The 72,089-nt window shown below is 33.8% G+C and overlaps 6 protein-coding genes across 6 annotated transcripts; all 6 read left to right on the top strand.

Annotated features, from left to right (window-relative positions):
* Positions 1-4,645: 4,645 nt before the first annotated feature.
* LOC105794797 (bidirectional sugar transporter SWEET15) lies at positions 4,646-6,918 on the top strand. The gene is made up of 6 exons (XM_012624116.2): positions 4,646-4,817; positions 5,500-5,536; positions 5,636-5,846; positions 5,946-6,107; positions 6,195-6,314; positions 6,425-6,918. Exons 1-6 carry the CDS (start codon positions 4,760-4,762, stop codon positions 6,701-6,703), a joined length of 867 nt encoding a protein of 288 aa, XP_012479570.1. The 5' UTR covers positions 4,646-4,759; the 3' UTR covers positions 6,704-6,918.
* A 10,920-nt stretch (positions 6,919-17,838) lies between these two features.
* On the top strand, positions 17,839-18,949 carry LOC105794796 (putative glutaredoxin-C14). Its single transcript, XM_012624115.2, has one exon. The coding sequence runs from the start codon at positions 18,233-18,235 to the stop codon at positions 18,608-18,610; it is 378 nt and encodes a 125-aa protein (XP_012479569.1). The 5' UTR covers positions 17,839-18,232; the 3' UTR covers positions 18,611-18,949.
* Positions 18,950-25,908: 6,959 nt separating this feature from the next.
* LOC105795972 (uncharacterized) lies at positions 25,909-26,838 on the top strand. The gene has a single exon (XM_012625621.1). The coding sequence runs from the start codon at positions 25,909-25,911 to the stop codon at positions 26,836-26,838; it is 930 nt and encodes a 309-aa protein (XP_012481075.1).
* A 7,299-nt stretch (positions 26,839-34,137) lies between these two features.
* Positions 34,138-37,205, top strand: LOC128039984 (uncharacterized). The gene is made up of 3 exons (XM_052628941.1): positions 34,138-34,566; positions 35,224-36,281; positions 37,085-37,205. Exons 1-3 carry the CDS (start codon positions 34,138-34,140, stop codon positions 37,203-37,205), a joined length of 1,608 nt encoding a protein of 535 aa, XP_052484901.1.
* Positions 37,206-52,435: 15,230 nt separating this feature from the next.
* Positions 52,436-53,445, top strand: LOC105794795 (uncharacterized). Its single transcript, XM_052628940.1, has 3 exons — positions 52,436-52,544; positions 52,645-52,796; positions 53,218-53,445. Exons 1-3 carry the CDS (start codon positions 52,436-52,438, stop codon positions 53,443-53,445), a joined length of 489 nt encoding a protein of 162 aa, XP_052484900.1.
* An 11,327-nt stretch (positions 53,446-64,772) lies between these two features.
* Positions 64,773-65,662, top strand: LOC105794793 (major pollen allergen Ole e 1). The gene is made up of 2 exons (XM_012624113.2): positions 64,773-65,084; positions 65,196-65,662. Exons 1-2 carry the CDS (start codon positions 64,916-64,918, stop codon positions 65,543-65,545), a joined length of 519 nt encoding a protein of 172 aa, XP_012479567.1. The 5' UTR covers positions 64,773-64,915; the 3' UTR covers positions 65,546-65,662.
* Positions 65,663-72,089: the final 6,427 nt, after the last annotated feature.

Raw genomic sequence — 72,089 nt, 5'->3', positions numbered from 1 at the left:
ATAGGTAAAAAAGGCAAAATAGGGGTCACGCAACCATGTGACAGGCTTAGGCCGTGTGGTGCAATATCACACAATCGTTTCTCCATACTATGTAACAAACTATTGTTGTGTGATCCAGAATCACATGGTCGTGTAACTAACTATGGCTATGTGAACTCAAAACCAACCTGAACGTATAGAACACACGACCATTGTGCAAGTTACATACCATCCATACCGAGTGACCTATAATGTCATTGGCCCCAACAATGCAATAAACTCAAATCTATTACAATTCAAACCAAAGCCTTAAATCAATTCATACCACAATTCAATTCACATGCATAATACCATTCAAACTTTGCCATTTCCTTTAACCTTCAAGAATACCAATTTGACATCAAGCAAATATCACATGACAAAATGCTCCATCAATTTACATACAAACATAAACATACCAACACATATACATTCATTTAAAAAAATCAAACCATCATATGTACATGCCATAAGTAATCAAGTCCAAAATATCAAATGTCTATCGAATCGAGAGACAGTAATTGGTTCTTCTCGTTGATCCAATCGACATGTTTCGAACGTTCAGAATCTATAGAAAAGTAGAAGCACAAGTAAGTATTTAAAATACTTAGTAAGCTCATAAAATATAAACGATTACTTACCTTAATCACTTAACATATACACATTTGATTATATGAAATAATTATCCTTATCAAGACACAATGAAGCATCATTAAACACATAAGATTTTGAGCTCAAACCACACATATAATCTCATAGTTCACATATCCATCATAACCAATTTGTATTAACCATCTATATCATGATATTTCTTTTGCCAACATCCAATGGCATATCATCACTTTTTCATTTCATAATTCTACTTTATGAAACTTTGTAAAAGAACTCGGTACATAGGTAAAAGTAATAGTTTATTGTTACCTGTTTGGGTTAAACCTACACGAATCTAATAATGAATAATGGTGTCTAGTCACCCGTCAAGGTTAAACCTACACAAAAATTGCCTGGCCAGGGCTTAATATACTTGTATTCTCGAGTCCACACCACATGTTAAAGCTCGAAACCTTCGGGCATTAACCCGTAACCTCATATATGAGACTTTTACTAATTTCATCAGGATTTAACCTCACATTATACCATAATTCATAGTCACCAACAATCACCATTTCAAAATCAAGTACAGCACATCAAAAATAGCAATTTAATTATATTGTATGAACTTACTTGACAAAAACGTAGTGGTTTAGCTAATTAGTCGATAATTTTTCCTTTTCCTCGTACGTCCTCCGATTGTTGTAATCCTTGGTCTAAAGCATAATTTAACTCAATTGACATTTAATAGCATACTAAAGTCATGCCATAGTTCAATTTCATCTATACAACAATTCTTTAAGTTTTTCATTTATCTCAATTTAGTCCCTAAACCCGAAAATACTATAACTTTCACATTTGAGCTTCGATTTCAAAATTGATCTCAATTTCATCTTCCAACAGTCTATTAGAACACAAAATTTTAGAATTTTCATACACTTCAAATTTATTGCATTTTAGTCCCTATGTTCAAAACTAACAACTTTTACTTTACAAAATACTCCATTAACACATCCAAGCTTCAAAAATAACCAATTAGCCACAAAAGCTTCAAGAAAAAAATCAATGAAAACTTTTAAAAACTTTAAAAATTTCACAAAATAGTCTCTAGGTTAGCTAAATCAAGCTCCCAGGATTCCAAAAACATAAAAGTTACAAGAAAATGACTAAATTAAGCTTACCAATCAAGGACTTGAAGCCTAAAGCCTTAAGGTCGACTCTCCCCCTTGAAAAAATGGAGTTATCATGAATGAAGAAGAAGATGTTAAGTGTTTTTCTCTTTTTTCCATGTTTTTATAATCTTTACATATTTTAATCTTTAATATTAACTTAATTTAATAATTTTTTTAACCTTAATAAGCTATTTAAACATTTAAAATGTGCAAATCAATAGTGATTAACTTTTGTAACTTTTACAATTTAGTCCTCATTCCTTAATTAACTAACCAAACGTCAAAATTACAAAGCCAAATCTTAATGCAACACTTAAATAACTTCGTAGATATTAAATAAATAATATTTATGGACTCTCACATCAGATTTGTGGTCCCGAAACCACTATTTTTTACACTACTAAAAATGGGTCGTTACATCAACCATTTATTACCGGTTGCAATTGAGTCGGTTGGGTGCGAGACCTAGCCTTGTCAGATCATTTACGTAGCTACTACGCAACATTACGAGCCTGGGTTGTGAAATCTTTCGTCGATTGGCTTAGTATCTTGATTGGCTTGGTGTGACACTCAATCGACCTTTGTTGCTACATGCATACAATAAGGTACGATGCGCCAGCACACTCATGCGACACATGTCCACGCCCCAACCTCTAATGTGATACATATATAACAAAAATACAAGAGTTATACAATATTCAAACAATAACAACAAAATAGTAGCAATATAGTAGCGAAATGACAGTAAAACAATAGCAAAATAGCTTATTCGGGCTGGGTTGGGCTCAAGCCAAACAAACCCTACCCGAAGCTCGGCCCATTTAAAAAAACGAGTCTTATTTTTTATCCAAGCTCATTTTTCGGGCTTATATTTTTGCCCAAATCCTCCCACTTTTTGGGCGAGCCTTTGGGCCTAGGCGAGTGGCCCGACCTATGATCAGGTCTAGGCAGCACTAAAGGGGTCAAGCAAGGGCCTTGACCCCCTTAAAATGGAAATTTTATATTTTAGTCTCTTTAAAATCCAAAAAGTTATAAATTAATACATGGTGAAGGTAAATTTTGACTTCTCAAAATGATAAATTTGTGATTTAATATTTTAAAATGTTATAAAATTTTAAACTTACAATAACAAAAACTGCATTTCAATTATCATAAAAAATTTTAACTTAATTTCAACCCCTCCAACAATATTTCCAACCTCAACAAAATAAAAATCCTAGCTTGTTGATATATAATATGAGTTACATGTTACTCTAAAAGAATATTGTATACTTTAATTTATTATTCAATTTGTTGATTCATAAGAAAGGAGGTTTAACATGTGCTAGTCATTGATCATTGTTGATATTCCATCTCGGTTATACAATGAGCAAAAGCATTTTAGGAAGAAAGTTTTTATAGTAAGAATCTAATCATTGTTTTACAGAACATTGATGTTCCATAAGTTTTTCTATTTAAGTGAATACATGAATCCGTCATGAGACGTTAGTAATATTTGGACTGGTTTGTAGGCAAATTATATGATTTTGTTGGTCCAAATTCATGATTTTCACCTCTTTCTGGCATAACAAGAAAAGGAAAACGAAAAAAAGAAGAAAGCTTAAAACAGAAAAAAGAATGTCAGATTCTCGTATACCATACGAAACCTTTGCCATGCACAGAATCCAAACGTAATCAAACAAACAACAAACTGAAATCATTTTGAGAGAGATGGTAATAATTAGGGCTGACGCGTATTATGCCATTTATCAGTTTTTTTAAAGAGAACCAGAAACGGCTTCTAAGGTAGAGTTTCCATTACTTCACTTGAATTTAGGCTTTTCTACGGTCTCTCATCCCCGTAACGTGCTGACTGCTGATATCGTGCTGATATCGTGCCACCCCTGTTCTCGGCGCGTCTTCTTTTTCTTTTCTTTTTTCTTTTTAATAAACAACGCATGCACTAATTATGACTAAAATACATATAAATTACTGTAGATGTTTGGCTTTAAGAGCATAATAAGTTGTAAAATTATTCATGAAATTTAATTTAATGTGTAAAATAATACATAAACTTAAATTTAGTGTAATTGTATATATATAATTTTAATATTACTAACAAAAATTATATGTAAATTTATTTATGACAACTTATAAAAAATTTATTTATTACATTACATTGCACAAAAATTCATTTGCAAATGGGAGATCTATTCCCTTCATAAAATATAAAAATATTTAATCCTTGTAAAAACCCGTAACCAAAGGATTGTCAGGAATGACACGAGGATCACAAGAGAATTTTGACCACACGAACTTGATTGAGATGCCAAATCTGTCAGACAAAAGACAAAAAATTAATAAATTTATCAAGATAAATTTTCCCAAAAATTTGATTTTCTTTTTCAAAATTATTTTTTTTGAAAAAACAGTCTTTACCTGAGACTGTGTCTGCAGTTTGATTATTTGGGGTAAATATTATTGACATCCCAAGGTAAGTCCCTGTTTATATATTTACTGTTAACCATATAATGACATTTGTTAAAAACGTAATTATATCACTGTAAAAACACACACACACACAAAATTATTATTATTATTTGAAATATACAGTTAATTCTAAACCGGAAAGGAGGTGGCACCGAAATGAAATGCCAAATAGGTTGGAATGAAGGACACGCGAGTAAAGAAGCACGTGGGGGTAAGAGGGGAATTTGGTAAGGCTAAAAAATCAATGATTTTATGCGAAGCTACCTACTAATGTTTCCACTTGTCATGCAAGTAGGAGGAGTTTGATACGCATACACTGTGTGCTTGCATCAATGATTCACGACGCCACCATTCCTCCCTATATATAAACCCCCCCTCCCTTTCCCTTCCCCTCAGCTCACCCACATCATAGTTTCTGAGAAAGAGAGCTAGCTAGGGTTTTATAACCCTTTCAGCCCCTCACTCCCAACTCCATTCATTCTCTCTCTCTTTTCTTTTGCTTAATACAAATGGCCTTAATGGCAGATGCAGATCACCATTCCTTGGCAGTTGCATTTGGTGTCTTAGGTAATAATTATTGCCAAAATGCTCTTTACCTTCATTTCCATTACTCATCATCAGACATGAATAAAACTGAAGCTGCTAATTCCTCCTCATGTTGTCACCGTATTCTTCTTTTCTTTAGTTTTGGTCCTAGCTTCATTTAAGCCTTTTTTCCTCCTCTATTTGAGTAATATATATTTACACGTTACGCTAGGGCTTCTTCATTGTTTTCCTTGTTAGTTTCTCCATCCTCGACTTAATTTATTTCTTCAGGAGGCTTCTTTGTTTGGTCATAATTTGGTTAAAGCTAAACAAGTAATAATACACGTACTATTTTTGTTCCTTCTTTATGGTTTTCAACAAGTTGGTTTTGTCCTTTCTTTCAAGTACCCTCCAGTTTACTAAAATTGATATTTATTAATTAAATAATATATGTGGAGTTATATTTACTTTTTTAACAAAAAGCTACACGGCCTGTTCTTTCGCTTTCAAGTACTTAGTGTTGACACCTAAATGATGATCCACCTTCCCAATCATATGAAATTATTCATTTATTTAGAAACAATACCTTTGTATCTGCATGAATGCATTTTTATTCATTTTGGTTTTCTAGTTGAGCAGCGAGTACTTTATGATTATACAAATTGTACTCTCTTTTTTTTTTTTTTAATAAATAACCAGTGAATTGGTTTGCAATTGGTGGCAGGTAACATCATCTCAGTCCTTGTATATCTGGCTCCACTGTAAGCATCATTCTTTTTCATCTTCCTTTTTACTGGACTCTAAAATCAATGGTTTGAAATTAATAATAATGACCCTTTTTTTCTGCATAAAAATTTCAGACCAACATTCTACAGAATATACAAAAAGAAATCAACGGAAAGTTTCCAATCACTGCCTTACCAGGTGGCATTGTTCAGCTCAATGCTATGGCTTTATTACGCGTTAATGAAAAAGGGTGCCTTCCTTCTCATCACCATCAACTCCTTTGGGTGTGTTGTAGAGACTATATACATAGCTATGTACATAGCTTATGCAACCAAGAACAGCAGGGTACTTTTTAATTAATATGATCATTTATTTATTTTTGGTGAGAATATATCACTATTAATTCGATGGTTTAACTAGATTATTATGATTTTGAAATTGCAGGTGTCTGCTATAAAACTTTTTGTAGCTATGAACGTTGCGCTCTTCTCATTCATCATTATTCTCACACACTTCCTGGTGAAAGGTTCAATTCGTGTCCAGGTTCTGGGTTGGATTTGCGTTGCTATCTCTGTATCTGTGTTTGCAGCCCCCTTAAACATTGTGGTCAGTATCATATATATATATATATTAATTTCTTCAAGTTTTTAATTAATATTTTTCTAATCATATGTTGTATTATATTGTCCCCAGGCACGAGTAATTCGAACAAAGAGCGTTGAGTTCATGCCTTTCAACTTATCATTTTTCCTAACATTGAGTGCAGTAATGTGGTTTGCCTATGGACTATTTATGAAGGACCTCTGTGTAGCTGTAAGTAGTTTTGTTCTATAGGTTAATATTTGATGATGCACCGAATGTAGTATCAAAATTTAATGAAGTTAATTGAAATGATTATTTTATTTTACTTGGTTGGTTTGCAGCTTCCGAATGTGATAGGCTTCGTCCTGGGGATGCTCCAGATGCTGCTTTACGCAATTTACAGAAACAGCGAAAAGGTTATAGAGGAGAAGAAGATACCAGAACAAATGAAAGGTGTTGTAGTGCTTAGCACATTAGGCCCCTCAGAAGTGTATCCTGTAGGTGTAGATATTGAACCAGATGTTAAGCCAAAAGAAGATACGACAGAGAATGAACAGACAGGGGAGCCTGACAAAAATGATGTCAAATGCTTGGAAGATTCCAGTGAATGTCCTGTTTGATTGAATCACTAAAATGTACCCACCCCAAGTTATCAAATTTGTTGTGAGTTCAGATACCTCATTTCTTTTCAACCACACCACAACACACAACAAATGAGCCAGGATTTATGTATTTCTGCCATGTTTTAATTTATGTCTTGGATGCCATTGATACAGAATATGTAGTTATTGTTTTTGAAATTCCAGAGTGATGCTTTCTCCACTTTTCCTACAAATCTAAGGATCATGAGTCATCAAACACAACTATTCTGTCTTTGGTATTATTGATGATTGAACCGAAAAGAGGATTAAAACTACATGCGTTTTCCAATTATTGGGTTCCTAGAAATGAAACGTGTTTTGAATCATTTTTTCATTCACAACAAGACACTGCCGAATGCATATTTTAATCTAGATTTTATTTTAGTCTAGATTTATTTATTCATATTTCAATTTAATTATATTATTTAATAATTAATTATGGTTATAATTATTCATAAATATATTATTATATTGTAATTGTGTTTGCAGTTCTAATTTATAATTAAGAATTCGTTAGTAAAAATGAGATGGAACGACATATTAATTTTTTAAAAGAAAAGAAAAAGCCTCACAAGACTTAGAATCTAATCTTAGATAAATAAACGCGTTAATGTGATGTAATCTAACCGCAATATGATACATATATTAGAAAATGATGTGTAAACTTTTATTATGACTATATATATATATATATATATATATATATAAAGAATGGATCATGTTAGGTGTAAAATGGCCTTAGATCATATTATGGTATTTATCATGCTCAAATTTATGATTTAATCAATATACTTTTATTGATCTAATTTTATCATTCTATTATTATAATATTATTAATTAATCCAAATAATTAGTATTTTAATGATTTCACTTACGTGAGTTTTTTCTTTACTTCCTTTCATATGAGTGTACGTAGTACTATTATTCCTAATCTTTATTCTTTGATACAATGCCTAAAACAACCCATAGCCCTCCTCAATCCTTAAATAAGAGGATACCAAGATTTATGCCTGTTAGGATATTATTATGGGATATTATCTTTTAGCAATTTGATTCATAATGAGATGTTATAGGGTATTATTATGGGATGAGATACTATCTCTTAGCAATTTGATTTCTAATGAGATATCATAAGATATTATTATGGGATATTATCTTTTAGCAATTTGATTCCTACGTGACTACTACTTTATAAATATAAATACCCTTGAGGTTTATCAATAAAATTCAAGAGATTACCTTATTCTTGTCATGGCATCTGAGCAAGGTTTTTGACATAATTTTTTTTTTCTTTCATCATTCTAAATAGCTTGCGAGTCTTCTCCACCTTCAACACCACTAAGGGGGGCGACACTTCCTGGTTTTACCATTAATCAATGGCATTCTCTTTTGACAGTATTTGGTAATAAACAATCAACTTCCACTCAGTTGAATGACAAGCCCAAGAATAATTGGATTATTGATACGGGGTGTCCAAATCATGTTACGGGTGATCTTATGTGTTTGACGAATGTGAAAGATGTTGTAGCATGTTTCGTAGGACTTCCTAATGGTCAAACAATAGTGGTTACCTAATAAGATATGGCTAAATTGATAAACAAAATTCACTTAAAACACGTTCTTTACGTTCCTAAATTAAACTGCAATTTAATTTTGGTTTCCCAATTAAATGATTATATGAACTGTTTTGTCCAATTTTCTACTAACGTATTTGTTATTCAAAACCTTTATTCGAGAGAGCTGATTGGACCAGGTGAGAGACGAGATGGATTTTACTACTTCTGGCAGGTTTTGACGGTCAAAGCAATTTTGGTTGAAGCTTCATCCTCTTTGGAACTTTGGCATAAAAGGTTGGGTCATCCTTTCGAGAAAGTAGTAAAGTTACTTCTTTATGTTAGTAACTCTAGAGATCATCTGAATAAAGCATGTGAAATTTGTCATCATGCTAAGTAGACTAGAAATAGTTTTCCAATTAGTGAACAAAAAGTCACTTGTATTTTTGAGTTAGTTCATTGTGATTTATGGGGGGTTTTATGACACTCCTTCAACTTGTGGATTTCATTATTTTTTGACATTGGTTGATGATTTCTCTCGTGCTGTTTGGGTATATCTGTTGGAAAATAAAAATGAGGTTTTCAAAGTTTTCATGTCATTTATTGTTATGGTTGATTGTCAATTTTCTCAACAAATAAAGTGTGTTAGAAGTGATAATGAGATAGAATTTATTTGTCTTCAAGATTATTTTCTTGCAAATGACATTATTTTTCAAACATCTTGTGTTGGTACTCCTTAACAGAATAGGAGAGTGGAGAGGAAAAATCAATAAATTTTAAATGCAGCTCGTGTTTTGCGTTTTCAGGGAAATCTGACTATATCTTTTTGGAGTGAGTGTGTGTTGGTTGCTTCTCATATCATTAATTGAATTCATTCACCTCTTCTTCACAATAAAACACCCTATGAAATGTTGTTTGGTAGCCCTCCTTTGTTTGATGATCTTCGTGTGTTTGGTTGCTTATATTTTGCTCATAATCATCATTCTAAGGGTAAGTTTGCTAGTCAAAGTCGAAAGTGCATTTTTGTTTAGTACCCTTTTGGAAAAAAGGATTGGTATTTATATGATCTGGTATCTAAAAAGTTCTTTGTGTCCCGCGATGTGAAATTTTTTAAGGATATTTTTTCGTATTTGGATGGAAATGCTGCAACTATTGAGCCTGACAATGTTGTTCTGCCATATGGGAGTGTAGGCATAATTTTTTATACATATTTTGGTGAATGAGATGTGTTGGAACTGGCAACAGTTCCTCCGTTTGCTACTCTACAGCCTCTGAGTTTTCCACCTGCGAGTTCTCCGACACCTGTGGTATCTTCTTCTTCCTCCAATGACACGGTGGTATGGAGGGCTTTGGCTAATGATGCACTGAATTGGGATGAAGGCATAGGCACAAATTTTGCTCTGTGAAGCTTTGGGATTTTGTCACTCATACTATCATAAAGAAAAGCTCATCTCTCACCTCACCTATTTTCGAGCCTTCCTCATGTACTCCATTTCCTATAGCGTATTATGTTAATTGTGACAAATTTACTATGAAACACTGAAATTTTCTTGCAACTATTACTGCAGAGGTCGAGCCACAGTCTTTTAAAGAGGCTGTAAAGGATGCATGATGGCGTGATGCTATTCAAAAGGAGATTTGTGCTTTAGAGGATAATGACACTTGGTATATGGAAACACTTCCCCCTAGAAAGAAAGCATTGGTAGTAAGTGGGTGTACAAGATTAAATATAACTTCAATGGAAGTATTGAGAGACATAAAGCTCGTCTTGTTGTTTTTGGTAATTACTAGGTAGAAGGTATTGACTATAATGAAACTTTCGCACCTGTGGCGAAAATGGTGATTGTTCGGGCTTTATTAACTATTGCAGCTTTGAAAAATTAGGAGTTACATCAGATAAATGTCCATAATGCCTTCCTGCATGGTGATCTTGATAAAGAAGTTTACATAAAACTTCTTCTAGGTTTTGCTCTTGATAAATCTGGAATGGTTTGTCGTTTGCGCAAGTCTTTGTTTGGGTTGAAACAGACTACTCGGTGTTAGTTTGGGAAGCTTGTTATTGCACTAAAAGTTTATAAATTTCTTCAATCATATTTTGATTATTCTCTCTTCACATACATTAAGGAACCTGTACGTATTAATGTGCTAGTTTATATTGATGATTTGCTTATTTCTGGGAACAATTATGTTGCTTTGAAAACTTTTAAGGGGTATCTTAGTTCTTGCTTCCATATGAAGGATCTTTGTGTTTTGAAATGTTTTTTAGGGATAGAGGTAGCTCGTAGCTCTTTGGGGTTATTTCTTTGTCAAAGAAAATATGCACTTGATATTATTTTGGAGGCGGATCTTTTTGGAGCAAAGCCTGCAATATCACCAATAGAGTAAAATCATATATTAGCGCATGCTACAGAGATAATTTTGTTTGATCCTAAGTCGTACAGACAGTTAATGGGTCGTTTGATTTATTTAGAAGTGACTAGACCTAATTTCGTATACTTGGTTTATGTGCCAAGGCAACAGCATTGGGACACAGCTCTGCGTGTTGTCCGGTAATTGAAAGGCTCTCCTAACTAAGAGATTCTTTTGAGATCTTATAGTGATTTATCCTTGAAAGGGTGTGCGAGTCAGATTGGACTGCTTGTTTGTTAACTCGACGTTCGCTTACTGGCTGGTTTGTCTTTCTAGGAGAATCTCCTATTTCCTAGAGAACTAAGAAACAACATATTGTTTCGCGTTCTCTTATGAAGGTTGAGTATATGTCTATGGCTTCCATCACTTGTTAGCTCAAGTGGCTGAATGCCTTGCTATTAAGCTTAGGTGTTAATTATCCTAAAGCAATTCATTTATTTTGTGATAGTCAATCTACGTTGCATATTGCATAGAATCTTGTATTTCACGAGCGTACTAAACATATTGAAGTGAAGTGTCACTTTGTTAGGGATGGAATCCAGGATGGCTTGATTGCACCTTCTTATGTTCCGACCTTAATTCAATTGGTTGATATTTTTACAAAGGCGCTTGATAAACTGCAATTTGAATATCTTCTTAGCAAGTTGGGCATTTATGATCTGTATGCTCCAACTTGAAGGGGGTGTTAGGATATTATTATGGGATATTATCTTTTAGCAATTTAATTCCTAATGGGATGTTATAGGATATTATTATGAGCTGGGATATTACCTTTTAGCAATTTGATTCCTAATGGGATATTATAAGACATAATGGGATGTTATCTTTTAACAATTTGGTTCCTACGTAATTACTATTGTATAAATAATACCCTTGAGGTCTATTAATAAAATTCAAGAGATTACCCTATTATTGTCAATGCCTAATTTATTTTGGGTTTCATGTCTTTGCCCAATATTTTTACTCTTGATTATTTACTACTTTATGCATTCCAACAATATACACAAGATTCTACTTTGAATTTGGGAAAAGCAGTAGAAGCTACCATAACCTAATTGTTAGTATTTAAAATGATCGTCAATAATTGTTTCATTTCATAATTTTATTCAAATATTCATTTTAAATATTAAGAAATGCTAGAAAGTAGGAATGAATATTTGATTTAATATGTACTAGTTTAGAGGGACCGATGAAGTAAATAACACTTTTTATTTTTTTATTTTTTAAAATTTATTTAAAATGATTTTGTTAGAAATTAATTTTAATTTTAAAGAGTTTTAATTTTTCACATATTTTTCATATTTTTAGTGAAAATCTGAAAAATTTAATTTAGAAAATATTTTTGTATTTGTTTATGTACTTTTAATGAGTAAGGACCAAACTAATAAAAATTGTAAATGTTGAGGGCTAAAAGAGTTGTTTCACCTTTCTATAACAATACGCCACCAATTCTAAAAAAAAATTGAGAGAGGACCAAGATTTTTAAATAAAAAAATATAGGAACTCAATGTCTCAAAATCAAAGTATGTGGATTGAATTTTAAATTTTAGAGACCATTGGCATATTTAAACATAGAGATTAAATAATAAATTTAGGCATGGTAAAAGGACCAAAACTGAAATTTGACTTTTTTTTCACTATGATATGATAGTGTTGTAGAGGAGAGCTGCACAAAGGGAAAGAAACTCAAAACAGCCTTTAAAAATAAGAGATGGTAAAAAGGTTTCTAAGAGTAATTTTATCAAACAGGTTATGGACACAAATAAGCTATAGTATATTTGGGAAAAACTGATACATTTTATTCAAATAAAAATTAGCCTCTTATATAGGCTTTACACAGCAACAAATCTCAATAGAAGAAACGAAAAAAACTGGCACTAAATCATATCTCAACAAAAAACAGAAAAATAAAGAACAACTAAAAAACTAACACGTTGCATCAGTTAAGGTTTTGAATCATTCTTCAACAGATAAAACTTATGCTTATTGGTTGGCATGAATGGTTAATATAGGTAAATAATTTTATTCGGGCCCTTAATCTTAACGGTAAACTATAAAAATGTCACTAAATTTTGGTGAAATTTTTTGCAACTAAAATATGAAATGTTACATTTTGGTAACAAACGATATCGATTTAGGTCACTTGTATGTTATTGGCGGTTACAACCTTAATGCAAAAGTGAGGCAACACATTAATTCAAGAGTTAATATCTAATTTGATCCCAGAACTATAACTAAAACATATAATTTGGTACTTTTACAATATTTTTAACAATAAATTTAAAAAAAAATTAAAAATTCTAAAAATATAAAAAATCTGAAAATTCATTCTTTATTTTTTGAAATTATAAAAATATTTTTAAAAAATTAAACATTCATAAAAATTATATAATAAACCAACAGCTTCAAAGTAAGTTTTATTTTAAAACCTCTTTCTTTTTCTTTTTTTCTTTAACCTTTTGGTTTCTACTTCTCAATTGTTGGAGGTAAAGAAACTTGTTGGCCATGGAGATGTCAATCATAAACTTGTTTGCTTCAAAACATTCTTGCAAAATGGAAATTTTCTTAGGATTTTCCTAGAATTTTCCAGTTCTTAGTGTGCTGTTCACCACAATCCTTTTTTTATTTTTTATTTTTTTGTTTATTTGTCAAATGTTGGGAATTTTGATCTCTCGTCTTTTTTTTCCTCTTTTTTGATAGCAGCTGGTTAGTATATAATTTTACATAAATTAGTGAGAAGTTCTTTGTCATTTCTGTAACAGGGCACAGGTGGTAGGATGGCCAGTGGCCACCAATCAGATCATTCAGGAAGAGTAGCATGGCCTCTAATTTGGCAAAGAACAGTGATGAAGATGCTGGTTTATTATATAATTTTTATGAATTTTTTAATTCTTTTACATAATTATAATTTTAAAATTATTTTTATAATTTCATTAAATAAATAATGAATTTTCGGATTTTTTAAGATTTTATTTTTCAATTTTAGAATTTTTAATAAATTTTCAGAATTATTGTTAAAAATGTTGTTAAAGTATCAAATTGAATGTTTTAATTATAGTGCAAGGATCAAATTAGATGTTAACCCTTGAATCAATGTCCCTCTTCACTTTTCAAGTTAAAATTGTAACAAACATTAACAGACGAGTGATCAAAACACCAAAATGTAATATTTGACAAAAAGATTTCACCAAAGTTTAGTTATGAGACAAATGGACTTTGGACTCACTGAAGAATGATTGTGAGAATACAAGATCACGAACCTCTGTACGATGGTTTAACCCAAAAAAAAGGTCATTCGTCGTAAGAAAGATCACAAGCCACGAGCCTCATCAAACTCAAATCCTCACTACAACTATTAAATTTGGAAATTACATACTTGTACTTTGACTCAACAACAATATTAAGAAAATGGTTAATCCACATTTTAGTCCCTAAACCATACCATTAGAAAAAACCATCCTGTCATATGCAATCATGTGATATATATGACGTCATAATGACATCATCATTAGAAAAAACTAAAAATTACAAAAAAAATATATAAAATATACTTTTTAAAAAATAGAACTTGTACTTTTTTTTAAAAATTTTATAAACCACATTTATTAGAGCTTAAACATGAAATCATTATATCTTGGAAGATATCACCTATATAATTGTTTTATAATTTAATCAATAAAAAATTATAATTGGTAGATCTTTTTAGATGATAAGTTTGGATAACTCCTCTCAAATTATTTAAATAATAAAATAATATTATTTTAATTTCAAATAATAGTTTCAATTATTCCAAATTTTTTACTCTCTCAAGACTCTACATCAATATCTTAATTGGAAAAGAAAAATTTTAAAAGTGAAATGGATACCTTAAAAAATTTAATTTAATATTTTTTGAATCCTTCATATTTATGATTACAATGCAAATAAAATGCCCATAAATATCCAGTTATGTCATCATTCTCTCTAAGTACACTATTATTGTTGAGTTTTTTAGTACAAAACAAAGGGAGTATATGCATAATGATGGATGAAGAAAACTTACTCCAGAAATTAAATAGGAAGTTGAGTCAAATAAATATTCTTCCAATAGGAAAGTACAAAAATTTATGTATTCTAAAATATTAAAAATTTGATATAAATATTGGCTGTATTTTTAACTAAATATTTTAAAGTACAATTATTATAAAATTGATTGTATTTTAACTAAATATAATTTTACATCAAATTTTTAATATTTTAAATGTGATTAGAGAAAGTATATTTTATTTCAAGATACAATAATTTTTAATATTTTTTTAAAATTTTAAAAATTTTATAATCTTTTAGAATTTCTAATATTTTTTTATAATTTTTACAATTTTTAAAATATTTTAATTTTTTTCCATATGATGATGTAATTGTATGACACATGACAATTTATAATTGGTTGGATATCTTATCTGTTTTTTTTTTAATGTCCAATGGATTGACTCAGAACGTCTAATAAAATTAGTGACTGAAGTGGACAAAAAAACTTTAAAGATCAAAATGAAAAAATAGGTATACTTTAAAGACTAAAATGTGCATTAAGCCTTAAGAAAATTATGATCCTTAGCAAAGTAAAGCCCATCAAGGATCAAATAGGCCTTTATCACGACCCATCAACTTTACGTGCTTGTTCACTTCATTGAGATTTTCAAAATCAATTGGTGGTTGAATTGATCATATCATTAGTTCTCAATTTGATCGATTTGTTTGAATGAATTATTAAAAATGATAAAAAAATAAAAATAGAGAAAATTAATTTAACTTTTAATTCACTTACTGATTAAACTAGCTCGCAAGACAATGAATTTAACTCCTTACTTCGGATTAATACCTTAACCGATTTCATAAAATGGATCCAGTTTTGAAACGGTGCACTTAGCATCAGCTTATCTCCATGACCTACGAATCACTCTAATGGTTGTTGTCTTTACAGAGTATTAGTTGTTTAAGAGTTTCTACCTTTACATTATTTTCATTTTAGAACGTGACTTCTCTGTTTATAATGTAAAAGATATAGTAACCCATTAATCTTCTTTTGAATTAAGAATTTATTTTTTACTTTTGAAATTTTTAATATAATTTATTTTTTTATTTAAACAGACAATCCACACTTTAATTGGATCATAATACTATTCTTTGCAATTTAATAAGTTATCAAAACTTATATTATAAGGTTAAAGTGTAAATTTGCCATCATATTATTGGTGAATATTGTAAATTATCTCAATTATTAATATTTTTCATTATATTTTAAAAATATGAATAAATTTTTGATTGAATTTTACTATTAAATTTATTAAAATTTCCACAAATTTAGATTATGTAATTAAACTCTACAATCCAATATTAATTTTGATAATTTGAGAACATAATTTAAAGAAATTATTTTAAATATTTTATTTTAATAGTTAACAATAAATTAAATTAGAATTTTAATTTTAATGAAATAAAACTTTGAAAAATCATAAAAGAAAAAAATTAGTTTATTTTTTTTATAAAATAACCATTTCTATTTCTATTTAATTCTAATATTATATTAATAAAATTATTATCGCTAAATATATAAAATATTTTTATTAAAATTTATCTTCAAATTATTTTAAATTAAAATTGAATAAAAATTTAATTTTAGTGGCAAAATTCTATCAAATAAAAGTATAACAACAGAATTCAGAACAAAATTTATAGTGACAATTTTACATAATAACTTACTAATATATTTATTTATAATTAAAACATAACTCAAATCCACGTTTGAATATTGGAGTGAAAGTAACCTGTATTTTTTTAAAAATATTTCTTATTTTTATTCCAAATTAATTTCTTGAACATAAGAAATTATCTAAATGAATTTTTATAGACGAATAGCCGACCTTAGCAAGTTCTAACAACATTTTTTTCATTTGTTTTCATTAATGAATGATCGGCTAATAATAAGTATAACATTCTTCTTCAGTAAAAAGAGCTTTGAATGCTGGGCTGCTAATATCACCGTGAGAGAAGAATAACAAGAGCCACATAATAGCAGCGAGAGAGAGTTAAGAATGTAGTCGGATCTACCCCACCCACAAAAAAGGATCCTGATATTTAGCCGGCATTCGGCGCAAACCGTACCCTCCGCCCGATAGGCCTGTGGGTGCAGACCACGCCTTAATTTTTTTTTTTTTTTTTGGGCCGGGGGGCTGTAGCAACTGCCTCTTTGTCTCTGCTTTAGGTGAACATGTTAGCAGAAAGCTCAAATATTTAAAGCCAAAATCCTTGCCTGTTTCTTTTATACCATGCATCTAGTTTTATTAATTTCTCTCTCATTTATAAAATGTCTGCTACGCATTGCTGTACAGTAAAAAAACTGAAAGTTCTATAGTTCCGTGAGGGTGCCCCTTCATTTTTTCCATTGTTACGCCCTTGCTGAACAAAGGTTTTAGGATCCAATTGAAGATGTAAAACAGTAGTACAAGTGGTGAAATCCATTAATTGTATGTTGTAAAAACAATGTTTTAGTCTAAGCTGTGGGCTGTCGGCCTCAAGTTTAAGCCTGATTTTAGAAAACGTGGATGGTGACAGCTTAAAAGCTCTACTTATTTGATATTGAAAGAAACTTCAGTTCCATGCAAATTCGTTGCTTTTGTTGTGCATTGCTGTTACATTTGGTGTCCAAAAGTTGATTAAAACATTACAAAAGATGGAAAAAGAAAGTAAGAGTAACGAATATGATTGCTCTTTTTGACTAAAAAAACATAACATCCGATGTGTTCGTATTTCTCTGGGAAAGAAATATCAAGAAAGTCCTGTTTCTTCTGTTCTTGGTCCCCCGTGACTTGCAAAGTAGGAGAAACATTGTTGTTACTATTATACTAACTATATCTCTCTCGCTTTTTCTTTTTTTTCTTTTGCATTGGATTTTCGGAAATGTGTTAAACCACGTAATTTGCCCCCTCACTCAAATGAAAGCTTAATAGCTAAGCAAAAGTTAACAAATTGGACGAGAAAAAGAAACTAAGCATGCGCGTGACAAACACGCGAATTCAAACCTTAAAGGCCCGACAACATCGACTGAGGCAGCCGTCTATGCAAAAGGAGAAAATGCCCTTGATGTTTTAATGCTAGTGTTGTACGCAAGTTTATTTCTGGTTTGCCAAAGCAAGAAGGGATTAAAAGTTGGAACCCAGTGTGTTTACTCTCTAGAGTAGACAAATTACCCCTAGCCGCCTTCTACAACTGACACCCTTGCTTCCTCTTCGACTACCAGTGTAAATATATGCTTTGTCGTCTTGTTGCGGACAAGAATCCTACCACGAGGCCCTCCACGCATGCGCTGCGGGCACCCATGGACTAACCTCTCTTTATTTACAACAATGCCCTCCCCCCGATCCTTACAAAAGGCTCCATCACATCTTATGTTCGGCACCATGCTCACTAGCTGACCCGTTTTGTTACCTTTTTCTCTCTAACTTCATCACCATCTTTGCTTTTCACTTTTTGTGATTTTCTTCTTTTGGGGGAATAATTTATTTGATAAATGCATTATCAAGGTGATTATTATTGGGGGTACTACATGCCAACGAGGAGCATAGGGTCAGACCCAATGGAGAGGGTAGTGAAGCTGGCCTCGGAGAAAGCCGTGGTGATATTCAGTTTGAGCAGCTGTTGCATGTGCCATGCTGTGAAGAGGCTCTTCTGCGGAATGGGAGTGAACCCAACGGTGTACGAGCTGGACCAGGACCCCAGAGGTAAAGATTTGGAAACCGCACTAATGCGGCTGCTTGGAAACTCGCAACCCGTGCCTGTTGTTTTCATCGGAGGGAAGCTTATAGGAGCCATGGACCGAGTGATGGCTTCCCATATTAATGGAACCTTAGTACCACTTCTCAAGGAAGCCGGAGCTCTTTGGCTGTAATTCTTGATAATCATAGTTAGTGATTAGAGAACATCATGCCTAATAATTAACCAGGAACTACAAAGTGCATGTACAAAACAAAAAAGTGAAGCTGTTGTGTCTATCCTCATGATCTCTGTCCATTTTCATTGCAAACAGATTAGGTTGTTAAGTTTTGTTTTCCAATCAGAGATTTTGACGCCTCCTAACCCAATGGGAATTAATGCAGTTGGGCAGTGTCTGCTGTATATAGTTCCTACCAGGATTCTGTTGTTTCATATTCGAGTAGCTTCTTGAGTTGGACACTTGTTATATGGAGAAATTTTATCTTATTATAAAAGCCAAGATATTCAAATTGAATCTGGGTTCATTATTATTTAATTTAAAAGATTAACTAAATATTCTTTTTCTTTTTCTGCAAAACTTAAAATTCTGATTAAATTTTTAACAAAGATGATTTATTTCTCTCTTGTCAGCTTTTCCCGAATGTTTTAAACATTGAATATGAAATTTAAGTTGCAAAAACAAATCTAGTCAAAATAACCATGGCTTTGAATTGTAAAAGTGATTGACTGGTGAAAAAATTGAAAACAAAAATAAAAAGGGTAAACCTACTTTCAAAGATGGAGTTGGTACTGGACTGGAATTTTTCTGTCAGCATTAAATAAAATTTGATCTTCATCTCATAATTAATTGTGGAAGATGAGTACTGTAAAAGGAAAATAAAACATCAAAGTAAGGGCAAAAGTACTTGGTACGCCTTTCTATTTTAGGGATGTTATTAAATTAGTCTTTAAATTATTAAATTAAGCTAAAATCAAATTTTAAAAGAAATAGCAGTTTAACAAAGTTTAAGAATTCTAGCAAATAATTTTTTTAAAATTTAAATTGTAAATGAATAAAATAATTTTGACCTTATTTTTTAATCAATGAATAGGGAAAATATTTGTTATTCTACTGGAATCAATGAATAAGTGTTCTATAAGGATATAATAAATTATTTTAAAAAATACAAATCAATTTTTAAAATTGCTTATAAAATAAAATAAAAGGTACATTTTCAGTGTATTAAATACTTAACTCAATAAATATTAGGGGTGTTTGGTACACAGAATTTTATGCCCTCTAATTGTAGTGTTTGGTGAATGGTGGTTTACAAGAGTTTATTGAGCTAAAACCTTCAAAACAAAAAATGTTGGAATAGACAAGTTCTTTCAGCAGTTGATTGAGAATGGGATATGTGGAATGACATCTAACCATGCTTGCTAAAGAAATTACTCCATTTGCAACATTCTCTTAAACCTAATATGGGTGTCAAGATATCAGTAGCATTCTCCCATTTTCACTTTTACCTCTAAAGTCTAAAGTAAATCTAAAAAAAGAAAAAACTCCACCGTGAACCTACAAAAATCAACATTGTCGTGAAAACTTTTCAATTGAGTCCATTCATCCTTGAATATTTATGTACTCTTAATTTATTTTTAATTTACTTGTGTAAAATGATTTATTATGTAACTTTATATTAATTGAAATATGCTACTTGACAAATTTATTCGAGTGAGACATAATTATCACTAATTTACATACTAAGAATATAGTTTACAATTATATTGATATACACTATTAATATTTATCAATTTCCATAAGGTTAATATTTGCAAAAAAGGAATTTAAGGGATTTATTTATTTACAATTTTAAAAATATTCACTAATTAATTTCTATAATAGACATCTTAATTCCTTGGTAATAGTGTTTTGTTTCAATAATTTCACCCAATAAAGACTAAAATATTATAAACAATAAAATGTGTTATACCCTTATTTATCATTTTACATATATCAGCTAAGTTTCACTAAACACGTTTAAATAAACAGTTATTAGAACTCGTAGCCAATTGTGAAATAAGACCATTATAAACATATATTTGAAATAAAACGTAGATAAACACCTAATTGAAAATTGTCTATATTTAAATTAGATATTGTTAAACCACAAAACGGAGTACGTTAGGAAAAACAATAAAATAAATGTATTTAATGATGCAAAATTTAAGTACTGATAAAATCATGTTAGGAGCCGTTATAATTGAAAAAGAAAAAAAAGAAGAAGCTGAATGTAGAAGTTTTGTACAATGGATATGGCTGTCTACATTTAAAGATTTTATTATGTGGATTCCGCTGGCAAATTAATTCAGGGAACTTCATCATCATCATCATCACCATCATTATGGATGTTAATGCTTTGCAGGTGCAGCAATGGAAGGGAACATTTTGATAGTACATGGTGGTCATCCCTACCCTACACATTGTATACATATATGTATTCTTAATTTCCTTTGTTGCTCTGCCTGCTTCATAAAAGCCATGGAGCTGCAATTTTAAGGGTAGGGATCATTTTAACATTTATTATGCCCATAAAATAGGATGCTGCAATACTATTCGGATTCGTGTTAAATAAATGTTCTGATAAAATCTTTAACTACTGTTATATCCAAGTCAACACATTTTGAAATCTTAGTTTTATAAGACATTCAAGTTTAATACACTCGTTACTTGCATATTTCATAAATAATTAATTCATCTGTGCATGAATTAAAATATAGAAAAAAATATATTAATAAGTATTGAATATAATGATGAGATACATTGTATATTTTTAAAAAGAATACATATTCAAATCTTAAAGACAATAACACAAATCCTAAGTATGATTCGAGCTTGATAAGTAACAAAATATTGGATGAAAGAAATATTAAAGGAGAAATACGATTGTTAGCATTTGAATTAAAAAGCTTTTATTTCATATTAAAAATTTAAGTTCCACTTAAAAATTAGTTTGTAAAGTGTCTAATAGATAAAAAGACCCAACATGAATGTTCAAAAAAATAAGGGTAAACTACACCTATTGTCACTTTTGTTTACCTTAGGTTACATTTTAGTCACTTATGTTTGAAATGTTACGTTTTTGTCACTTATGTTATCGTGTTGTAACATTTTAGTCACTAAGCTATTAATTGTCGCTAACAGTGTAACGGTAAGTTGATGTGGCATGTTAAATCATCATTTCAAACAAAAATTTTAGGGTAAATTATACAATCGATCCCCATATTTTTTTCATTTTGAGCAATTTAATTTTTTTTATGTTCTTTAATTTTTTTTCTTTATTTTCTATTATCTTATGTTTCTCCCTCTATTTTCTTACCTTCTCCATTTCTTTTAACATATCAAGAAGCCGAATTGGCAGTGAAAAAATAAGTCGAAAACCATCATTGCCTATAACCAAAACCCATAAACCCATACCATGCTTTTTTCTTCACTGCCAATTCGACTTCCTGATATATTGAAAGAAATGGAGAAGGTAGGAAAATAGAGGAAGAAGCAGAAGAGAATGGAAAATAATATAAAAAAAAGAAAAAATTAAATTGCTCAAAATGAAAAAAATATGGGGACCAATTGTATAATTTAACCTAATTTTTTTTGTTTGAAATGATGATTTAATGCGCCACATTAGCTTACCGTTATACCGTTAACGACAATTAATGGCTCAATGACTAAAATGTTACAACACGATAACATAAGTGACTAAAACATAACATTTCAAACATAAGTGACTAAAACGTAACCTGAAGTAAACAAAAGTGACCATGGGTATAATTTACCCAAAAAATAAACCCAACATATGATCCCAATTAAATAAGATAATCACTGATATAAAACACTTAAAAGTAAAATTTAACATTAAAATTTTCTTTTCTTTGTCCTATTTGGTTACTTTATTCTTTTTTTAATTTAGTCACTTTAAATAAGATAATTGTGTGAATTAGTCATTTCCATTAAAGTTTCCGCTTTGTTTTGATAGATTGCCGATGTGGTACATTAGCATATTGAATGATTAACACGTGATATTTTTTTTGTTTAGTTTTGACTAAAATTCAGGGACCTCCCTATAATTAGTCCAAAACTTTACCCCTTAAACTTTATAGGGAGGTCCCTAAACTTTAGTCAAAAGTCAACAAAAAATTGTCACATGTCAATCACTCAATGAGCTTGTAATAAGGCCCAATCGGCCTGGGTCCAAACTAAACAAAAACATGTCAGACCCAACAAATAGGTGGCCCAATACAGGCCCAATAACCGATTTGCAAACCCTAGCCAACAAAAATTAATTTGTTGAAACCCTAGCCTCATGTTCAGCCAGAAGCCCCCAAAGTATCTCTCAGTGAGACGTCCCAAGCACCGCACGTCTCGGGGCCGACTTCTCCACGCGCGCCATTCGCGCGCACGACACCTGCAAAGAACAGACTCAAAGGAGTCCGATTGAGATAAAATAACAAAAATAATTAGCAGATATCTTTTATTTGTTTTCGATTTTTCGGGCTATAAAAGCCTTTGAAAATCTGTAAAGAGATAACAAAAAAAAGACACCAAAAATTGAAAGAAAACACTGAGAATACAAAGATTTTTCAAGGTGAAATCGGATTTCTGTGTTTCTTTTCGTTATTTTCTATTTTTTTATTTTGTTTTTCTTTTTAAAACTAAATAATACAAAATGCGAAAGGGGGATCTCACCTCTTTCGTCGAAGACGCCGAATGGGGGCCCTCTCCGTCTTGATCGGAGCACGGTCACCGGTGAACGGCGGCGCGATGACGCTAGAGTTCCAAATCCTAGCAGAGCAAAAAAGGGGTTCTTTATTTTTTTTATTTTTTTTCTTTATTCGGTTTCAAATGATTTTGAAAGACAAAAATTTTGTTTTAAATAACATTCAAAACGGCGCCGTTTTAGCCTGGTGCGACCCGCGCGGTGACCCGACCCGGAGGGGAGGATCCGCGTGTTTGGGCTAAAGGGAAATTTGCGCAAACGGTCCCTCTCTTTTGCAATTCGTTTCAATTAATTTTTTTACTTGTTTTAAATTTAGCCGCATATTTTACTTTTGTTTCAATTTGGACCCTCGATGCGCCGCCTTTTGGAAGGCGGGGATAATTTCCCCTTTGGTCCTCCGTTGTTGTGCGCGCATCGCAGTTTAGTCCTTCATTTTGTTTTAATTACATTTATTGTTTTTTTTACAATTCGTTTTTTAATTATTATTTCCATTACTATTATTATTACATTATTTACTATCATTATTATTATTATATTTTCTATACATGTACATACGCATGGCTTTTATATAATATATATATGCGTTCTTTTTTAAAGTATACATATACCTCTATATATTTTATACATTTTTTATTTTTTATTTTCTAACTTTTACATATATAAATAAATTTTTATATTTTAGTTTTTTAAATATGTATGTACATATGTTTTTATTTATTTTTATTTTTACGATATACTTATACTTTTTTTTGTAAATATATACGTATCGTATTTTTATACTTTCATTTTGTTTTCAACACATGTATTTTTATTTGTTTTATTTGATATATTTCATTCCTTCTATTTGCATGTATACTTGTATATGTGTTTGATATATGTGTACATATGTTTGCAACTTTATTGTTATATTGTGTTTGTATATATATTTGCAAATATTTATTCGTATATGTTGTGAATTAAAGTATCTGTACCATATTGTACATTATTTTTTTAACGTACACTTTTAAAAATATATTTTGGTTTTAACCATTCATCAAAATTATTTTCTTGATTTAAAGGTTTTTTTTGGATAAAAGCATTATTTGAAGTTTGGGATTTTCGAGGGAAATTGAGCCCTAACGTATTGGGTTCTGATTTTCTTTGTCAATCTTAAATGATCGAGAATATTCTTTATTCAAAATGCATGAGCATAAAAATCATTTTTGGGAACTTAACTTGTCGTGCCCTAACGTATTGGGTGTGGCCTGTTACTTTCTCGAAATGAAGATTTTCGCATAAAATAAAAGTGATATTCAAAGTTCGGGGATTATGAGGAATTGTACCCTAACGTATTGGGACTCGATTTCTTTACATGACTTGAACAATTGGTTATCCTTTTGCAAATTTCATTATTCAAGCTTATTTTAATTTTTTTTTTAACTTTCGACACTAAGACATCAAATAGTCAATTTGGTACCGATTTTGGGCGTTACGAGGGTGCTAACCCTTCCTCGTACGTAACTGACTCCCGAACTCGTTTTCTCAAAATTCGTAGACCAAAATAATTTTTAAGGTGAGCCGATCACACCTTAATAAAGGATCAGTGGCGACTCCAGTTTTTATTTTTAAAGTCGACAACTAAATTTTTGTTTTAAAAAAAATGGTTTCGACAGCTTGGCGACTCCGCTGGGGACTTTGAGAGTCGAGCCATAACTGATTATATTTGTCTTTGTGTCGAAAATCAAAAGTTTTAAAAAATTCATGAGTTCCCTTCGCATTCATCGTTTTTTTTTCATCTTGCTATGTTGGCAACTTTGCATTTGCATTTTGCATTTTACCCTTTAAGTGGGAGCGAGAAACTAGTCCTTCGTGAGGTTTTCACCTCCGTGCAGGGTAGTGGACCGCTTCCGGGATACATCCGTACCTATGTCTTCGTGAGATTTTCATCTCCGTGCAGCCATAGGAAAATGTATCCCCCTGAACTGAACTCGATCTATATGAGCCTATAATGGGTGAGGATCGAGGAATCTGCTGGTTCGGGTACCCTCACTCTAGAAACTAAGCCTCATATAGTGAGCTTTAGGAACTTGACCTAGGTAGAACTATCCCAAAACCCTAGTGGATTCCTGATTAAGTGTTTCTTGCTATTTCATGTTTGTATTGGATTATATCTCTATATGTGATACTGACTTGGGTTTCTTTTGTTTTGATTGCATGACATCATGATTGCATAGCATTTCATCTTAAAAGGGCGTTAGTTAATATTCAGTTACTAGATAGAAAGCTTATCATGGAAAAAGGGTTTCTTGATAAGGTGGAAGATAATGCGGCTGTCCAAACTTGGTCTGAGACAACACAGCAAGAGAAATGTGATAGTTTGGCCGAAGGATATGTGTCAGAGTTGTGGGACTTCACTCGTGTTAGCGTGACTCAGAATAGCCTACAGGAACTAAAGGAAATTTGGGACCAGTGGAATGATGAGATTAAGCAGCTCTTCTACTCCAGCTATGAAGATCTACCTTACTTGCTCGACGTAAAGGTGGATAAGCACTTGTTCCGTACCTTAGCCCAATTTTGGAACCCTGCTTATAGCTGTTTCACCTTTGGAAATGTTGATTTAGTGCCTACAGTGGAGGAATACACGGCATTGCTTTGTTGTTCAAAAATTCAAGTGGACAAAGCCTATTCAAGAGCTGCTAATGTTCCAACCTTTTTGAAGAAATTAATGAATATTACGGGGATGAGTGAGCAATGGGTCGCAGCACTAATCAAACAAAAGGGAGATAATAAGTGCATTCCTTGGAGGAACCTGAAAGATTTAATTCTAGCACACCCAGATACGAGGAAGAGGGTTGATGTCTTCGCCTTGGGTATTTACGGTTTAGTTGTCTTTCCTAAAGCTTTGGGACATATTGATGAAGTAGTCACTGACCTTTTTGACCGTCTTGACAAGGGGGTTACACCGGTTCCAGCAATTCTGGCAGAAACCTTCAAATCTCTGAATGAATGTCGAAGAGTAGGTGAGGGTAGATTCATTGGATGCACGCAGCTCCTTTTAGCATGGTTTCACAGTCACTTTTGGAAGGTGGATAAGGTTTCCTATCGGGTTTTTTCTGAAAATTATTCGCCCTTAAAGGAAATAGTGGCATTACTGAGGCAGGATGATATCTCAGAGGAAAAATGGATGGCAACTCTTCAAAATCTTCAAAAGGGAGATATTGAATGGAGAGCTCATCGGATATTGTCAGATGAGATCTTATATAGGTGTGGAGATTTTGACTGGGTCCCTTTACTTGGGATTTGGAGGGCTATTGGCTATGCACCGTTATTGGTACTGAGACAGTATAGGTCAAGGCAGTTCGTACCAACAACCCATGGATTAGCTCAGTGTGAATTCTCTTATAAGTGTGATGGTTACATGAAAAAGATACGAGAAATGACTAATGCTTGGAAGCAGACTCGCCGATTGAAAAGGTTGGCAGTAGGTCCATCAACGACGCCTGAATATATCGAGTGGCTAAATAGAATGATCAATGATAACATACCTGTACCAGGTCAAGGAGACAGTCAATTTGTAGAAAAGCATGTACATATGGTCCCTTCTGAGCTAGAAATTATAAAGCAAGATTTTGAAAGAAGAAATTCTGAGCTTGAGAAGAAGATAGAGTAAATGGAAGAGGAGAAGATGAATTTAAGGTTGGACATAGATGTTCAGAAACTGGAAACCGAAGGCCTGAGAAAAGGGAAGCGCAAAGTCGAGTAAGATTTGAATAGCTTGAAGACGGATTATAAGAGACTACGTCTGTCAGTGAGAACTGTCGGATTGGGAAAAACCTCAGAGTAGTGGCGTCAAGAAGTTCAAGAAGAAAAGGTCAAGGCTGATAGGTGGGAAAAGAGATTTCAGGAGGCTCAAAAGCAAAATAAGTCATTTGAGAGGAGTTTGTCAGAAAGCCAGAATGAAAGAGATAAACTAAAGGCTAGAGTGGCCGAACTTGAGAAGATTGTCTATCAATACCGAAATCGTAATTCAGTGGCGGAACTACAAGCAAGTTTAAGCAGGATCGAGCAAATGAAGAAAACTATAGAGGAATTAGAGATAGCATCGCAGAACTATGAAGCCAGGATTGAACATCTGGAAGCAAACGAAGATCATCAAAGTGAACAGCTTCACTATCTCCAGGATCAAGTTGCAAGAAGGGATCACATTATGGGAGAAGCTGTGGTTCAAATTCAAGGGGTAGCTGAGCACCTACAGACTTTGGCAATACAGGCTGATACACTAAGTGTGAAGTATGAATCGGAATCAGATCAGGGGCAGAAGTTGGCATCATTACTTAGGGAGATTAAAGTTCTAAGTATTAGGGCAATGCCTTATTTATAACCATTTTATGTAAAGAAATTTTTTCTCTAGTAAAGTTTTCTGAGTGGAATTGAATTATAATTAACGCCTTTTTTGCATCCACCTCATGCATCGCATCATATGCATTAAAGACCTTTATTAAATCCTAATAAGTCAAAATCATTGCTCAGTTAACCTGGAAACCAACCAACCAACCCAACACCGATACGGCACTCGGGCAAAGACGAAAGATATGGATCAGAGATTAGAAAAGCTCGAACAATATCAGAAGGAGATGCAGGATCGGCTTCAGCTACAGATGCAGGAGCGGTTAGACAAGATGAAACAAGAGATGTCTGAGAAGATGCGAGAATCCCAAGAAGATATAGTGGCAAAGTTAACCCAACTGATAACCAAGGGAAGTGATAAAGGAAAGGGCCCCATGGAAAATGTCGATGAGGGAAATGATGATGAACCTCTCTATCCTCCAGGTTTCACCCCTCCACATGTGCGAACTCAAGTTGAATACCCGCGCAAGTCAACTGTCATCATCATGCCTCAACAGTTTCGGGCTGGTATTTCAAACTTCCAAACTGGGCCGGGTTATAATCCTGAAAATAATCCTGTTAACTCTACCATTCCTGACTTTGATGAAGTGGTTGAGAAGGAAAGAATGAATGAGGAGTTACCGAAACAGTTAGAGGAAAGGTGTAGGTTGTAATGGCCCAAATTTAAGGTTATCGGAACAGTGGTTTCGGGACCACAAATCCGATGAGAAAAATTTTATTTTTCTTATATTTTTATGGTCTACAATTTCACAAAATGATTTCATGAAAATTTCGTTCGAAAATTTCGACGTTTAGGCACTCAATTTAGTCAAAAGGACTAAATTGTAAAAGTGCAAAAGTTGAGTTCTACATGTTAGAGGTGTCCAATTGTTATGAAAATTTAAATTGGAGGTCCTTATATGGTAATTATACCATTGGTAACTTGGTAGACAAAAATGGACATGAGATAAGTGAAATAGAAAATTTTTAAGTTAGGGGAAATTTGGTAATCTAGTAATTAAAATGAATTAAAAGGGAAAAAGATGGCAAATTATGCTCATCTTCTTCATATGAACGAAATAAGCAAGGGGGGAAGCCATAGTTAGGGTTTTCAAGCTTCCAAGCTCCATATTAAGTGATCCAAAGTCCCGTTTTTAATGTTCTTTACGTTTTTGAGATCCCGGTAGCTTAATTTAGCTTATTCTAGCAATAATTTAACCTAGGGTTTATATTTGGAAAAATACCCATAGGTGAAAAGTGTTTATTTTGATGTTTTAGGATAGAATATGAAGCTAGAAATTATGTTAAACAACTTTTGCTAAGCGATTTTAAGTGAAAACGAGTAAAACGACATAATCGGTAAAAATACCTAATGTTCATAAGTACATGTTAGAGTGGGAATTTGATGTTGCCATAGAAGGGAAAAATGTTCAGAATGTTATAAAACATAAGAATAAGAGATGAAGTTTAATTTCCGAGCCTTGAGGGAAAAATGTAATTATGTAAAAGTTTAGGGGCAAAATTGTAATTTTGAAAAAGTTAGAGTCGAGGGCTGTTTTGATGAATGTGATTATTAAATAAGTTAAATTTACTATTTTAGATCAAGAGGTACGAAACTCGAGGTTAGACAAAGGGAAGAATAAAGTTGAAGACTAAGTTGGTGAATTTGGCTATAATTGATACCGAGGTAAGTTTACGGTAAATAAATGCAATATTTCAATATTTATTATTAATGCTGTTAATTTCCAGTAATTATGAATTTATTTTATGAATTTATTTGATGATGATCCAATCATGAAATGATAGAGAATTAAAATTTAAAAGTCCTGTTGATACATAAGGATGGTACTGGATACGAATGTCATGACATTTGGGTAAAGAGATCCCATGTAAGACCATGTCTGGGACATGGCATTGGCATCCTTAAGATCATGAGAGGTCCCCTGTAAGACCATGTCTGGGACATGGCATGGGCACCGAGACGAGAGGTCCCATGTAAGACCATGTCTGGGACATGGCGTTGGCACCGAGATGAGAGGTCCTCTATAAGACCATGTCTGGGACATGGCATGGGCACCGAGATGAGAACATCCCATGAAAGACCATGTCTGGGACATGGCTTTGGCATGTTATTATCAGAAGAGACCCAAGTATCCTTATTGTTCCAATGTAGCTCAACGGGCTAATAAGCGAATCATATTCATGAAAGTTCAGTTTAAAGCATAAATGGCAAGCTCAGGTAATTTATAAGAGTTAAGAACTTATTATACCATCAATTGATGTTCAACGATGCAGCAAGAGATGAGTAAGTTGTGCACACAAGTATATTAAGTAATCAAGCAAGAGAACTAGTATGAGATTAACTAAAGAGTAAAATAGAGATATAGACACTTGAGTTTAATTATTTGTGTTAAATATTGTTATTTATTTGCTAGTAAACTTACTAAGCTTTATGCTTATGTCTTTTATTTCTCTTTCTCTTATAGTATTACAAGGCTACTTCAAGGATCCTAAAGAAGTCGGAGATCGTCCACACTATCAACCACAACTGCTCGGTATTTTATGTCGAAACACGTTTGAGTTATGGCATGTATAGGGATTTAGTTATTCTAAATGTTTGTATTTATGATCTTGCTAAAGAATGATGTGTAAGTATTTGATGATGAATGGTTGCTAAAATGGTTAAGTATGGAAGTGTTTGTTGTTATAAAAGTTTAGGTGATAAACTATGCATGGAAATCATAAAAGGGTAAAATTTTGCAAAGAAACAGAATTCAGACAGCACTGTGACGTGACTTTGAAAAATCACCTAGGATGGTATAAAATTAATTATAGGATGAATGATATATGAAATTAAATCTTGTTGAGTCTATTTTCATGGAAAAATAACAGTGTAGCAAAAGGAAATTTATATTTTAAGATATGTGAATTTTAGTAAGATGGGGTCAGAACTGTTTTTGGAGTCCCCTGTTCTGAGTTTAGAAAATAATTAAAAATTGTACAAAAATGGTTATGAGTTTAAATTTACATGCTTAGATTCCTTAATGAGTCTATTTTCTGTAGAAAAAGTAAGAACTTAATATGAAAATTCTACAGTGAGAAAACTTATTTTTAGTAACAAGAGGTCAGAATAGTCGAATGGTGAAACAGGGGAGACTTTAACTAATAAACTGTACTAATTGGCTGAACCAAAAATTCTAAAAATTTTATGGTAGGAAGATATATGAGTCTAGTTTCAAGGAAAATTTACGGAGTTAAATTTTGAGTTCCGTAGCTCAAGTTATAATTAAATTAGTGACTGCTGCGCAATTAGACAGCTTTGCTATAAATAGTGAAAATAATTTGCAAAAGTAAATTTTTATGCTCCGAATTAGTAAGATAAGTTGAGTAATGCCTCGTGCTCGACTCCGGCAACGGTCTCGGGTAAGGGGTGTTACATAGGTGGCTCGAGGAGAAGTTCAATGCGATGGAGGTCACTGAGGGTTATCGAGGCGTTGACGCAAAAGAGCTGAGTTTAGTTCTAGATTTGGTACTCCCTCACAAGTTCAAGATGCCAGAATTCGAGAAGTACAATGGGACGACTTGCCTAGAGGCTCATATCACCATGTTCTGCAGGTGAATGGCTGGATACGTTAACAATGATTAGCTATTAATACACTGTTTCCAAGATAGCCTAGCAGGGGCAGCATGCCGTACCACGATTGGTTCATGGAGGGACTTGGCACAAGCATTCATGAAACAATATAGCCATGTGATAGACATGGCTCCTGATAGAATCACCCTTCAAAACATGGAGAAGAAGCCGAGTGAAAGCTTCAGGCAGTACGCACAGAGATGGAGGGAGGTCGCGGTCCAAGTTCAGCCACTGGTCCTGGAAAAGAAAATGACCATTTTGTTCATTAACACCCTGAAGGCACCGTTCATTACACATATGTTAGGAAGTGCCACAAAAAGCTTTCCTGACATAGTCATGAATGGCGAGATGATTGAGAACGCCATCAGGAGTGGGAATATCGATGCGGGAGAGAGTAACAGAAGATCGACTCCGAAGAGGAAGGAAAACGAGGTGAACAACGCGAGCATGTACAACAAGGGTTACTCGAAGTCAGTAACAGTGAGTCAGCCAGGAAAAGTGGCTGCTAATCAGCAAAGCTCATCGAGACAAGAGGTCGGTACAAGGCGAAATATTGAGAGGCTCCAATTCACGCTAATTCCTATGTCGTACAAGGAACTATACCGAAACTTATTTGATGCACACGTAGTTTCCCCTTTCTATCTGAAGCCCTTGCAGCCCCCGTATCCCAAATGGTACGATGCGAATGCACAGTGCGACTATCATGCGGGGACAACAGGGCATTCCATAGAAAACTGTACGGCGTTTAAGAGGTTGGTTGAAAGGCTCATTGGAATGAGTGTCGTTAAATTTGATGACTCGACCAAGGTAGAAAATCTGTTACCGAACCACACTGACAATGGGGTAAATATGATGGGCGAAGACAGAAGAATCAAGGCAGACATTGCGGATGTGAAAACTCCTTTGAGATGGGTCTGGAAGGAGATGGTGAAAAGGGGACTAGTTGTCTCAGAAGGAAGTTGTGAAAAAAGGAGGAACTACTGTGAGTTCCACCATGAAGTGGGGCATGAAATTCAAGAGTGTACGGAGTTTAGAGCTATGTTACAAGGTATGATGGATAATAGGGAGATGGAATTCTGTGAAGGAGTTCAAGAGGAGAATCATGTATGCGCGTCAGAGTTGGCATTGGGAGTTCCGAGGGCTAACCATCCTGTGGTCGTCATTTCGTGACCTCAGAACAGTGAGGTGGGGCATGTATAACACCAAAAGTAATCATTCAAAAATCGGCTGTGTTTGCATATAAGGATAACAGGAGGGTTCCTTGGAATTACGATTGTAATGTGACAATCCCAGGGAAGGAGGATATAATCAGTAAAGAGGATCGGGATGAAGGAGGGCACTACGAACAGATGAAAGCTCGAGTAGAGCCAATAAGAGAAGAAACTTCGGTTGGAAAGAAGAAGAATGCGGTCGAACCTGAATTATTGTCAATGAACCAATCAAAGAGGAGGAAGCTAGAGAGTTCTTGAAGTTCATAAAGCATAGCGAGTACAGTGTTGTAGAATAGCTGTACAAACAACCAGCTCGCATATCTGTGCTAGCTTTACTCCTGAACTCGGAGGGACATCGAAATGCACTACTGAAGGTGTTGGATCGACTGGTCGGCAATATAAGCACTGATAACTTCATCTCCTTTAGCGATGATGAAATACCACCTGGGGGTATGGGATCTACCAGAGTTTTACACTTCACTGCAAGGTGTAAAGGGTGCATATTGCCAGGAGTTCTGGTAGACAACGGGTCGGCACTGAATGTATTGCCTCTATCCATGCTCAATAGGCTACCTATGGATAGTTCATATATGAAGTCGTGCCAGAATGTGGTGAGAGCGTTTGATGGGACTGAGAGGAAAGTCATGGGAAGAATTGACATACCCTTGTTAATTGGCCCAACTATCTATGAGGTGGACTTCTTAGTTATGGACATCAAGCCTTCTTATAGTTGCCTATTAGGAAGGCCATGGATTCATTCAGCAGGTGCGGTACCGTCATCGTTACATAAAAAACTGAAGTTGGTGGCAGAAGGTCGGGTAGTGACAATAAATGCTAAAGAAGATACCATAGCATCTGTGACCAACGATGCGCCTTATTTGGAAACAAGTGATGATGCAATCGAGTGCTCTTTCTGTTCCTTGGAGTTCGTAAATGCAACATTCATCCATGAGGGAAACAAGATCCCAATGCCGGGAATATCAAAGACAACAAAGATGGGTCTGCAATTGACAGTTGGAAAGGGAACTTCGCCGAGAAAAGGGTTGGGGAAATATTTTCAGGGCCGAGTTGAGACTCCAGTGTTGAAAGACAAGCATGACCGTTTTGGCTTAGGATACAAGCCAGATGCTAGGCAGAGGATGATAGAGCAACAAAAGAAGCGAGAGAGAAGAAGGGCTCGTTTGACAGGTGATGACGTCAAATGGGAGCCCATGACCTTTCCTGACCTATCCAAGACTTTTGTATTGGGAGGATTCATCTATCAGGGAATGCTAGGAGTTGGAAGTATTAATACGGAGTTAGAAAGTATTCATACCGTGTATGAAGAAGCGACGGGAGGAGGAACATTGCAGGATATTCAACCTTACGAACCGGGAAGTGCGCTAAACAACTGGACTGCAGAAGAAATACCTGTAGTTTTTAGGATTTCCTCAGAGTAATGTCCAGAACACCCTTATTGCTTTTAGCCTAGAAGTAATAAGGATTCCTTTGTGAAATAGGCTCATGTCCAAAAATCGTTATTTTAATAAAGTGCATTTTCTGCAGTCATTTTTGGAGCAAATCTTTCTTTCCATAAGAGCAGTTATTTTGAATTTCTCCCAAACTACACTTGCATTTCATTCATTACCATATTACACCAAACAAATTCCTGAATCCATATTATTTTTATAACAGGTCCTACGATATCAATGATACGAATGTCACTCTCACAAATTTAGAGTCTCATTTTGAACGAAACATGTGTTTAGAGGGATCGCATGATTTTGAGGATGACGAAGACTGTGGTTTGTCTCCTGACTTGTTGAAGATGGTAGAAAGGACTGAGAAGCAAATCCTACCTCACAGGGAATCAATAGAAATTGTGAGATTGGAGGAAGTTAAAGAGGTGAAGATCAGATCAGATATCTTTGCAAAGACAAGACAAGACCTCATCGAATTACTCCAAGAGTTCAAGGACGTTTTTGCATGGTCATACCAGGATATGCCGGGGTTGAGTACCGACATTGTAGTCCATCGTCTCCCTATAAGAGAAGATTGTAAGCCAGTGCAGCAAAAGCTTAGAAGGATGAGGCCTGATATCGTGTTGAAGATAAAAGAGGAGGTCCAGAAGCAGTTTGATACCGGATTTCTGCAAGAAGTCAAGTATTCTGAGTGGGTGGCCAACATCGTACCAGTTCCGAAGAAAGATGGAAAATTACGAATGTGTGTGGATTACAGGGATTTGAACAAGACTAGTCCAAAAGATAATTTCCCATTACCTCACATCGACACATTGGTAGACAATACGGCGGGCTTTTCATTATTTTCCTTCATGGATGGTTTTTATGGGTATAATCAGATAAAGATGCATCCCGAGGACATGAGAAAGACTACGTTCATTACGTTATGGGGGACGTTTTGTTATAAAGTGATGCCGTTTGGGTTAAAGAATGCGGGAGCGACATACCAAAGAGCCATGGTAGCCTTGTTCCATGATATGATGCATAAGGAGATCGAGGTTTATGTTGATGATATGATCGTGAAATCTAGGACGGAGGAGGAACATGTGCAAGTCTTGAAAAAGTTATTCTTAAGATTGAGAAAGTTCCAGCTCAAGCTTAATCCAGCGAAGTGCACTTTTGGGGCCAGGTCAGGAAAGTTGCTAGGCTTCATAGTCAGTGAAAAGGGAATCGAGATTGACCCAGACAGAGTCAAGGCAATACGAGATTTACCTCCACCTCGCACTCAGAAAGAAGTTCGAGGTTTCCTCGGAAGACTGAATTACATCGCTAGGTTCATTTCACAACTGACTGAGAAATGTGACCCTATATTTCGTCTTCTGAAGAAACATAATCCTGGTACTTGGGATGAAGAATGTGAAGAAGCTTTTAACAAGGTGAAGCAGTATTTGTCTAACACTCCAGTGCTGTCACCACCTAGCCCGGATAGGCCGCTGATATTGTATCTGACAGTATTTGATAATTCCATGGGGTGTGTGCTAGGCCAACATGATGAAACGGGGAGAAAAGAAAGGGCGATATATTATCTCAGCAAGAAATTCACTGACTGTGAAATGAGATATTCACCTATTGAGAAGTTATGTTGTGCCTTGATTTGGACAACCCTAAGATTAAGGCAGTACATGTTATATCATACGACTTGGCTAATCTCAAAGTTGGACCCGTTAAATTATATGATGGAGTCAACTGTTTTGAATGGGAGAATGGCCCGATGGCAGATCTTACTGTCTGAATTTGATATTGTTTATGTGAGCCAAAAGGCTGTGAAAGGGAGTGCAATTGCTGACTTTCTAGCTAGTAGAGCTTTGGAGGACTACGAGCCGTTGAGTTTTGATTTCCCAAATGAAGACCTGATGTGTATAGCGGCTACTGAGGAAAATCCACAAGAAGGTCACGGTTGGAGGTTAAACTTTGATGGAGCCTCGAATGCTGTGAGTAATGGAATTGGGGCAGTCCTAGTGTCCCCGAATGGTGATTATTATCCTTTTACTTGCAAATTGGATTTTGATTGTACAAACAACATGGCAAAATACGAAGCATGCATCATGGGTATTCGTACAGCTATAGAACGAAGAATCAAAGTGTTAGAAGTCTATGGGGATTCGACATTTGTGATATATCAGCTCAGGGGTGAGTGGGAAACAAGAGATCCCAAATTAATCAGTTATCGAAAGTTGGTCCTTGAATTGATTAAAGAGTTTGAGGACATTACTTTTTGCTATCTCCCACAAGATGAGAATCAGATGGCTGATGCACTAGCTACTTTAGCCTCCATGATCAAGGTGAACAGACATGAGGATATGAAGCCTATCCAAATGAGTATCTATGAAGACCCGGCTCATTGTTACAATATCGAAAAAGGGGAAATTGATGATAGTCATTGGTATCAAGATATACTACGATATGTAAAGAATCGTCAGTATCCTGGCCAGGCAACGGAGAATGAAAAAGAACTCTGAGAAGACTAGCCATTGATTACGTCTTAGATGGGGAGATCTTATACAAAAGGAGAAAAGATCAGGTACTGTTAAGATTTGTAGATGCCGTGGAGGTAAAGAAAATTCTAGAAGAAGTCCATGAGGGCATCTGTGGAACGCATGCCAGTGGGTTCACAATAGCTAGACAGATTATGAGATTCGGGTATTACTGGTCCACCATGGAAGGGGATTGCATCAATTATTCCAGAAAGTGCCATAAATGTCAAATCTATGGTGATAAAATGCATGCACCTCCTTCACCTCTTCATGTCATGACTTATTTATGGCCTTTCTCTATGTGGGGTATGGATGTCATTGGGCCAATATCGCCGAGGGCTTCACATGGGCATCGTTTCATATTCGTGGTTATTGACTACTTCACCAAATGGGTAGAGGCTGCTTCGTATGCTAACGTTACAAAGTTATCAGTCAATAAGTTCTTAAAAAGGGAGATCATATGTCGGTATGGAATGCCTGAAAGAATCATATCCGACAATACGTTGAACTTGAACAACAGCTCAATAGCGGAAGTCTGCAGTCAATTCAAGATCAGACATCACAATTCATCGCCGTATCGCCCAAAAATGAATGGTGCAGTGGAAGCAGCTAATAAAAATATAAAAAAGATTGTGGGGAAGATGACTGAGACTTACAGGGACTGGTACGAGAAATTACCGTTTGCCCTCCTTGCTTATCGAACGTCAATCAGGACCTCTACCGGGGCAACGCCTTTCTCCTTAGTTTATGGCATGGAGGCGGTCTTGCCCATCGAAGTTGAAATCCCTTCTCTCCGGGTTTTAACTGAGCTACAATTGGATGAAGTAGAATGAGTTCAATCTCGATACAATCAGTTGAACTTGATAGAGGGAAAAAGGCTAAAGGCTATTCAGCATGGTCAGATGTACCAGAAAAGAATGATGCGTGCCTACAACAAGAAGGTCCGACCCAGAGAATTTCACGAGGGGGACCTGGTGTTGAGAAAAATTCTTCCTCTACAAAAAGATTTGAGGGGGAAATTGATGCCGAATTGGGAAGGTCCTTATGTTGTAAAAAAATGCCTTTTCTAGGGGAGCCCTGATTCTGGCTGAAATGGATGAAAGAAACTTGCCTAATCCAGTAAATTCAGATTCGGTCAAGAGATACTTTACTTGAAGAAAGGAAGGAACCAAGGTGAAAATCCGCAAAGGGCACTTTGATTCCAAAAAAAAAAAATAGAGAGGCTAAGGTGAAAACCCGCAAAGGGCGCCTTAAGACCAAAGGAGATTTGAGTTGAAAACCTGAAAAGGGCGGCTCAAATTTTGATTGTCGCGTGGTAGTCTTGTTGTACCTAAATCGGCAGAAAGGAATAGACGACATCTTGGGGCATCAACAAAATACTGTGAATTTCCTAAACACGTGTTGAATTCAGAAGAGTCTTCGAAAAACTGTATAGAGAAATTCAAGCAGAGATATCTGGGGCACCTATTCATAGTATTTGTATTGAATTCGTTGTTTTAAAATATTTCATTCTTTTTCAATATAAATGTCCCCAGACAATTCCTCTATCATTGACAATCCATTGCGAGCTATGCTCCCAAACCAATTTTGTTTTATTCATCGTTATGATCTTTTCGCAAACATGTTGCATTAGGATGACGATTAATGGACTAATAAAACTTTCACAAGGGAAGTTTTTCATATTACTCTAGAAATTTCTAAATAATACAGAAGCCTGAAGCAGGACTATTGTTTAGACTTCACCAGGTTAAAAGGTCGGAGATATCTAGGAGTCAAGAGTCAAGATTAAAATTTTCAAGTTTTGACAAAGCGTTATTGTCACAAAGGAAGCCTTAATGAGCAATAATGACTTTAAACATTCAATATTCATTTTTCATGACATAACATTCAAATGTCATTCATACACGCCTAGTTAGGAGCGTTTGATTCATTTGATCATGACATCCTAATCATTAGGCATAGTTAGGTTCATAAAGTGAATTATACAGGTCCTATTCCCCAGAGAACAGATCGGCGAAATCATAAAGCCTTATCTCCCTGAGCAACAGTGGAGCAGGTTGAAAAGCAGCAGATCATGTCTTCCTATATTGGTAGCGAAGTGGATCGAATATACAGATCTTGTCTCCCAATACTGGTGGTGGAGCAGATTGAAAAAAAACAGATCTTGTCTTCATGTACTGGCGTGAAGTAGATCAAAGATACCAGATCTTGTCTTCCCATACTGGTGGTGAAGTAGATCGAAAAAAGCAGATTTTGTCTTCATGTACTGGCGTGAAGTAGATCAAAGATACCAGATCTTGTCTCCCCATACTGGTGGTAGAGTAGATCGAAGAAAACAGATCTTGTCTTCATGTACTGGCATGAAGTAGATCAGAGATACCAGATCTTGCCTTCCCATACTGGTGGCAAAGCAGATCAAAGAAAACAGATCTTGTCTTCAGGTACTGGCGTGAAGTAGATCAGAGATACCAGATCTTGCCTTCCCATACTGGTGGCGAAGCAGATCAAAGAAAACAGATCTTATCTTCATGTACTGGCGTGAAGTAGATCAAAGATAGCAGATCTTATCTTCCCATACTGGTGGTGAAGTAGATCGGAAAAAGCAGATCTTGTCTTCATGTACTGGCGTGAAGTAGATCAAAGATACCAGATCTTGTCTTCCCATACTGGTGGCGAAGTAGATCAAAGAAAGCAGATCTTGTCTTCATGTACTGGAGTGAAGTAGATCGAAGATTACAGATCTTATCTCCCTAAGCAGTAGTGGAGCAGATCGAAGATGGTGGATTTTACCTCCCTGAGGTTGCAGTGGAGTACATTGAAACCATGGAGTAGATTGAAGCACCAGTTCCAATACCACTGAAGATGCAGTAGGAAGGAATGAAGCTTCTTAAAGAAGAAAAGCACCGAAGAAGTCTAAGGCTCAGTGAGACCAGGCATGATTGGGCCTTGTAGTATTTGCTCTATTCCCGTTACACGACAATGAGCAAAGAGGGGCAGCTGTAATAAGGCCCAATCGGCCTGGGTCCAAACTAAACAAAAACATGTCAGACCCAACAAATAGGTGGCCCAATACAGGCCCAATAACCGATTTGCAAACCCTAGCCCAGCAAAAATTAATTTGTTGAAACCCTAGCCTCATGTTCAGCGCCGCAAGCCCCCAACAGTCTCCAGCAGACGTCCCAAGCACCGCACGTCTCGGGGCCAACTTCTCCACGCGCGCCGTTCGCGCGCATGACACCTGCAAAGAACAGACTCAAAGGAGTCCGATTGAGATAAAATAGCAAAAATAATTAGCAGATATCTTTTATTTGTTTTCGATTTTTCGGGCTATAAAAGCCTTTGAAAATCTGTAAAGAGACAACAAAAAAAGACACCAAAAATTGAAAGAAAACACTGAGAATACAAAGATTTTTCAAGGTGAAATCGGATTTCTGTGTTTCTTTTCGTTATTTTCTATTTTTTTATTTTGTTTTTCTTTTTAAAAATAAATAATACAAAACACGAAAGGGGGATCTCACCTCTTTCGTCGAAGACACCGAATGGGGGCCCTCTCCGTCTTGATCGGAGCACGGTCACCGGCGAACGGCGGCGCGATGACGCTAGAGTTCCAAACCCTAGCAGAGCAAAAAAGGGGTTCTTTCTTTATTTTTTTATTTTTTTCTTTATTCGGTTTCAAATGATTTTGAAAGACAAAAATTTTGTTTTAAATAACATTCAAAACGGCGCCGTTTTAGCCTGGTGCGACCCGCGCGGTGACCCGACCCGGAGGGGAGGATCCGCGCGTTTGGGCTAAAGGGAAATTTGCGCAAACGGTCCCTCTCTTTTGCAATTCGTTTCAATTAATTTTTTTACTTGTTTTAAATTTAGCCGCATATTTTACTTTTGTTTCAATTTGGACCCTCGATGCGCCACCTTTTGGAAGGTGGGGATAATTTCCCCTTTGGTCCTCCGTTGTTGTAAAGATCATCATGATTTAGTCCTTCATTTTGTTTTAATTACATTTATTTTTTTTTACAATTCGTTTTTTTACTTATTATTTCCATTACTATTATTATTACATTATTTACTATCATTATTATTATTATATTTTCTATACATATACATACGCATGGCTTTTATATAATATATATATATGCTTCTTTTTAAAGTATACATATACCTCTATATATTTTATACATTTTTTATTTTTTATTTTCTAACTTTTACATATATAAATAAACTTTTATATTTTAGTTTTTTAAATATATATGTACATATGTTTTATTTATTTTTATTTTTTACGATATACTTATACTTTTTTTTGTAAATATATATGTATGCGTATTTTTATACTTTCATTTTGTTTTCAACACATGTATTTTTATTTGTTTTATTTGATATATTTCATTCCTTCTATTTGCATGTATACTTGTATATGTGTTTGATATATGTGTACATATGTTTGCAACTTTATTGTTATATTGTGTTTGTATATATATTTGCAAATATTTATTCGTATATGTTGTGAATTAAAGTATCTGTACCATATTGTACATTATTTTTTAACGCACCCTTTTAAAAATATATTTTGGTTTTAACCATTCATCAAAATTATTTTCTTGATTTAAAGGTTTTTTTTGGATAAAAGCATTATTTGAAGTTTGGGATTTTCGAGGGAAATTGAGCCCTAACGTATTGGGTTCTGATTTTCTTTGTCAATCTTAAATGACCGAGAATATTCTTTATTCAAAATGCATGAGCATAAAAATCATTTTTGGGAACTTAACTTGTCGTGCCCTAACGTATTAGGTGTGGCCTGTTACTTTCTCAAAATGAAGATTTTCGCATAAAATAAAAGTGATATTCAAAGTTCGAGGATTATGAGGAATTGTACCCTAACGTATTGGGACTCGATTTCTTTACATGACTTGAACAATTGGTTATCCTTTTGCAAATTTCATTATTCAAGCTTATTTTAAAAAAAATTTTAACTTTCGACACTAAGACATCAAATAGTCAATTTGGTACCGATTTTGGGCATTACGAGGGGCTAACCCTTCCTCGTACGTAACTGACTCCCGAACTCGTTTTCTCAAAATTCGTAGACCAAAATAATTTTTAAGGTGAGCCGATCACACCTTAATAAAGGATCGGTGGCGACTCCAGTTTTTATTTTTAAAGTCGACAACTAAATTTTTGTTTTAAAAAAACGGTTTCGACAGAGCTAATGTGCCACGTCAGCAATTTGTTAAAAGAAAACAAAATTTTAACGAGAGTGACTAAATTGAGAAAAAATTTTGAAATGACCAAATAGGACAGACCCTATTTTAGAGTGACCATAGGTATAATTTACCCAATTTTTTATAATGTACGGTTAATATGTTGGAATTGATATCTTAAGAGACAGAGCAATAATTAGATAGCATTGTGAGGTCAGTTTTATCTTTTAGCAACAATGTTAATTATAATTTAAGGCATAGATAAAACTTATTTTATATGAATTGACATGGTTTTTACTCAAAATTACTTAAATCAACTTTTGTTTTGTGGACTTGAGTGAATGGTTATGACACATTCGTGAAGTTAAAATGTATTGGAATCAAATTAAATCTTTCAATACAATTTAAATTCTTTTATTTAAAACATTGGATGATTATTGAAGAGATCTGTGAGATGGTAACTAACTCTAATTTAACATGCCAACAAAGCTTATTTAGGTTTCATTATGCTTCGAGAGAGCAAAATGCTAGTGGATTGAGTCACTTTATTTGAAGTATAGTAGATTGTTGGATTAACTCTATGAATAAGGATCCCAAGTGTAAAAAGCTTCTATTTTGCAGTAGTCACGATTTATCATATATCTAAACTAACATTCTCTTCAATATATTTAACATTTGTAGTTTTTCTGTTGCATATAATTGTGTTATCCAATAATGAATCCCTCTATGGATAGGCAAATTTAAAGCTACTAAATGCCAAAATTAGAAATTCCCATTAAAACTCATGACCAACGACTCATAATCCACTAAATTATCACTCATAAGAAGTCCTATTTCATACATAATTTTTCATCAATCTTAATATTTTTATCATCCACGAGTTTTTCTTTTCAGAAAATGTTTCACCACCACTTGTAATTCATGTGATATGATATGCATGGCCTAACAAAATATTTCTAAGGCTAACGAGGAAATATCTAATTCAAAAAGTTAAATAGATTAAAACTTATTTCTTTCATTTATTTATGCTATGGGAGAAGTTAAAAGGAAAATTTTTCAGGTCACTATATTTTAGGAGAATTTAAATATATTTTAATTCTTTAAAGGATTAAATTAAAATTTTATCATTTATAAGCATAAAGTGTAATTTTACGTGTACTAATTTAAAATTCTATAAATTTTAAGTGCTTAGGAACATTAACAGGTTGATAATTATTATGAGTTTGAGTTTTTATCCATATTTAAAATTATTATAACATTCTGATTTTTATAAGAAATATAAATTTGGCTTAGAATTTATATATGATAAAAATATTTATTTTTTGTAAAAGGGTAAACTCTAATTATAAGCAAAAAAAAAAAGAATTAATACGTGACACTAAACCCTAATTAGATACTGGAAAATTTGAACCAAAGAAAACCCGAAAATTGCGGGTTGAAGAGCTGATTAACTTGGAAATGGAAGATTGATAGAAGCTAGCATCAACGACGGGGAATTACATGCGTGGGTAGGTTGCTTTAAAGCTCTAGATTCTGATAGCAATTATGATTTCGAATTTAGTGGTGCAAAATGAAGAATTATTATGATACGGGGAACATCTTTATAGTGGTGCCACACCAGAAGGAAACACATTTTTATACGGTAAACCATGGTCAACTCTGGTCCATCTTGAGACAAATAGAAATGATTTCCTTGAGAGACCTTAATTATCATCAACCAAAGACTATATTCTATGTACTAGTACCATTTGGAGCAATAAATGTTACTACTATTATGTTCATTAATTTCTTGTACTATAAAATTATTTCAAGCATTTAAAACTCTTGAGCAGTTGTCTTTGTCAAATTTATGTTATAACATGCTTTCTTTTTTTCTAGAGCTTGGATGCTCAATTCAAGGGTGAGATTAGGAAAATGGTGGTAGATTGCCTGTGGAGCAGCTTTGGGACATTTGGCTTGCTAGAAATGAGATAATATTCGGGAATAAAAGCTAGTTTGTTGTTCTTGTACTGGTTAAAAAGCTGCGGATACATATTGTGGAGGAATATATGTGGTGGTCTGATCCATTAGCATTAAGGGAAGTGAATGGTAATAAATGCATTCAAAGGGTTGGTGGGGTGTTGAGGGAAACAAAGGGTTGTCATACCCTATATAGCGGACCTCGTGTAGGAAATTTTTCTAATTAACGTGAAAACTTCTATATTTTCAAATGAATATTTGCGTACCTATTGATACATTATTATAGATAAAGGTCTTGCATTAGAGTTGGCATATCCAATAATAATTATTATGTGATTTTATGCATTTTAATTATATTAATTTTTAGAATGCGATATTATAATATCTCAAAATTAAACACAATTTATTTTTTTAAAATTTGTGTTCAATTTTGAGATATTATAATATTGCATTCTAAAAATTAATATATATGTATAATGTATGGCTATTCATTGAAATCCTAAAAATCATTATTAGATTATTAACATTTTGTTTAGAAATTTTGATTTGGATTTCAAGAAAAGAGAAGTCCATTTTATGCATATAATAAATCAGCATTTTATATAAGTGTATCATTTCAAGCAAAAACTTATTAATTTGGACAAATTTTCAAATTAATATAGTGAGAAGCAACATGATTACATATTCACTAAGAGTTACTGAATTGAGAATTGATGAACATTAGTAGAATTCTATATTTTTTTAAACTAATACAAGTATAACACATAACCCAAGGATATTATACAAAGGAAGATAATACATGACCTAAGGATATAGTACAAAGATATGAGCTACTTGAAAATTTTCTTGTTATAATCAAGTAGATATATAAAGATGCCAATGGTTGTGGGTTGTAAGTTGGGATTGGATCCCAGTAAGAAACACGATGCTACCTTTAGTTTGCCTCGGGAACCTGGAGTAGCTACTGTGCTACGCTCGATGGGATCAGCTTCATAGTATTCAGAGAATGACATTTGCTCGGGCACAAGGATGATGGGATAATCATAGTAGAATTGAGAAAAGGTCAGTTCTATCTTCTTTCACCTTCTTTTTGTGTTTCCTTATTTATATAAATACTTGCTTTTGAATTATGTTATTCACATGTTATTTTTAAGGCAACCATGTCCATAAGACTGATGGAAATGGTGTACGAAGATTATGACATTTGAACACTGAGGGGTAGTTTAACCTTACCTTTTAGAAGTGTTTTTAAAAATATTTTGAAAAAGTGATTTTAAGAAGTATTTTTGAAAAGTTTGTTTAAGATTTGAGTGTTTAATATTGCTATTAAAAAGTGCTTTTGAGAAATAAAATGTTCATTTTAGACATAGTGTTATAAAGTAAGAAATAAACATTTAAATAATATTTAAATTAGTTAATATTATGATATTTTAATAAGAATATAGAAAATAATTTATTATAATTTGTTGTTAATATTTTAATATATGAAAAATAAATTTTAAATATTTTTAAGCAATTAACTAAGGAATGGGAAGTATCATGTGTTGGAGAAGTGAAAACATAATTAAACTATCAAAAATGCTTTTGGAACCGAAAAACTAAACATTTTAGCATAATTAAACCTAAGACTTCGTCTAATCAGCCCAGCTAACTTTTGTTGAATTTCCTTTGTTAATCTAAATATGACTAATTAAATTGGTTCTAATTAGGGGAAGCCAAGATTTGTTTTAGGGGCTAACATAGAATTATGGATTTTTAGGGGTTAAAGTATAATTTAATCATTGTATTAAATTAGATTCATTATTTTTACAAGGACCAACATTGAAAATTTATCATTTTGGGCCGCTCCCCCTGGTTCCAACTATTTCAATGAATTGAAAATTTATGGCTAGCCACACAGTCCATTCAATTATAGGTTTTGTTCTCTAAATCAGTTCAAAGAATTCTTGAATGGTCTTTCATTGCAGTTGCAGATAACCGGTCCCATTACTGCGTTAATGAAATGGTGGAAAAGTTATGGTTATATTATTATCTGGTTCCTTTACTATGCTGAATTTGATATCTATATAATTTCATTAATTAGTCCCGTTGATGGTGTGTTAGGAGCAATTGGTAAATGCCTTTTTAGAGTTTTTTGCGTTAGGTATTGTCTTTACGCTTTACTTAGTCGAAAGTGCTGAGTGAATATTGTTTGAATTTAGGGTTTATATGTGATTTCTGTCTAAGATTTGGCCTCCGAAGGCAGTGCAAGTCCTTTCTAATTAAGCATGTGTTAGAACTTTCCTTATTTCCTTCTGTCTTGAATTGACAAGCATATTATAATTGTATGTTTCATGGGTTGATTGACAAAACCATGGAGCTTTTTCATCAATTGAAACACCCAGGTTTGTTCGTATTGTGCTTATAAGCGATTATCACCTAAAATAGATATAACAAGTTTGTGCAGTTCGCAAGCTTGTTGCCATAGAGGTTACAAGTTTGGTATGTTGCTTTGGATTATTTTTCCTGCTCATTTCTTCAAGTTTTTGGTTATTATCCTCGAGTGTTCTAGCAGGAAAGTAGTTTGATCACATTTGCAACGGAAGCAATGGCTTATGAAAGGTTTATAGCAAAACATGGGAGCGGTTACACCCCACGAACGATAAATACCTAATATATTTATCTATACTTGCGGGTACATACATTCCTACATGAGTCTGAGAAAGGGAAACCCTCTAGGGTTCCCATAGGTGGTTATACTCCTTACATATATGTCTATTTGTATCGTGTATATTGTAAGAGGAGAAACCCGCAAGGGACTCTTGCAAATAGTCACATACACTATTTATGTTTATATCATATCTATAAATTCTACATGCTATATCTGTAATTCTACTTTCATCACGTAAATCTAATCCAAGTAGACTCTCCACATAATTTCGGGTTGTGAGAGCCACAGTAGTGCAATTGACCTGTGATTCTTTCTGTAAGGCTCCCCCATGTGTCTGGGAGTAGGGCTATTATTACCACTTTCGATAAGTTTCTCTTTATGTGTCTTGGAGCAGGGCCTTTATTACCATATTCTATAAGCCTTCCCCTATATGTCTAGGAGCAGGACCATTATTACCACCTTTTATAAGCTTCCCTCCATGCGTCTAGTAGTAGAGTCTTTATTACTACCTTCTATAAGCCTCCCCCCATGCGTTTGGGAGCAAGATCATTATTACTAAATTCCATAAGCCTCCTCCCATGTGTCTAGGAGTAAGACCATTATTACCACTTTTTGTGAGCATCCCCCATGCGTTTGGGAGCATGACATCTATTACAATCTTTCGTAAGTCTTCTCTCATGCGTCTAGGAGCAAAGTCATTATTACCACCTTCTATAAGCCTTCCTTGTGCATTTGGGAGTAGGGTCATTATTACCATATTCCATATGCCTCCTTCCATTCATCTGGGAACAGGGCCTTTATTACCACTTCTTGTAAGCTTCCCCTATGCGTCTAAGAGCAAGGTCACTTTATTATCTTCATTTCGGGCCCATCCATGAACCTTTTGGGCTCTCGATAGAGGTGAGACATATCTTTATTATTCGGGCCCCTCTTTGAACCCTTTGTGCTGTCAATGGAGGTGAGGCATATCTTCATTATTTGAGTCCCTTTGTGAACCCTTCAAGCTCTCGGCAGAGGTGAGACATATCATCTTCATAAAAATTAGAGTTAGGTTAACAAATAAATTTTATAACTACGAACACACGCACTTTATTTCTTTAGATCAATAGTTATTTCTAAATCAGCATTATGATACCACATTCTGTAAGCACTTATCCAATATTACTCGTCAAAAACTCGTTTCTTACATTTTATATCTCCAAACAGATAGTATGCATTTCTTACGTTTTATATTACCAGCGAATGGGTCGCCTATCTTACATTTTACATTACCAACGGATGGCTTGAACCTCATCTATTTTACATTTCCAATAATTGCATCCACTATATACATACGACACGCCTCTACTATATAAATTCAGATCCTTTAATCGACAATTGCACTACTCAAGTATATGATATACATTTCCAGATTGACAAGCCAATAGGCATACGACCTACTAAATCACTTAGCGAAATTTATACAAGTCAACTATGAATAGAAGTACCATCCACAAACACATTAAAAGGGTGCGCATGAATTTTAATTGCCTCACAAGGCATTGTATATTCATGAGTCATCCAGCCAATAAATTGTATCATTCACCTTGCTACTTTTTTTGCAACAACTACCACCCGTAGGGATATCCTACAGATGGTATTGAGGCACATTTACTTTATAACTTACCTCTCGACTTGGAGGGAACTATTATTATATCTCTACCTCAACTTGAACCCAGTTGGACCCACCATTGGGCCACTTAAGGTCCACTAAGTGACATAATTGGGTAGGAACCCTCACTTGCCTATAAATGCTCAATGATCAACATAGTAAGGGGACTCCTCTTCACTCAAAACCCTAACACCTACAATGCTTCATAGGTGGTTTTTCAATTTCAAGGTGCCCTAAAAATGCAATTGTACCCGCACTACACACTTTTTAGTTTCCTAAGTTTTATATTGTTATTTTTTAAATAAAAAGTCAACTTTTCTTTTTTATATTTCCTTTTTAAGTTTTTCAAAATTCTTCATATTCAATTTTTGTTTGTGTTTAGTTTTCTTTTCCTAAATTTTTCAATCCACTGATGGTGGTATTGACAAGCCAAAAGGACAAGAACCACCTACAAAGCAAGCATTGGTCACGGGCTTCCACTTTTATTTTTTTAGTTTTCTTTTTTTTTTCTATTTCTACGGTTTCTTTTAAGCTTTTTTTTCTATTATTTCACCTATTTTTTAATTCCCACAGGTGCCGCCTAACACACTGACGACACCCATTAAAAGATTATTTTTTTTCAGTTTATTTTAACTGACAAATTTTTTTTTAAAAAAATTGATCGGTGCTGCTTTACACACCGGCGACACCCATTAAAAAAATATTCTTTTTTTCTCCACTGTGAATACTCGTATTTTTCGCGGGTACTTCCAAAAATACATACAGGCGTCGCGGCACCAAAAGAAATTCTTTTTTTTAAATTTGATGATGGGTAATGATTAAGGGGAAACTGGGGTGGTGTCGCTTGTGTGTTAGGCTGCACCGACAGGTGTTGTTTAAAACAACCTATTTTCGTAAATAATTTTTTCCTAACCCATTTTCATAATTAATTAATCTTTTATATTATTTCTATAAAAAAAGTCTTAACACACTACAAGAAATCAATTAAAAATTTTAAATTAACATTATATTTTTTTTATTATAGGCATAATGATTTATTTAGCTCTTTAACTTTTTTTTTTAAATTTAGCTATTCATTTAATTTTCACCTTTTTTAGTCTTCAAACTTAGGTCTTTTGTCAAATAATTTCAAAATCGATAATGTACAACCCAAATTTTTACCCAGCCTACTACCCAAATTAAAGCCCAATTAACCCTAAACCTACCAAAGCCCAAATCAGTAACCCAATTCAACCCAATAGACCCAAGCTCAAGTGTCAAAGTCAGACTAGGGTTTCAGATTTTCTGAAACCCTAGGCCGCACCTATTGACCTTTGGTCTGCCGCCGTCGCTGCCAACGTCACGTCGCCACCGCCACAGTCACGTCGACCACGCCACTTGCGCCGTCACCTGCAAAGAAGAGAACAAGCAAACAAAGAACGCAGGCAATAGAAGATCGGCTATAAAAGCCAGCAAAATGTAACTTTGTTTTTTTTTCTAGCGATTTATGTAACGCAAAAACAGGGTAGCAAAAAAAGAAAAACAACAATAAACAGTTTCAAGGTGATTTAAGCCTCTTGAATCCTCTGTCTTCTTTTATATTAAGTTTTATTTGAATTTATTTCTCTAAAAAATCAAAAAAAGGATCGAAAGGAGGAACCTTTCACTTGCGGCGCCACCGTCGATGACCCCTTCTACGACGGAGCCATAGAAATCCTCCGGGGTTTCGTTTAGGCCAAGCCAGAGGAGAGACGGGCAAAAGGGGGCAACCCTCTTTCTTTTATTCTCCGGCAAGGAAGCTGACGAGGCTACGGCGAAGCCTTCGTGCGAGCTCACCGACGCCGTGGCCGAGTTCAAAAGGAGAGGGGAAGCATTTTTGAAACAGAGAAAAAAAAGAGAATGATTTTGAGTTTTTTATTTTAACTAGAAAAAATGAATTTTTGTAAAAATTTTGGGTTTAAATAACCCCCTAAAACGGCGCCGTTTGGGCTTAGAGTTCAGAGACCGAAAACGGCGTCGTTTTGGTCTCTGACCCGAGCGGTGACCCGGCCCAGGGGGAGGATCCGCGCGTTTTCTGCAAATGGGATATTTTCTCAATAAGTCCCTCCACTTTTGTGGTGTGTTCAAGGCGGTTTTTCTTCTTTTTTTTTACAATTTTGGCCACAAATTTTCGCATCCGTTTCAATTTAGTCCAGGAACCATGCGCCTGGGCCTTGGCAGAACGGCGCCGTTCGATTAATAGGGATAATTTCCTAACTGGCCACTCTATTTTTCGCGCACATTACATTTTGATCCCTTACTCTGTTTTATTTTTTATCTCGGCCCTGAGATTTCGTTTCCATTTTAATTTAGTCCTTTTTTTGTTTTTTATTTCGATTTTGCCCAGTACTTTTGTTTTTATCCCTATTTAGTCCATCTGTTTTATTGTTGTATTTTATTTTTATATTTATCTGTTTACTATTATATTTTTATATCATATTGTTATTTTTGTAATATTATTACTTATTATTATTATTATTATTATTATTATTATAATTGTTCTTATTTCTTTTTATATATACATATATGTTTCTATATATTTACATACATACTATTTGTAATATATATATGTATACATATACACTTACTTTTTATAATTTATTTATACATGCATATATTTATAATACATGTACATATTTCTAGTTTTTATAAATAATACATATTTTTACATATATATGTTTTATTACTTCTATTTTCATAATTTTTATATATACCTATATATATAAATATTATAATGTTATTCACTATTATTGTTTCATTTGGTGTTAATTTATTTATTTATTTACATGCTCATTATTATTTTTATTTTATTTAAGTATTTTAATTTTATTTTTTATTTACTTTTATTTGTTGATTTCTTTTCATTATATATTTGCCATCTTATTTATTTATCTTTTCTTATTTACTTGTGTTATTTACATTATCATTATTATCATTATCTTATATTTTACTCAGATTTATCAAAAATAAAATTTTTAAAATAAGGCAATGTTTTGCGTTTGGGAAATTCGAGAAAACGTGCCCTAAGGTGCTGGGTGTTGATTTTTCTCGTTCAACCAAATGGCTAAATATCCTTTTAAAAATTTTAAAATAAGGCAATGTTTTGCGTTTGGGAAATTCAAGAAAACGTGCCCTAAGGTGCTGGGTGTCGATTTTTCTCGTTCAACCAAATGGCTAAATATCCTTTTAAAAACTTTAAAATAAGGCAATGTTTTGCGTTTGGGAAATTCGAGAAAACGTGCCCTAAGGTGCTGGGTGTCGATTTTTTTCGTTCAACCTAATGGCTAAATATCCTTTTAAAAACTTTAAAATAAGGCAATGTTTTGCGTTTGGGAAATTCGAGAAAACGTGTCCTAAGGTGCTGGGTGTCGATTTTTCTCATTCAACCAAATGGCTAAATATCATTTTAAGGAAAAAATTCAAAATAAGGCAATGTTTTGCGTTTGGGAAATTCGAGAAAACGTGCCCTAAGGTGCTGGGTGTCGATTTTTCTCATTCAACCAAATGGCTAAATATCCTTTTAAGGAAAAAATTCAAAATAAGGCAATGTTTTGCGTTTGGGAAATTCAAGAAAACGTGCCAAATATCCTTTTGATTTTCAATCCATATCATCCGAGTTTTTTTTTAAGGATCGTATTTTATATTTCTTTAAAATTTTTAATTTTCGACATTAAGACATTAACTAATCAACTAGGTACCAATTTTTGGGCGTATCGAGGGTGCTAATCCTTCCTCGCGCGTAACCGACTCCCGAACCTGTCTTTTTGAATTTCGTGGACCAAAACCGTTGTTTTAATAAAATTAAATCGTTTATTAAAAACAACCGTTTTTCAAGGTGATCCGATAACAACTTATCAAAAAGGGTTGGTGGCGACTCCCGTTTCGTTTTCATTTTTAAAAACCCAAGTCGACCCCGTTTTTCATCCAAAAATGGTGTCAACAGATAAAAGAAGTTAGTTTTTTTTCAACTTTGCTGATGTAGGACACACGTGAATTGCCACATGGATGACACATAAGTATTTAATTAATTTTTTAAAATTTTATAATTTCAAAAATTATAAAAATTACTTTTAAAAATTAAAATTATTAAAAATTTAAATTTTAAAAATTAATTAAATGCTGATATGTTATCCACGGTACAATCCGCATGTATGCTATGTCAGCAAAGTAAGTTAACAAATGATAAATTTTTTTTAGGTGATTTAACAAAAAATACAAGTTTAAAAGCTGAAAGAAATAAAAAATCAAATGAGATGTTAAATAATTTTTTTTTACAAAATTAAAAGAAAAAATATATAAATAAGGACCAACGTCATGCGTCATTTAGCCTGTTAGAGTATAGAATACATTAGTTTGTTAATGATCTGTTATACAGACTGGCATATTGTTAGTAGAGTGGTTAGCAGCAGTTGGTCATACACAAGTATATAAATCCTGTTCTTGTACCGATCCAAGCAAGTTATTGATACTAGAATATTCAGTGCTTTCTTTCTATATCTCAAATTGTTCTCTGTTATTCATCTTAATACAGCTACTAACATGGTATCAGTCGCTTGATTTCCTGGAGGTCGCTCCCGCTATAGATCCATGGCCAATTCTACTGATTCTACTTTTGCTGACCGTGGCAGTCCCTCGTTCTCCAGTGGTAATGCAATGGGCCCTGCCACCAATGGTAGAACCGTCGTGGATTTTATTCGTATGTTTCGGAGATTTAAACCAGCAAAATTATTGATGAGATGATTTGGTAGTTTGACTTTGTGGTTTTATGTTAATATCTATTTTGTTTTTACTTGCAGCTCAAGTAGCTGGCTTGCCCTTTCCTCCTCCTATTCTGAGATTGTCTAAGGCCCAGAGGAAGACCACTCCTACCGGAGTAAATCATGGTTCTGCTTCTAGTGGGAAACAGCCTTCGCCTCCTCCTGCCATAAAAATATTTGTGAGTTATCCGGTTTGTTGGTCCGTTAAGATAACACTTTTCTAGGCACCAACACTTACCCTTTTGCGTGTAAAAGTTCAACTGACATTTTTGTTTTCTTGAATACCATCAGAGACATGTTTTGAGCTTTGATCAAGAAACAAAATTGTTCAAGAACACAACCAAAAGCTAGAAGGGTCAACTCGATCTCCCTGAAAGCTTTGCTTTCTTCATGTCCAAGTCTTTGTTCTTTATCCATATGGGGACTAACGACTTGGGCACTTTTTGGGAACTTGAATATCAAGGAAAGGTCAATGCAGAAGACTATGCTATATTCTTTTAAAAAAAAGTTGTACAATTGGTTAGATGTAAATTACTCTTAAAATTTCTTGACATAGTTAGCAGAAGTGGATATTCAATTTTCTATATGTGTAATTATCATGCATGCACGCAGACAATATATAAACTGGGAGCAAGGAAATTTCTACTAGATAATAATGTTTCTCCATTAGGCTGTGTGCCCGCCAATATTCACGCCAAAAAGCACAATACTTCCTGTGTGGAAGATATTAACCAGAGAGTAGCTTTCTTCAATGGACTCCTCCCCAACGTTTTGACAAAACTAGAGAAGATCTTAACGGGATCTACTTTAGTGGGGTGTGATCTATACAAATTGTTTTAAGATGTTTGTAATCAGCCTGCAAGTTATGGTGAGAAATGTTAAACAGAGATAACAAAATTCTCTCTTAGATAATAGAATATTATGAATAATTTCATTTATTATATAACATTTTAGTGTTAGGTTTTAGCTAGTGTGCTTATGTTTGATCTGCAGGTGCTCTGTTTTGTTATGGCTTCCTATAGTGTTATATTTTTGCTGGTGTGTTTTATGTTTTATCTGCACGAGTTTATTTTGGGCTTGACAATACCTGCTTTTCCACGAGTACGCATTGCGTGCACATTTTGAGCAGCCACGAGTGGTATGGCATCAGAAAGAACTAAAGTTATTACATTTGGTTCTGTCTAGAATCAAGAGAAGAAACACTTGCAGACTGATTAGAATTAGAAGAAGAATTAATAGAACTATGATCCGAATGGTCAGCAACAATGGAAATATTATAAGGTGACAATGCAGAAAGGTTGGGCGTATGAGATGATTGAGAAGAGGTGACTGGTGACTTAGAAACCATTGGCGACAATTCAGGTGAAGTGGGTGTATGAAATGATTGTGGAGTAATCAGTGGAGACAAATTAGAAGAGGTTTGCATGTTAGAAAGAACTGGTTATGTTGTTGTAACAAAAGGAGTACGAGAGGATGGTAATAGTTGGTGAATTGACTGTTGTTATGCGAAGGGAAACTGACTTTCTTCAAACCGAATATGACGAGAAACATAAATCCGACCATCTGAAGCCATACATTTATAACCCTTGTGTGACTCAACAAATCCGAGATAGGTACATGGTGTAGAATGAAACTCTAACTTGTGTTTATTATAGGGAGTAATGGAAAACAGCGACATCCAAAGAATCGTAAAGAAGTGTAGCCTGTGGGTATGGCCTTGGAGAAGCACTTGTTCCTGCAGAATTAGGAGCCATAGGTAGCCAGCAAATGAAGCATCAAAACGATGAAAATATTTAGAAACAACATGACCCATTTTACCACACAATTGGCACTGTGGTCTACCATTACCAAATCTCCCTCTGCCTCGAGGTCTAAAACCAGTTTGATACCCTTGTTTATAATATGTTGTGAATAATAACCTTGAGAAACTGAATCTGATATGTCACTACCACTAGACTCAGTATAGTAGACAGAACTTGAATTACTTTGATGTTTTGAATCAGTTGTACTTTTCTGTTGAACAACATTAGCAGATACATTTATAAGAGAAGAAATCATCATTTGTCTAGCTTCAGCATCCAACAAAGCATATGTAACTCCAGCTAAATCATACTCTTGTTGACTTGAAGTAATAATAGACACTATGTTTTCATATTCAGGTGGCAAACCATTAAGAATAGTGGGCTGATGTTCTTCTTCAGTAATAACTTGACCACAACTAGACAATGTATCACATATGTGCTTTATCTCTGCCAAATACTCAGTCATGCTTTTGTTTAACTTCTTAGCATTGTGCAATTTGCATCTAAAATGCATTTTGTTTGTACGAGACTGATTTGCAAAGACTTGATGCAATTTTGACTAAATTTCATAGGATGAATCTAAACCAATTAGATGTGCATGCAACATAGGACTCACAGAAGACATTAACCAGGATGCTAAAGCTGAATCCTGTTGTTCAAAAGCAATATACGCAGGATTCTTCATTTGCTTACCAGCAGCAACTTTCACTATACATGGTGGAATAGTAATTGTACCTTTGATATACAATTGTAGGCGATGAGTTTTGAGGATGAGTAAACATGTTGTCTCCAAGCTAAATAATTGCTTTCATCAACGAGCAGAGCAATCTTCTTTGTAGAGAGAAACGTTGCAGCTCCAGCCTTATTTACCATTGTTGAGCGGGATCCATCAGCAACAAGAACAAGACTGGCATCTTGAGGTGAGCTATCAATCAACACCATTGCGCCAGAGAAAAGAATGAATAAAAAGATTAAAAAAAAAACCGAACAGTAATCAGCACAAAAGATTCAACACACGGCCATGGATCAATAACTTTGATACCATGTTGGAAAATCAGTAAAGTGAAGGCGATTTGAGAACTAAATTATGGAATGAAACAAAGAAAACAGAAAGAAGAAGAAGAACATATGAGAGAGATAAAACTCAATTGCTTAAGCATCGACAACAGTATTCACCAGCTTATATACACAACTAATCAGTTGAGTAGCTGTTACTAATAACTCTAACAACTATTAACAACAGCTCATCAGAATACTATTAACACAACTCGGCAGTTGGCTAGGTTAACAAACATGTATATCACATGTCAATATACATTAAAGTTTTATGTATTTCTAATTATCATGCATGCACGCAGGCAATATATAAACTGGGAGCAAGGAAATTTCTAGTTAATAATGTTTCTCCATTAGGCTGTGCGCCGGTCAATATTCACACCAGAAAGCTCAATACAAGCTTCCTGTGTAGAAGATATTAACCAAAGAGTAGTTTTCTTCAATGGGCTCCTCCCCAGAGTTTTGACAAAACTAGGGAAGTCATTGAAGGGAAATACATTTGTGGGGTATGATCTATACAAATTGTTTTAAGATGTTCTCAATCAGCCTGCAAGTTATGGTGAGAAATGTTAAACAGAGATACCAAAATTCTCTCTTAGATAACAGAATATTATGAATAATTTCATTTATCATATAACATTACATTGTTAGGTTTTAGCTGGTATGTTTATGTTTGATCTGCAGGTGCTCTGTTTTGTTATGGCTTCCCGCAGTGTTACGTTTTTGCTGGTGTCCTTATGTTTGATCTGCAGTGTTCATTTTTTGTCATGGTATCAGGAGTTTTGGAACCGATAGTTTTGTAGCTATGATGACTACCGTTGATAATAAGATTTCTAGAAAAACAAAAATGAATGCTTTAGAATAATTTTATGTTTGTTAATGATTCCTGTAGCATTGATAGAGCGGGGAATCAAAGGCGAAAATGTGCGCCCCAGGTACTACTCCTTGTGCTGACAGAACTAGACATGTATTCTTTTTGATCCGTTCCATCCGACAGGAAGTATTCATTTCTTATGGTTCCGGCGCATTTTGAAAGACAGCTCTATATGTTCGCCATTTAACTTGCTTCAGCTAATATTGAGCAAATAAGATCAGTGATGTCTAACTTGGGAAGTTTACATGAGGCCTGTGTGATGTGTTGTAGTTTCTGAAAGTGTGTTATCAGACAAGGTATTACCTTCTAAGAGATGTTTAGCTTATGTCTGTATGATGTGCTGTAACTTAAGTGATTCTGGGTGCTTGTGTTACCTAATTTTATTTGCTGAGAAAACAATACTATCGTTGTCCTTTTTTAAAATTAAATATAATTAAAATTGTTTTACCCGCAAGCAGCCTCATTTCCAAAAGTTTTAGAACATGCTTTTCATGATGCAATTGGATTTCTTTTTTCTTTATAAATGTGTTAACATGAAGCGTTTAATACAAAATGTCACAGCTGTAACTCCATCAAAAACTTATCTAATTTAAAAATATTTTTCAATTAATTAGGCTTAATATAATATTTGGAACTTCAAATTTACAAATTTTTTAATTTAACATTGAAGTTTTTTTTTTCAAATTTGATGGCTAAGTTTCTTTTGTCCAATTTATAAGTCAAAATTGTTAAACCTTATACTAAAAGCATTTTTGAGGCAGCTTAGTTTTCTCGGGCTTGGACCTTTTTAAGCTCGAGTTTGAAGCTAAAATATCTTGCTTTTAACATTTTAATTTTACTAATAATAAAAAATATTTTTAATTATTTCCTAATTTTTACATATTTTCATTTTGATTTTTCGCGAGTCGTTTTTTTTTTCGCATTTCCAAGAAAATGAACATTTTCTAAAACCTAACCAAGCCTAAATCTTTCATTTTATAATATTTGTTATTAAAATATTCTAAATCTCAAAGTAAATAAAAAGATTTATTATCAAACCATTTTGAATTGGATCATGTTCGGAAATGTTAATGTGAAACAGGCTTTGATAGGTGGTTGGACTTTTGAGTGGTTTTGTACAAATTCAGAAAAAGTTTAATATAAATAAAATTTTATGATTTTGGCGATGAAAGATGTATTTTAATATTATTATTAATACATAGTTAATAATTTGTGATAGATTAAGAATACATATGTGGTTGATGGTTTGCTTTTGTAAAGTTTATGGGAGTATATGGTAAGCAATGTGAAGCGTATATTATATAAAAAGTTTTACCTCACCTCTAATCTTAAATTATTATTTTAAAATTTTAAAATTATAAATTAATTTAATAATAAATATATAATTTAATCCTTCAAAATTAAAATTTTAAAATAGCAAATATATAAAGATAAAATTATATATTGACCCTTTTAAATTTTTAAATTTTAATTTTGACTCCAAAATAAACTTTTGAATTCATCCCTACACATGATGTACCAAAATTGAACTTCGAATAGGAACACTAAGATCAACCACACTCGGGTAGAGTAGAACATGTTGTGTATTATTAACTTGATTTAATTGCATCATACATCTCTTAACTATAGTTAAATTTCAAACTAATCTCTAAAGTTCAAAATGTTCTTATTGAGTCCCAAACTATCAATATTGCTCCAATTAGGTCCTTCCATCAACCATTCTGTTAACTTTTCTATCATATATCTATTAGTGATACATGCCACACGAGAAAGGATTATATGAAACTGTGATTTCACGTCATTTTATCATTTTCTAATGGGAGAATGACAAATCAGATTTTATATTTATGAATATAAATAAAATGAAAAATTATGTCATAATTAAATTAATTTTATATCTATGATTAATTTTATTATTCTTAATTTTATTTTATATACATAAATACAAAAATAAATAAAATTTTATATTCCATAAATAATTTAAGTTTTACAACATTATTTTATTCATAAATAAAAAAAAGTAAATAAAAGAAAGCAAAAAAATTAATTTTATAAAATTAATATAATTATAATTAATTATAATTTTTCAAAGTTATTTAATTCTAACATAAATAATTATTTTTCTTTTTTCATCTATAATATATATAAAAGCATAATTTTTTTAAAATTCAACTGAAGATAATACACTTTATTGTTAATTATATTATTAAATTGACATTAAAATAATATTACTATTATTATGTGATAATAATAATAAAAGTAATATGAATTAATATGGTAGTTTAGTAATGTGAAAGTAATTAATTTCATCGTGTCTTTTAAAAGTTCTACTAAAAATTAAGATAATATATTATTAATTAATAAAATTAAAATCTATAAAATTATTATATATAATAAGATAAATAAAAATAATAAAAATTCAAAGTTTTTAATTAAACAAATATATATTCTATATATAAATATGATAATTAATCATTTTAAAATTAATTTTATAAATAATAAAATTAAATATGTGAGATTAACATTATATATAAAGATAATATTAATATATTGGTTACCTAATCTATAATGTATAAGTTTATTTATTTATTAATAGTGTTTTCATTATCAATGTAATAGTTATTATCACTTAATTAAATTTTGGGTTCATATTAAATTGCACTTATTATTTTTATTAATTATCAATCACTTAGTGTTACAATTATATACCAATTATAATAATATGTAGCTTATAAATATATGCTTTAGCAATGACATTTTAATTTAAAATAACATCTGAATTCATGAAAGAAATCATATTTTAACATTATTTATTAGATTTTGTTTTCATCAACAAAAATGTATATACTTTTATTTTTATTTGAGGTGTTTAGTTACTATTATTATTTGATATTTGATAGTTTTACTGAGTCTTAACTTGGTTGACATCAGTCTTGTGGTCAGTGCAAAAGGGTGTAGGTTTGAGTACTTCAAAGTATATTTATCCTCCTATATATATAAGGGTTGGGGGGTTATGGGTAATAATGTTTACATAATTATGAATGTTGTCTATCATTTTGCTATGAAATGTTATGGCAAAGGCAATGAAGTATTAAAGTAATGGCTATCAATTGAGTATTAACTCGATTGACATGGATATTGTTGTCAATATAGGAGGACATGAGTTCGAGTGCGCTGAAGCGCAATTATCTTTCTATTTAAGAGTTAGGGAGCGACTATAGGTAATTCTAAGCATTATATCAAAAAAAAAAAGTAATGACTATCCATTGTTTTTCATTTTTTTTTATTTTCCTTTACTTTTAAAATGTTCTTTCATTTATTTTTCAAAATTAATAGAGTTTTAGTTTAAATTAAAAAAATTCTCATTTAATTAATAAATACATATTTTTTTTAAAATTTATAAAATATATAATTTAATAGCTTTAAAAAATAAATACCTAAAATCATGTGTAATACACATCAACTAATTTATAAAGGAGTAATCAACAAAAAGAATATAAAGATAAAAAAAAAACAATGTGTGCCTACTAGTGTCATGGACTTAGAGTTTTCCCACGCGATCCGTGCGGCCTTAGGCAGTTTCTTTGTTCAAAAACGCCTAAGTCAGCCTAACTCGCAATGATAAAGGATTCAACAGAATTCCCTCAAGGTACCCACGAAGAACAACAGAAGAACGAAGTAAGAACGAACTTTGAAAAATGAACAAAAGCCACAGAAAAGCAAGAACACTTGAGAGAAAAGTTTGAGTGAATACTCTCAAAATTCTTATTTACAACTGAATGAATTACAATGAGTAAAGAGGTCTCTATTTATAGTTGAGCCTCCCTAAAATCAACGGTGTAAATTAAAGTACATCAATGGCTACAATTAAAAGTTGTATACAATCAAAACTCTAAGACTACATAATCTTATCTTCTTATATCTTTGAAGATTATATCTCATATTTATCGGGCTCTGGAGATGGGCTTTTAATCTCTCCAAGCAACAGACTAGTTTGATTGGGCCAAATGACCTCCCATAAATACGATGGATCGCACAAGTTTGTCATGGTTGCGTGCTCCTATGCGCAACCCATGACATTCTCCCCCACTTGTTCTAGCGACACCCTCGTTGCATCCTCCTTATGGAACTGGTCAATCTTCCCTTGGAACTGCCACAATGCTTCGGCAGATTCCCAACTTGCTTCACTATCAGGAAGTCCCTTCCATCGATCTAAGTATTCATGCCGTGGTCGGTGGTACTTTTGTCTAATTACCCGATCTACCTCAATGTTTTCGACTTCACAATCGTGCGACACCTTTACCCTCATCGGTGCTCGTTCAGACTTGTCTCAATTCGGATCCTCTTGATCCCCATGAAATGGCTTAAGCATGCTTACATGGAATACCGGATGGACTTTGAGTTTTGCTGGCAACTCCAGCTTGTAGGCCACCTTGCCTACTCTCTTCACAACTTTAAACGGCCCCTCATACCTTCGCACAAGCCCCTTGTACAAGCAAGTATATCGCAAAATCAAGTGTAGTTTAGCAAGGACTGAGTCACCCACTTGAAATTGCACATCCCTTCGGTTCTGATCGGTCCACTTCTTGTGCTTACTTGCCTTGTGTAAACAAGCTCTAGCCAGGTCATTTTTCTCTTGCTCTTATCCATTAGGATCTTACCACCTCCCACAATGTGGCCTAGGAATGATACCTCTTGTTGGGCAAATGAGCACTTCTCCTCCTTGATGGACAGCTCATTTTCCCTCAAAGTTTGGAACACCTCCATCAAGTGTCCCATGTGCTCCTCAAGAGACTTGCTATACACCACAATATCATCAAGGTAAACAACCACAAAACGATCAAGAAAAGATTGAAGTACCTTATTCATTAGGGTGTAGAATGTAGCTGGGGCATTCGTGAGTCCGAAAGGCATCATAAGGAACTCATACGAATCGTACCGTGTCACACAAGTTGTCTTTGGCTCATCCCCCTCGGCTAGCCAAACTTGATGGTACCCCGATCTCAGATCTAACTTTGTAAACCATCTTGCACTACCAAGCTGATCGAAAAAATCTGCAATAAGAGGAATAGGGTACCTATTCTTCACACTGATCTTGTTTAGAGCTCGATAATCAATCCACATTCTCAAGGACCTATCATGTTTCTTTTATAACAACACTGGCGCACCGTATGGGGATTTAGATGGTCTAATGAATCCCGCATCCAAAAGTTCCTTCAATATTTTTCGTAACTCTTTTAATTCTGGTGGAGACATACGATAGGGAGCCCTTGCTGGCGGCACCATATTGGACACTAACTCGATTTTGTGGTCCACCTCCCTCTTGGGAGGCAAACTTTTAGGCAACTGAACATGCATTATATATCGAAACGATTGCAATAATTAACCCACTTCTTTCGGGGCCTCACTAATAGACTCAGCGGTCTCTTCGATCTTCAAGGTGGCTAAATATGATACTTCATTTCTACGTACTCATTTAGCAAACTGAATTGCTGACAATGTTTTTCCCTCAAAGCTTCTTTTCCTTGTCACTTTCACCATGCATTGATGTTTCGTGTCCGAAATCACCATGTAATTGCTCGAAGGGGCAATAAGAACATTAGTCTGATCAAGGAAACTTAGTCCAACCACAAAATCTTAATCATCAAGTGGTATTACCTTAATGTATACCTTCTCGGACCATTCGCTGAGCTGAAGATCCACTCTCTTTGCAATCCCCTTGATTGGAACACTTTCTGAGTTCACTATTTTGATCCGACCCACTTCATTATCTATCTTGAGGCCCAGTTTACAAGCAGCCTCCTCAGACATGAACAAATCAGAAGCGCCTGTGTCAACGAGCACATTCAATTTCCTGCTAGCCATAATGATGTCTACAAACATCAAACCATGGCTTATTCTATCTTCGAAACCCCCTAGTATCGAACCAAGATTGTTATCCTCTACATCGGACTCCCCATTTTCTTCCATAGCCGTGAGTGCGGCCTTTTTTGGGCAGTCATTGATCATATGTGGACCATCACAGTGAAAATAACTTATAGGCCCACTCTTTCTCTTGTCTCAAGGCTTCTTACCATTGCCGTTCCTAGTAGGCCTTTCTTTATCCCCCCCACTATTACTCTTTTGATTAAATCTGGGCTTAGAAGAATTGGCATTGTCTTTCTTCCCACCAAATTCAGCAAGCGATTTTGCTACGGACATAGCCTTGGTGAGTTCTTGAACTCCTCAGCGTTGCAACTCTTGCTTCGCCCACGGTTTTAATCCGTCCATGAAGGAAAAGAATGCCTCTTTTTCCCCCATATCTGAGATTTGGAGCATAAGTTCGCTAAACTCCTGCACATACTCCCTCACAGTGCCTTGTTGCGCAAGCCGGTGTAACTTTGCCCGAGCTTCATCCTCGGCATACTCTAGGTAAAACTGTGCTTTGAACTCACATCGAAACTCCTCTCAAGTTCTGATTTCGCTCCCACCACGTCTCACATCAGTGGACCTACGATGTCACCACAACAAAGTAACGTTAGATAAATACATTGCAGCAGTAGTTACCTTAGTGACATCCTCTATTATGCCTTTGGCACGATTCCCCAAAGAAAGTTGTCCACATCTCTTGCGGACCTTGTTCCCTTAAACTCCTTGGGCTTGGGAACATCAATATTGGCCTTAAGTGCGACAGCAGCTAACCCACCATTGCCCAAAGCAGCCTTGTAGATTGTGAGTTCACCCTTGAGCTCCGCAATCTCCCCTTTCAAGGCTGCCACCATAGCATCAATGGCATCATCTCTACCAGTCAACTGTTCCACATTATCCAACACATACACTTTGAGCTGCTCCTGCATGGACTACAATCCCTCATGGAGCCTATCATCGACATCATCAATCCTCTCCTTGATATCCCCCACGGAATTCTCGAGAGTGACGACACGATCCTCTAAAGCTGACAATATGTCCCTCGAGCAGCTAGCTTTCCTAGCCCTCCCACGGGTCTCCATTCCTTCAACATTCCCAGCAACTTCTTTCAACATTTTTCAACGGTGACTTCGAACCTTGGCTCGGATACCAACTGTCACAGACTTAGAGTTTTCCCACGCGATCCGTGCGGCCTTAGGCAGTTTCTTTGTTCAAAAATGCCTAAGTCAGCCTAACTCGCAATGATAAAGGATTCAACAGAATTCCCTTAAGGTACCCACGAAGAATAACAGAAGAACGAAGTAAGAACGAACTTTGAAAAATGAACAAAAGCCACAGAAAAGCAAGAACACTTGAGAGAAAAGTTTGAGTGAATACTCTCAAAATTCTTATTTACAACTGAATGAATTTCAATGAGTAAAGATGTCTTTATTTATAGTTGAGCCTCCCTAAAATCAACAGTGTAAATTAAAGTACATCAATGGCTACAATTAAAAGTTTTATACAATCAAAACTCTAAGACTACATAATCTTATCTTCTTATATCTTTAAAGATTATCTTCCATATTTATCGGGCTCTGGAGATGGGCTTTTAATCTCTCCAAGCAACGGACCAGTTTGATTGGGCCAAATGACCTCCCTTAAATACGATGAATCGCACAAGTTTGTCATGGTTGCGTGCTCCCATGCGCAACCCATGCCACTAGATAGTGACGTGTGTCACTAAATAGAGATGTAACATAAAAGTTAACGAATGGACCTGATTGGAACGTTATGATGGTTTGAGGACTAATTTAAAACATTTTAAAATTTAAATACCAATTTAAAATCAGACCCATAGTTCTGGGACGTTTGGTGCAATACACTCAATTGGCGCGTGCTCCTAAGTTGTAACAAGTGTCTATCGAGTTCCAGCCAAGATATTGCGAAGCTTCATGATCCGGTTGCTCTTTTTATCTTGATATTGACTCAAAAAGTCCAAGAGTATCCTTCTAATTAACAACATTCTTATAAGGGCCATAGATTTTAATGATTGAAAATAAGAGAATTTGAAGGTAGAAAAGTGAAATATTATCCCAGTCCGGCTTGTGGGGGTTGTTGAGGACAATTACTCTTGCTCGGACAAATCATATGCCCAAAAATGAGCAGAGACTGCTGCGTATGGGTTGAGCGACTGGTAATAAATTACTCACAACCACAAGTAGAAACAGAGGAAAGCAGGAACTGATACAGAAGTGAACATCAAAAAAGTCCAATGTTCTCATTACATTAATGTGTAGTTGATGACTTGGATTAGAGCTTTCTGTAATTATCGAGGAAAAGACAACCCCAAATCAATGTCCTGTCGATTGTCAAATCTGCTACAGAGTAGCAACCTCACTGTCTTTCCATATTTTATCACATCCTGCCAAGAAGGCTCTTCACATGTCTTTGTTTTTAGTGATTAGATAAAAAAAAAAAAAACATTTTCAGCTCCTTGCTTGCTTTACAGTTGGTCTGGTCCTAACACCAACCACTCACGGGCTTATAGTTACTTGGATACTGCCCATATTTTCTTAAGTCTTACGCTACAGTAAACTGAAATGCTTTCTACTTCAAACAGGTATAAGTGTTGAACTAGAGAAGCCCTAGTGGAAGCTTCTTTTCACTTCTCTCATGTTTGCTAGCTGCCATGGATACAATCATTCGCCTTCTTCTTCTTCTAGCATCCTCTTTCATGCATCTATTTTCGGCAATAGCTCAACCCCCAAATCCAATCTCTCGGATCACAGTAGTGGGCGTTGTTTTCTGTGATTCCTGTTCAAGCAACACTTTCTCTAGGCACAGCTACTTCTTGCCAGGTAAAAGAGACTAGTATACAACCCCAAAAACTGGTCTAATTCATCAAGGAACAGACACACACATACATATAATATATTTGTTATATTTAAAGTTGCCTTTGATTTTACCAGGTGTTGAAGTCAACATTGAATGCAAGTTTAAAGCACAATCACCAAAAACTACAGAGCAAATGAGCGTCTCAGTCAACAGAACTACAGATAAATATGGGGTGTACAAGCTGGAAATACCGCATGTTGACGGGGTTGACTGTGTGGAAGGTTTGGCCATTGAGTCATTATGCCAGGCAAGTTTAGTAGGGAGCAAATCCAAAGCATGCGATGTACCAGGTTTGAAGACATCCACAAATCAGATAACTGTCAAATCAAAACAAGATAATCTGTGCATCTACAGCTTGAATGCACTGAGTTACAGGCCTTCCAAGAGAAATGCCACCCTGTGTAGAAATCACAAACAGTGGTAAAAATATTGGAAGTTATTTGTTAAGAGTTAGATTGTATTTTATTTTTATTTTTTAAAAATAAGTAAATTATATTTTTATATATTAAATTGAAGAACAAATTAATCTTTTTATTAATAATTTTATTTATTTTATTATTAAAATTAATTATTGTAGGTCAAAATAAGGTATACTGTATTAGTTATTTTGTCATTTATATCAGTTTTAACAATAAAAATATATTAAATTTTAATAAAAAATTAATTTATTTTTGGTCTATTATACAAAAACATATTTACTTAATTTTTTTTAAAAAGAAAAATAAAATTTAACTCCTAGGTAACTTTACCCCTGAAGAGCTGTCCTCAACTTCTTTGAACTCCTTTCCTTTCCCAGAATTTGGATTCCCTTAGCCATTTCCCTCGTTACCTCCCCTTTCATCATTCCCATTCCCTCCCATGCCACCTTTGCCATCATGGCCCTTTCCTCGCTTGCCCTATCCCACTCCACATCCCAATCCACCATCTTTGCCTTTCCCTTTCTCCCCTCACCCTCCCTTCCGTCCTAGCCCATCTCTTTTTGTTCCACCCCCTCCACCTGCATTTAATCTAGGAGATCCTACTACTTACCAGCTCCTCCTCCCCCACCTGGCTTTAACCCGGGAGACCCAACAACCTGGATATCTTACGTTCCCCGCTCCCCTCCAAGCTTCCCCCAGACCCAAACACCCTAAGCATCATTTGGCCTCCTCTAAATTCAATTCAACACCTGAATAATTATGCTTGATTTTGATACCATGTACTGTTATTCTTGATTGAGAAGATTTCATAATTTACAGGTATAGAAAGTAGAATGGACTAGCTTACCTTTTTAGTAACATTATTATGTATATTGGCATGCACTTATCGCCTCCTTTTGCAGCAAATCAGTTCACTAGTGCTATGAATTTGAAATTGTGGGAACGAAATCATTATACCTTCCAAATGCACAAATATATAAAAATTAAATTTTAAAATATTTATAAAGTATTTTAATAATGGGAGTGTTTGCCAAAAAATGATAATAATGAAAGTTAGATGTGTTTTGTCACGTAACTAAAACTAATATTCAATTTAAATTCAAGTTCCAACTCCATGGGGAGAATTCTTTCCTCTTTCATTACAGTTTTGAGTTGATAAGATTTTGAGGGCTGAATTTGATTAATTGACTATGTTAATACGTCTATGTATGATGTATCATTAGGAATTTAAGTTAGATTTTTTTAAAGAAAATGATGTCAAAGTGTTGGGGATAAATCCGTGTATGCAACGAACAAATAAATAAAGTAAAATCGAAAAGATTGAATACGCAAATTTTATGTGAAAAAATTTCCTAAAAAGAAGATAAAAAATCACTAGCAAAAGAAGATTTCACTATAATAAAAAGAAAGTACAAAAAATAGAGAGAATCAAAAGAAAATCCAAAGCCACAAAAGAAAAACCCTTCAAAACAAAGAATAAAATTATCTCAATCTAAATATTTCTGTTATGTAAAACCTAGAGTAACTAAGGTCTATTTATAGGATGAATTCGTAGCATATATGATTAAAATAACCCTAGGTTAATCAGAGTTTAAGTGAAAAACTAAAACATGATTTAACCGAGAGAAGAGAATCGAGAAACTAGAGAAACAAATCGCCACGTTATTACGTGGCATTTGCGTCATCGGGACGAAAGCTCTCTTCTCGTCGTGACGTCGGCTGTTCATCAGGACGAAGAACACTTCCTTGTTGTGATGTCACATACTGTTTGGTCCAAAAATGCGAGGCATAACTCCACAAATCTCCACCTTGACTCGTATTTGACTTGACTCCATTGCCAAGCCCTATTATGGGCTTAATTTGATCTTCATCGGATACTCACCAAGTCCAAGCAATGCTCGAACTTTGAACATGGAAGACTCTTTGTCAACATGTTGGTCAGATTGTGTTCTGTGTCAATTTTATTAATTTGAACATCCCCTTGAATGATCATCTCTCGAAGAAAGTGATAACAAATGTCTATGTGTCTTGTCATTTCATGATGCATCTGGTCTTTGGCGAGGTGTATGGCACTTTGGCCATAATAATATATAACAGTTGCCCATTTTTCACTTACCGGTTCACTAAACATGTCTTTTAACCAAACCGCTTCTTTTACAGCTTCGGTAATTGCCATGTATTCTGCTTTAGTAGAATATAAGGTTACTGTAGCTTGAAGTGTAGCTTTCAACTGATGGCACAATCTCCAAAAGCGAATAAATAACCTATGAGAGACCTCATTCGATATAAGTCTCATGCATTATTTGAATCAACATATCCGACTAAACCCTTTTTGCTTCTTCAGAACTCTAAGCATATGTTAGAAGTACCTCGTAAATATCTAAATATCTACTTAATTGCATGCCAGTGTAACTTACTCGATTTGGCCATATATCTACTAACAACATTAACAACATGTGAAATATCGGGACAAATACATACTGTTGTATACATCAAACTTCTAACTGTGTTTGAATAAGGTACTTTTGACATATGCCTTTCTTTTTCTCATTTTGGGGAGAATCTAAAATTGACAATTTAAAATGTGCAGTTAAGGGAGTACTTACCGATTTTGAGTCTTGCATCTCAAATCGCTCAAGGATCTTCTTGATGTACCTTTGTTGTGATAAAAAAAATTTCAGAATGTCTATCCCTTGAAATTCCCATCCCTAAAATTTTCTTTGCTACACCTAATTTATAACACCCCTTACCCGTGTCTGACGCTAGAACAGGGTATGAGGCATTACCGAACTTAAACACAATCAACCATTTCAAGCTAAAACATGTATATTTCAATATCTACCTCAACCATCACATTCAGATTTACTTTGCATACTTAATCATTCATACTATTACTTTATTACTTCAACCCCTATACACGCCATATAAATAAAAAAGTTACTTAACAAAATCTACCGGAGTAAATCTGGATAGTGTGATCCTTGATGTAGATCCGATCTTCCAAACATATATATACGTCAATCTACAAGAAACAATAAACACACACAAGTAAGCTTACAGAAAGCTTAGTAAGTTCATAGGCTCATAACAAAATCTCACCAAAATTTCACTATCAATTATAATAAACAATTATAATACAACATTTCCTGCCAAGCATAATCTTAAACAATGAATTTACTCAATCGAGCTCAATATCATATATCAACTTATATTCCAACACTTAGCTTCAATTGCACTTACAAATACTTGTCAAATTAAGGATAGTCTTACGGATTTGAGTACATCATTTTTCTGGTGCCATCATTTGTTTGAATCCTTTACAATGCTATAACTCAGTATGGTTTTCTTCACTGAAATACCATACCTACTTTTCACAACTCAATATGGTTTTCGTTACTGAAATACCATACCTACGTTTCACAACTCAGTATGGTTTTCTTTACTAAATTACCATACCTACGTTCCACACTTTGCCATGGATCCACCATGGACTTATTCGTTAATTCATCACTGGTTACTGAACATACGTACTCAATCCTGCGTACCCCTTAATTTGAACTTACAATTTAATTTTCACATTTTTACAATAATCATAATTCAACAACAATACACGAATTAATACATTAAATCATTCCCACATTAACAATAAATCATAAAAGTTCAGCCGTATGAACTTACCTGGGCCAATTTGTAGGAGTTGTAAAAGTTTAGGGACTAGTTTGATATTTTCTCTTTTCTGCGTTTATCTTCGGATTCCCGATCTATAATATAAAATTTTCCATTCATTAGCATTTAATTCAATACTAATTCACTTCACAATTGATGCCCTCTAATTTTTGAAATTACACTTTTACCCTAAAAATTTATAGTTTTTACAATTTAGTCCCAACTCAATTAACACTTTAATTAAACTAATTCTTCCACAAAAAACACTTTATCTGATCATTTTAGCCTTTATACAGCCTTTGATATTCAGAATTTCAGTACAAAACTCCAATTCCTAGCTTTTTCACAATTAGGTCCTAAAAATCATTTTCTACTAAAATCACTTAATAAAATCATAATATAATGAAATTAAAGCTTAAAATCTATTATAATTCATCATAAACTTTCATCACTTCTTCATGGTAACTTACAAAATCACCCACGGAATCAAAAACTAATGAATTCAATAGTTAGACCTAGCTGTAAAAGTCGCAAAACATAAAAATTTCAAAGAAAAAGAAAGAATTGAACTCACATGGTATAAAAATATGAGAAACCAGCTTGTTTCAGACCTCCTATGGCGTTTTTTCTGATGAATTATAAATAAATCTCTAGATCTTTCAATTTTGTCTTTGTTTTATATGTTTAATTTGCAAAATTTCCAATTTTGCCCTTGTTTCTCCTTGTTTTCTTGCTGATTTTCTTGCCCAAACCGTCCAGCCCATATAATTTGGGCCTAATTGCCTTTTAAATCCCTCCTTATTAGTCACTTAATCTATTTAATCATAATTTAACAAATTTAGCACTATTATCAATTTAGTCCTTTTTAAGTAATTGACCATCTAAACGTGAGAATTTCCTAACGAAACTTTAATACCAACTCAGTGACACTCTATAAATATTTCTAAAAATATTTATGGCTTGATTTATGAGTTTGAGGTTTCGATACCTAGTTGTAGACCCAATTTACTTATTAATTTCTTTTTAAATCACAAAATTCACTAATCCAAAATTCTTCTATAATCATACTTGACTCATATGTATTTATTTATTAAATTTTAAAACTCACTAGTCGGATTTAGTGATCTCGAATCACTGTTTTCGACACCACTGAAAATTAGGCTGTTACATAATTCCTTCATCTCAAACTTAGAGTTAAGCATGATTTTAAATTTTTCAATTTTGGATGGATCCTTAGTCGAAATCAACATATCATCAACATAAAACAACAAATATATAAATGAACCATCATCAAGACATTGTATATATACACAACTGTCATACTTTGTGAAAAACTAATACTTATCATGAAGGAGTCGAACTTTTTGCACCACTATCGATGAGACTACTTCAAACCGTACAATGACATTTTAAAAAGGCAAACATGATTTTTCTTACCTTCAATTTTGAAGCCTTCCAGTTGCTTCATGTATATGTCCTCCTCAAGGTTACCATGAAGGAAAGCAACTCTTACATCTAACTGCTCTAACTCAAGATTATTTGATGCAACAAGAGCCAAAAGTGCCCGAATAGACGTATGTTTCACAACAGGAGAGAAAACATCATGAAAATCAACTCTGAAACAGCCTGTTTTTTAATGGTGTCGAAAATAGTGGTTTTAAGACCACAAATTCGACGACTAAGTTCGTATAATTAGTATTTAAATTATACAAGTCAATAATAATTTTATATTGAATTTTGATTTGATAAGTTTTAACTAATTGAATTAATGGTTAGTATGAGTAGTTATTCCGGAAGTCAAGTGGTTTTAGAAAATGAGGTATCGGGACCCCGTTCCTGTAAACCAAGCCCGTGAATATTTTTATTAAATATTTACAGAGTCGTATTATAGGTGCATTGAAGTTTGGTCTGGTAATTTTGATGATTGGTTGCTTAATTAAGTTAAAAGGATTAAATTGTAAAAGAAGTAAAAGTTAATCATTATAGATTTAAAATAGTAAAGGGACCAAAATGGTGATTAAGCCATGGTCAAAAAGTCCAAGTGGTGGTGGATATGATTAATCCACTAGCTTTTGGACTATTTTCTCATTTAGTCCTAATTAGTTTAAGGTTAAATTAAAATAATGTTTAATTAACTAATAATTTAAAATAATTGAAGGACCAATTATGCAATTAAACCCTCTTTAGATGGTAATTAAACCATATACTTATTTTATGGACATATATGAACATGATTTAGTAATTTTATAAGTTGTAATAAATGGGTAATTTAGTAAATAGTTAAATTTTAAATTAAAATTAAAGAAATTAAATGATAATATGAACATTTGCTTTTCTTCTTCGTGGAAGAAAGCCTGAATAGCCATTGTTAGGGTTGGGAAAGTTTCGGTCAAGCTTTAATCTCCTATTGGTAAGCGAAATTTCTCCCGTTTTTAGTAATTTTTAAGGTTTTTAGCTTGTATTAGCTTGATTTAGCTAACTCAGGGACTATTGTAAAATTGTTAAACATTGTGGATTATTCCATTAAGGATTTTAGTGTATTCTTGAAGTTTAATGGTAGATTATTAAACTTGATTGCCAAATATAACTATTTTGTAAAGTAGTTTTGGTAATTTTGATGTTTAAGGACTAAAATGTGAAATAGCAAAATTATATGTACTTATTGTGTAATAAAAATAAATATGGACTATATTAGGGTCCCCAAAAATTTGGTTAAGCTTGAGTTTGTTGAAAATTGGTTAAATTGCAAGTTTAAGCTTGGGGACTAAATTGTAAAAAATGAAATATTAGGGGTAATTTTGTAAAAATGTAAAAAAGGACTTAATTGCATAAAATGAGTTGATTTTTCTATTAGAACTAGTGGATTGAATGAAATTATTATTC

This window comes from Gossypium raimondii, chromosome 3 (assembly GCF_025698545.1).
Source record: "Gossypium raimondii isolate GPD5lz chromosome 3, ASM2569854v1, whole genome shotgun sequence".
Classification (NCBI taxonomy): domain Eukaryota; kingdom Viridiplantae; phylum Streptophyta; class Magnoliopsida; order Malvales; family Malvaceae; genus Gossypium; species Gossypium raimondii.
This window is presented reverse-complemented; position numbering and strand designations above follow the sequence as displayed.

Excerpts from the sequence above, each read along its gene's own strand:
- LOC105794795 (XM_052628940.1), top strand. The coding sequence starts at position 52,436 with ATGGCCAATTCTACTGATTCTACTTTTGCTGACCGTGGCAGTCCCTCG. Across the intron at positions 52,545-52,644 it reads AACCGTCGTGGATTTTATTC|CTCAAGTAGCTGGCTTGCCC; the intron begins GTATGTTTCGGA and ends TTTTACTTGCAG. Across the intron at positions 52,797-53,217 it reads AAATATTTGTGAGTTATCCG|ACAATATATAAACTGGGAGC; the intron begins GTTTGTTGGTCC and ends GCATGCACGCAG.
- LOC105794793 (XM_012624113.2), top strand. The coding sequence starts at position 64,916 with ATGGATACAATCATTCGCCTTCTTCTTCTTCTAGCATCCTCTTTCATG. Across the intron at positions 65,085-65,195 it reads GCACAGCTACTTCTTGCCAG|GTGTTGAAGTCAACATTGAA; the intron begins GTAAAAGAGACT and ends TGATTTTACCAG.
- LOC105794797 (XM_012624116.2), top strand. The coding sequence starts at position 4,760 with ATGGCCTTAATGGCAGATGCAGATCACCATTCCTTGGCAGTTGCATTT. Across the intron at positions 4,818-5,499 it reads AGTTGCATTTGGTGTCTTAG|GTAACATCATCTCAGTCCTT; the intron begins GTAATAATTATT and ends AATTGGTGGCAG. Across the intron at positions 6,108-6,194 it reads CAGCCCCCTTAAACATTGTG|GCACGAGTAATTCGAACAAA; the intron begins GTCAGTATCATA and ends TATTGTCCCCAG.
- LOC128039984 (XM_052628941.1), top strand. The coding sequence starts at position 34,138 with ATGTGTTTAGAGGGATCGCATGATTTTGAGGATGACGAAGACTGTGGT. Across the intron at positions 34,567-35,223 it reads CTGAGTGGGTGGCCAACATC|AAACATAATCCTGGTACTTG; the intron begins GTACCAGTTCCG and ends CGTCTTCTGAAG. Across the intron at positions 36,282-37,084 it reads GAAATTGATGATAGTCATTG|GACCTCTACCGGGGCAACGC; the intron begins GTATCAAGATAT and ends AACGTCAATCAG.
- LOC105795972 (XM_012625621.1), top strand. The coding sequence starts at position 25,909 with ATGAGTGAGCAATGGGTCGCAGCACTAATCAAACAAAAGGGAGATAAT.
- LOC105794796 (XM_012624115.2), top strand. The coding sequence starts at position 18,233 with ATGCATTATCAAGGTGATTATTATTGGGGGTACTACATGCCAACGAGG.